The 72,089-nt window shown below is 44.1% G+C and overlaps 1 protein-coding gene across 1 annotated transcript; it reads left to right on the forward strand.

The window, feature by feature from the left end:
• Window positions 1-35,965: 35,965 nt before the first annotated feature.
• On the forward strand, window positions 35,966-36,715 carry LOC311130784 (oligodendrocyte transcription factor 3-like; the record flags this gene model as incomplete). The annotated part of the gene is made up of 1 exon (XM_084163583.1): window positions 35,966-36,715. The coding sequence occupies one exon, from the start codon at window positions 35,966-35,968 to the stop codon at window positions 36,713-36,715; it is 750 nt and encodes a 249-aa protein (XP_084019709.1).
• Between the last annotated feature and the right edge of the window lie 35,374 nt (window positions 36,716-72,089).

Raw genomic sequence — 72,089 nt, forward strand, 5'->3', positions numbered from 1 at the left:
GAGTGTGCTCCTAATCTCAACTCGTTACCTGTATAAAAGACACCTGGGAGCCAGAAATCTTTCTGATTGAGAGGAGGTCAAATACTTATTTCCCTCATTAAAATGCTTATCAATTTATAACATTTTTGACATGCGTTTTTCTGGATTTTTTTGTTGTTATTCTGTCTCTCACTTTTCAAATAAACCTACCATTAAAATTATAGACTGATAATTTCTTTGTCAGTGGGCAAACGTACAAAATCAGCAGAGGATCAAATACTTTTTCCCTCACTGTATGTATATATATATGTATATATGTGTATATATATATATTTGCGAGAAAAAAAACATATGGGGGATTGGAAGTGATGCAGACAATTACATTGATGGAAGTTACAATATATCTGAAATATTAAAGCTGATCTACCCCCTAAAAAATAAAAAATAAAAAAATAAAAAACATCCCGTTTGTTCAGGAGTGACCCCCAGGGCTAACATCCCGTTTGTTCAGGAGTGACACCCAGGGCTAACATCCCGTTTGTTCAGGAGTGACCCTCAGGGCTAACATCCCATTTGTTCAGGCGTGACCCCCAGGGCTAACATCCCGTTTGTTCCGGAGTGACCCCCAGGGCTAACATCCCGTTTGTTCAGGAGTGATCCAAGGGCTAACATTCAGCCTATACTAGAGGAAAAATACTGGGGACGAGAGTTTGAAAGGCTTTACATCGCTATAAAATCATGGCTGCTCAGAAATGCACATTTTCTATCCGTTTCTTTAGAGACAGTAGGGTGCTGCAAGTACGCTCCTTGAGATGAGGGGGGTAGCTTGTTCATATTGTTTTTCACACAATCTTCATGGCCACAAAATACTTACCCATTCTGGAAAATAATGGTAAATGTTTGCAAAAACTGCTATTAAAGTTTAGTGAACTTCCTCAGAGGGAAACCATATCATAAAGTGGTTTATGATTCAAAGGGTCACAGTGTACTCTCTGCTTGACAACACTGAACTTTCCTATTTGGTCAAATCTGAATTGTGACATTCTGTTGCACAAAAATGACAAAAAGCTATTTAAAAATAAACATTCCTCAGTGAACAGCTGCTGTAAAGTGTGTCCCCTCCCAGACTGTCGACAAACTATAGACCATTCTTGATGGGGATCTCTTAGCTGATAAAGACAAAGTTTACCCAATGTGTTATTAGTAAACTAGTAAACTTCTCTGGGCCGTCTTCAGACCTATTGAGCCTTATACTCTTATACTGTGGCTGCAGTATAGGCAACGCATGGTGGTAGTGCTTCATCAAGACAAGGAGAACTCTGGAGGACCTGGTCATTTTATTGTTGATGAGGAACAAGCAGGGCCACCATGCTGTTCAGCATTATGGGTGGGGAGGAGAACCCCTCCCTCCCCTCCATCTTTTACTGAAGGCTGCAAGGTCATTTTGGTTCAAGATACCCTTTGGACAGGATCAAGGTTTTTTTCCAGCCTGTTTTTTGTCACAAACACACACACATCTGCATTTTCAACTCCTTACCTCCCACTTCGCCGATATGTGCGAATGTGTAATTAATGAAACAACCCCTCTCAGATTGGCTCAGACAATGGCCAGTGTGCTTTTCACCAGCCCCTGTTGGCGGCCAAGGCAAGCCCTATTCTCCTCTCTAGCACAATGTAGCCTTCCTCTGTCCAGCTTATCTGTTTACATATTCATCTGTTCTCTCCTACTCCCTTCTTGGGGAGCCCCCATGCAAACCTTCATTTTCTGGTCATGTGCACCCATAGGAAGGGGGTGAACCAGACACAAAGTAACATAAAAAGCAGAATAGGGGCTGCCAGGCTGAAACTGAGCCTGAAAAGAGGGAGATGAACAATTGTCCCCAGTGAAAGGGACGGTGAAAAGAAGGCGTTGAGCGGCCTCTACAGCGATGTAGTTCAAGTCTCTAGTGAGCTAACAGGGGTACTTGCGCTCTACCTGCCAGACAGACAGAGCCATGCTAATGCTAAACCAGGGCATATGGGCCATCTGGCTGCTTGAGAGCAGGCATACAAGCACTCAACCACTATAAGGGAGGTTTTGAGGGTGTTTGAAAACAGTGCATGTTCCTCCTAATACCGTATTTTCCGCACTATAAGGCGCACCGGATTATAAAGCGCACCTTCAATGAATGGCCTATTTTAGAACTGTTTTCATATATAGGGCGCACCGGATTATAAGGCGCATAGAATAGAAGATACTGCAGTCAAACGTTTGACTGGGGTTGCGTTATGCATACACTAGATGGAGCTGTGCTAAAGGGAATGTCAACAAAACAGTCAGATAAAGTCAAACTTTATTAAGCGTTCTGACAACTCCGTTCACTCCCATGGTAACGTTGTTCAAACGTTAATGTGCATATTAACAATATCTCCCAGCCTTGCTCACTCTTCTCCCAAACGTGGAGGGGAACTTTTCCCTGATTCAGTAAACACGTAGTAAAAGAAACAGTCTGATACCACTGAATCAAACGTTAGTGCATAACTCAACATTGTTCAGTTACGTATAACACGTAAAGCTCACTTTTTCAGTTCATTCCCCGTCCACGAATCCCTCGAATTCTTCTTCTTCAGTGTCCGAATTGAAAAGTTGGGCGACTACGGCATCCAACCTGCCCGGCTCCCTCTCGTCATTATCTGAGTCAGTGTCGCTGCTGTTGCCTGGCAGTTCAGAGATTATTCCTGCCTTCGTGAAAGCTTGGACCACAGTTGAGACTGATATATCAGCCCAGGCATCCACGATCCATTGGCAGATAGTGGCGTAAGTCGCCCGGTGCTGTCTCCCCGTCTTGGTGAACGTGTGTTCGCCTTCTGTCATCCACTGCTCCCACGCAGCTCGCAGTCTAGCTTTGAACGCCCTGTTGACACCAATATCTAGCGGCTGGAGTTCTTTAGTTAATCCACCCGGAATGACGGCAAGCTCCGAATTAGTTTGCTTCACTTGTTTTTTGACAGCATCAGTGATATGGGCGCGCATGGAGTCGTAGATCAATAGGGACGGAGCTGTGTGGAAAAAGCCACCCGGTCTCTTGACGTACATTTCTCTCAGCCACTCACTCATCTTTTCCTCATCCATCCATCCCTTCGGGCTAGCTTTGATGACGACGCCGGCTGGAAAGTTTTCTTTTGGCAAGGTCTTCGTCTTGAAAATAACCATGGGTGGAAGTTTCTGGCAATTAGCCTGGCAGGCGAGAACTACAGTGAAGGATGACTTCTCATTCCCTGTGGTGCGTACAGACACCGTACTGGTCCCCGTTTTCTCCACAGTGCGGTTCACGGGAATATCAAAGGTGAGTGGAACCTCGTCCATGTTGGTGATGTGCTCTGGCCGGATCTTCTTTTCAGTGATCTTCTTTTTGCAGTATGCGCGGAAAGTGACCAGCTTTTCTTGGTAATCTTTTGGCAGTTGCTGCGAGACGGTAGTTCGTGTGCGGATGGAGAGATTACGTCTTTTCATAAAACGAAAGCACCAAGAAGGACCGCCTCGAAATTCATCGATGATCATGTCCCGTGCTAGCGCTGTTGCCTTCATTCTAATAGTGACTGTAGAGACGCTTCTACTTGCTGCTCTCTGTTCAACAACCCACTGTTCGAGTTTGTCCTCTAACTGTGGCCATCTCGCTTTGTTCCCTCGGAAACTCTGTTTAGTCTTCTTTACTTGGCGCAGGTCATCTTCTTGCTTCCTCCACTTCCGTACCATTGATTCATTAATGTTGAATTCTCTCGCTGCTATTCCCATATTCTACTGTGTGACCGACAGCCTTGAGCTTGAACACTGCGTCGTAAGCGTGTCTCTTGAAAGGTGCCATTTTGGGGTCTTTATACACACACAAGTGGTGTGGGACTGTGAGTAAGCACAGTACCGGTGTTTACTGACTACGGTAGCCATAATGCTGCAAGCGGTGGGGCTTTGTAGTTTACCAGTCGTACTGAAACATTTCATTATTATTAAATTGTTTTTATTGGTTTTTCATACTGAAACATTTTGACAGAGCGCCTTGAGCGCCGTGTACAACCAGTATGGATCAACCAATTAACCAATTGATCCATATATAAGGCGCTCCGGATTATAAGGCGCACTGTTGTTTTTTGAGAAAATTAAAGGCTTTTAAGTGCACCTTATAGTGCGGAAAATACGGTACATTGACCTCACATCTCTACCAGTAATGCCACTATCATCGTATCCCTCCAAAATCAACAGGTCATAGCTTACATTTTTTATATGAATGCCCATCCTGTAAATGGATGGAAAAGATTGAAATGAGTGGGAACAGACTTATGACATACTATATGTGTCCTCAATGCATTTACAAGATTATTTTTCAAAGCACCAAATGCAGTCCTATACATCAAGACATGACTTACTTGACAGTTCAAAGTGTTTTCAACTAGATCAAGTGCTTGCTTCAATATTACAAAGGGAAGCACAGCCGCGAGCTGCCCAATGACACAATCCTACCAGATGAGCTAAACTACTTCTATGCTCGCTTCGAGGCAAGCAACACTGAAGCATGCATGAGAGCACCAGCTGTTCCAGATGACTATGTGATCACGCTCTCCGTAGCCGATGTGAGTAAGACTTTAAAGCAGGTCAACATTCACAAGGCCACAGGGCCAGACGGATTACCAGGACGTGTACTCCGAGCATGTGCTGACCAACTGGCAAGTGTCTTCACCAACATTTTCAACATGTCCCTGACTGAGTCTGTAATACCAAAATGTTTCAAGCAGACCACCATAGTCCCTGTGCCCAAGGACACTAAGATAACCTGCCTAAATGACTACAGACCCGTAGCACTGACGTCTGTAGCCATGAAGTGCTTTGAAAGGCAGGTCATGGCTCACATCAACACCATTATCCCAGAAACCCTAGACCCACTCCAATTTGCATACCGCCCCAACAGATCCACAGATGATGCAATCTCTATTGCACTCCACACTGCCCTTTCCCACCTGGACAAGAGGAACACCTACGTGAGAATGCTATTCATTGACTACAGCTCAGCGTTCAACACCATACTGCCCTCAAAGCTCATCACTAAGCTAAGGATCCTGGGACTAAACACCTACCTCTGCAATTGGATCCTGGACTTCCTGACGGGCTGCCCCCAGGTGGTAAGGGTAGGTAACAACACATCTGCTACGCTGATCCTCAGCCGATGACACAACAGTGGTAGGCCTGATCACCGACAACGATGAGACAGCCTATAGGGAGGAGGTCAGAGACCTGGCCATGTGGTGCCAGGATAACAACCTCTCCCTCAATGTGACCAAAACAAAGGAGATGATTGTGGACTACAGGAAAAAAAAGAGGACTGAGCACGCCCCCATTCTCATCGACGGGGCTGTAGTGGAACAGGTTGAGAGCGTCAAGTGTCCACATCACCAACGAACTATCATGGTACAAACACACCAAGACAGTCGTGAAGAGGGCATGACAAAGCCTATTCCCCCTCAGGAGACTGAAAAGATTTGACATGGGTCCTCAGATCCTCAAAAGGTTATACAGCTGCACCATCGAGAGCATCCTGACTGGTTGCATCACCGCCTGGTATGGCAACTGCTCGGCCTCCGACCGCAAGACACTACAGAGGGTAGTGCGTACGGTCCAGTACATCACTGGGGCCAAGCTTCCTGCCATCAAGGACCTCTTTACCAGGCGGTGTCAGAGGAAGGCCCTCAAAATTGTCAAAGACTCCAGCCACCCTAGTCATAGACTGTTCTCTCTGCTACCGCACGGCAAGCGGTACCGGAGCACCAAGTCTAGGTCGAAAAGGCTTCTCAACAGCTTCTACCCCCAAGCCATAAGACTCCTGAACAGCTAATCATGGCTACCCTGACTATTTGCACCCCCACCCCATCTTTTTACGCTGCTGCTTCTCTGTTAAATATTTATGCATAGTCACTTTAACTCTACCCACATGTACATATTACCTCAACTAGCCGGTGCCCCCGCACATTGACTCTGCACCGGTACCCCCCTGTATATAGCCTCCCTACTGTTATTTTACTTACATTTACGTCATTTAGCAGACGCTCTTATCCAGAGCGACTTACAGTTAGTGAATACATTTTTTTTTAATATACTGGCCCAATGGAATCAAACCCACAACCCTGACGTTGCAAACGCCATGCTCTATCAACTGAGCTACATCCCTGCCGGCCATTCCCTCCCCTACCCTGGACGACGCTGGGCCAATTGTGCGCCGCCCATGAGTCTCCCGGTCGCGGCCGGCTGCGACAGAGCCTGGATTCGAACCAGGATCTCTAGTGGCACAGTTAGCACTGCGATGCAGGGCCTTAGACCACTGCGCCACTCAGGAGTACTTCTGCTCTCTTTTGCTCAACACTTTTTTGTTGTTGTTGTTATATTTTACTTTTTTGTTAAGAAATAAATGCATTGTTGGTTAAGGGCTGTAAGTAAGCATTTCACGCTAATGTCTACACCTGTTGTATTCGGCGCATGTGGCAAATATAATTTGATTGGATTTGATTTATTGCAAAGCCTTTAAAGAGTGCTAATGGGTAGGGAGTTTTGATTGAAAAGTGAGTTCTAGCTTTATGAACTAAATACCACTGAATGCCTCAAACAGCTTAAGAGAGTGATTTTTGTTTCTGAACTTTTTAATTCAACAAAGAACATGAAGGTACATATTTAGCACTGACATTTTAATTTTCTTGTTTTGCCTAATTAATGTGAATGTGTTCTCTGAACAAAAACAGCCCTTCAAATATTAATTAGAACCCAAATATTCATGGTGGAGCTCCTAAGTGGAGCTATTTACAGTGGTGTGAAAAAGTGTTTGCCCCCTTCCTGATTTCTTATTTGTTTGCATGTTTGTCACACTTAAATGTTTCAGATCATCAAACAAATTTAAATATTAGTCAAAGATAACACAAGTAAACACAAAATGCAGTTTTGAAATGAAGGTTGTTATTATTAAGGGAAAACAAAATCCAAACCCACATGGCCCTGTGTGAAAAAGTGATTGCCCCTACAACCTAATAACTGGTTGGGCCACCCTTAGCAGCAACAACTGCAATCAAGCATTTGCGATAACTTGCAATGAGTCTTTTACAGCGCTGTGGAGGAATTTTTTGACCCACTCATCTTTGCAGAATTGTTGTAATTCAGCCACATTGGAGGGTTTTCGAGCATGAACTGCGTTTTTAAGTTCATGCCACAGCATCTCAATAGGATTCAGGTCAGGACTTTGACTAGGCCACTCCAAAGTCTTCATTTTGTTTTTCTTCAGCCATTCAAAGGTGGATTTGCTGGTGTGTTTTGGATCATTGTCCTGCTGCAGAACCCAAGTTCGCTTCAGCTTGAGGACACGAACAGATGGCCGGACATTCTCCTTCAGGATTTTTTTGTAGACAGCAGAATTAATGGTTCCATTTATCACAGCAAGTCTTCCAGGTCCTGAAGCAGAAAAACAGGCCCAGACCATCACACTACCACCACCATATCTTACTGTTGGTATGATGTTATTTTTCTGAAATGTGGTGTTACTTTTACGCCAGATGTAATGGGACACACACCTTCCAAAAAGTTCAACTTTTGCCTCGTCAGTCCACAGAGTATTTTCCCAAAGGTCTTGGGGATCATCAAGATGTTTTCTGGCAAAAATGAGACGAGCCTTAATGTTATTTTTGCTCAGCAGTGGTTTCGTCTTGGAACTCTGCCATGCAGGCCATTTTTGCCCAGTCTCTTTCTTATGGTGGAGTCATGAACACTGACCTTAACTGTGGCAAGTGAGGCCTGCAGCTCTTTGGATGTTGTTGTGGAGTCTTTTGTGACCTCTTGGATGAGTCGTCGCTGCGCTCTTGGGGTAATTTTGGTCGGCCGGCCACTCCTAGGAAGGTTCACCACTGTTCCATGTTTTCGCCATTTGTGGATAATGGCTCTCACTGTGGTTCGTTGGAGTCCCAAAGCTTTAGAAATGGCTTTATAATCTTTTCCAGACTGATGGATCTCAATTACTTTCTTTCTCATTTGTTCCTGAACAAAGAGAACTGGAGAGAACTGGAAGGAATGGCGGCCAAAGGAGGTGTTGGCTTTGGGGATGACCAGTGAGATATACCTGCTGGAACGCAGACTACGGGTGGGTGTTGCTATGGTGACCAGTGAGCTAAGATAAGACGGGGATTTGCCTAGCAGTGATTTATAGATGACCTGGAGCCAGTGGCTTTGGCGACGAATATGTAGTGAGGGCCAGCCAACAAGAGCGTACAGGTCACAATGGTGGGTAGTATATGGGGCTTTGGTGACAAAACGGATGGCACTGTGATAGACTACATCCAATTTGCTGAGTAGAGTGTTGGAGGCTATTTTGTAAATGACATCGCCGAAGTCAAGGATCGGTAGGATAGTCAGTTTTACGAGGGCATTTTTGGCAGCATGAGTGAAGGAGGCTTTGTTGCGAAATAGGAAGCCGATTCTAGATCTAACTTTTGATTGGAGATGCTTAATGTGAGTCTGGAAGGAGAGTTTACAGTCTAACCAGACACCTAGGTATTTGTAGTTGTCCACATACTCTAGGTCAGACCCGCCGAGAGTAGTGATTCTAGTCGGGTGGGCGGGTGCAAGCAGCGTTCGGTTGAAGAGCATACATTTAGTTTTACTAGTGTTTAAGAGCAGTTGGAGGCTACGGAAGGAGTGTTGTATGGCGTTGAAGCTCATTGCTTTTATGACCACATACACTATAAAGTGCAGTCGGAAAGTATTCAGACTCCTTGACTTTTTCCACATTTTGTTACGTTACAGCCGTGTTCTAAAATAGATTTTTTTTTTTTTATCCCTCATCAATATAATAAAATACCCCATTATGACAAAGCAAAAACAGGTTTTTAGAAATTTTAGCAAATGTATATAACAAAAAGAATATATATATAGGATTCAGGTCAGGACTATATATATATATATATATATACACTGCTCAAAAAAATAAAGGGAACACTTAAAAAACACAATGTAACTCCAAGTCAAGCAACACTAATTGACAATATATTTCACATGCTGATGTGCAAATCGAATAGACAACAGGTGGAAATTATAGGCAATTAGCAAGACACCCCCAATAAAGAAGTGGTTCTGCAGGTGGTGACCACAGACCACTTCTCAGTTCCTATGCTTCCTGGCTGATGTTTTGGTCACTTTTGAATGCTGGCGGTGCTTTCACTCTAGTGGTAGCATGAGACGGAGTCTACAACCCACACAAGTGGCTCAGGTAGTGCAGCTCATCCAGGATGGCACATCAATGCGAGCTGTGGCAAGAAGGTTTGCTGTGTCTGCTCAAACGGTCAGAAACAGACTCCATGAGGGTGGCATGAGGGCCCGACGTCCACAGGTGGGGGTTGTGCTTACAGCCCAACACCGTGCAGGACATTTGGCATTTACCAGAGAACACCAAGATTGGAAAATTCGCCACTGGCGCCCTGTGCTCTTCACAGATGAAAGCAGGTTCACACTGAGCACATGTGACAGACGTGACAGAGTCTGGAGACGCCGTGGAGAATGTTCTGCTGCCTGCAACATCCTCCAGCATGACCGGTTTGGCGGTGGGTCAGTCATGGTGTGGGGTGGCATTTCTTAGGGGGGCCGCACAGCCCTCCATGTGCTCGCCAGAGGTAGCCTGACTGTCATTAGGTACCGAGATGAGATCCTCAGACCCCTTGTGAGACCATATGCTGGTGCGGTTGGCCCTGGGTTCCTCCTAATGCAAGACAATACTAGACCTCATGTGGCTGGAGTGTGTCAGCAGTTCCTGCGAGAGGAAGGCGTTGATGCTATGGACTGGCCTGCCCGTTCCCCAGACCTGAATCCAATTGAGCACATCTGGGACATCACGTGTCGCTCCATCCACCAACGCCACGTTGCACCACAGACTGTCCAGGAGTTGGCAGATGCTTTAGTCCAGGTCTGGGAGGAGATCCCTCAGGATACCATCCACCACCTCATCAGGAGCATGCCCAGGCATTGTAGGGAGGTCATACAGGCACGTGGAGGCCACACACACTACTGAGCCTCATTTTGACTTGTTTTAAGGACATTACATCAAAGTTGGATCAGCCTGTAGTGTGGTTTTCCACTTTAATTTTGAGGGTGACTCCAAATCCCGACCTCTATGGGTTGATAAATTTGATTTCCATTGATAATTTTTGTGTGATTTTGTTGTCAGCACATTCAACTATGTAAAGAAAAAATTATTTAATAAGATTATTTCATTCATTCAGATCTAGGATGTGTTGTTTAAGTGTTCCCTTTATTTTTTTGATCAGTGTATATACAGTGGGGAGAACAAGTATTTGATACACTGCCGATTTTGCAGGTTTTCCTACTTACAAAGCATGTAAAGGTCTATAATTTTTTATCATAGGTACACTTCAACTGTGAGAGACGGAATCTAAAACAAAAATCCAGAAAATCACATTGTATGATTTTTAAGTAATTAATTGGCATTTTATTGCATGACATAAGTATTTGATCACCTACCAACCAGTAAGAATTCCGGCTCTCACAGACCTGTTAGTTTTTCTTTAAGAAGCCCTCCTGTTCTCCACTCATTACCTGTATTAACTGCACCTGTTTGAACTCGTTACCTGTATAAAAGACACCTGTCCACACACTCAATCAAACAGACTCCAACCTCTCCACAATGGCCAAGACCAGAGAGCTGTGTAAGGACATCAGGGATAAAATTGTAGACCTGCACAAGGCTGGGATGGGCTACAGGACAATAGGCAAGCAGCTTGGAGAGAAGGCAACAACTGTTGGCGCAATTATTAGAAAATGGAAGAAGTTCAAGATGACGGTCAATCACCCTCGGTCTGGGGCTCCATGCAAGATCTCACCTCGTGGGGCATCAATGATCATGAGGAAGGTGAGGGATCAGCCCAGAACTACACGGCAGGACCTGGTCAATGACCTGAAGAGAGCTGGGACCACAGTCTCAAAGAAAACCATTAGTAACACACTACGCCGTCATGGATTAAAATCCTGCAGCGCACGCAAGGTCCCCCTGCTCAAGCCAGCGCATGTCCAGGCCCGTCTGAAGTTTGCCAATGACCATCTGGATGATCCAGAGGAGGAATGGGAGAAGGTCATGTGGTCTGATGAGACAAAAATAGAGCTTTTTGGTCTAAACTCCACTTGCCGTGTTTGGAGGAAGAAGAAGGATGAGTACAACCCCAAGAACACCATCCCAACCGTGAAGCATGGAGGTGGAAACATCATTCTTTGGGGATGCTTTTCTGCAAAGGGGACAGGACGACTGCACCGTATTGAGGGGAGGATGGATGGGGCCATGTATCGCGAGATCTTGGCCAACAACCTCCTTCCCTCAGTAAGAGCATTGAAGATGGGTCGTGGCTGGGTCTTCCAGCATGACAATGCCCCGAAACACACAGCCAGGGCAACTAAGGAGTGGCTCCATAAGAAGCATCTCAAGGTACTGGAGTGGCCTAGCCAGTCTCCAGACCTGAACCCAATAGAACATCTTTGGAGGGATCTGAAAGTCCCTGTTGCCCAGCGACAGCCCCGAAACCTGAAGGATCTGGAGAAGGTCTGTATGGAGGAGTGGGCCAAAATCCCTGCTGCAGTGTGTGCAAACCTGGTCAAGACCTACAGGAAACGTATGATCTCTGTAATTGCAAATAAAGGTTTCTGTACCAAATATTAAGTTCTGCTTTTCTGATGTATCAAATACTTATGTCATGCAATAAAATGCAAATTATTTACTTAAAAATCATACAATGTGATTTTCTGGATTTTTGTTTTAGATTCCGTCTCTCACAGTTGAAGTGTACCTATGATAAAAATTACAGACCTCTACATGCTTTGTAAGTAGGAAAACCTGCAAAATCGCAGTGTATCAAATACTTGTTCTCCCCACTGTATATCTAGATATATATACCTTATTTACATAAGTATTCAGACCCTTTGCTATGAGACTCGAAATTGAGCTCAGGTGCATCCTGTTTCCAATGATCGTTTTAGGATTGGAGTCCACCTGCAATAAATTCAATTGATTGGACATGATTTGGAAAGGCACACACCTGTCTACAGTTGAAGTCGGAAGTTTACATACACCTTAGCCAAATGCATTTAAACTCAGTTTTTCACAATTCCTGACATTTAATCCTAGTAAAAATTCCCTGTTTTAGGTCAGTTAGGATCCCACTTTATTTTAAGAATGTGAAATGTCAGAATAATAGTAGAGAGAATGATTTATTTCAGCTTTTATTTCTTTCATCACATTCCCAGTGGGTCAGAAGTTGACATACACTCAAATAGTATTTGGTAGCATTGCCTTTAAATTGTTGAACTTGGGTCAAACGTTTTGGGTAGCCTTCCACAAGCTTCCCACAATAAGTTGGGTGAGTTTTGGCCCATTCCTCCTGACAGAGCTGGTGTAACTGAGTCAGGTTTGTAGGCCTCCTTGCTCACACACGCTTTTTCAGTTCTGCCCACACAATTTCTATAGGAATGAGGTCAGGTCTTTATGATGGCCACTCCAATACCTTAACTTTGTTGTCCTTAAGTCATTTTGCCACAACTTTGGAATTATGCTTGGGGTCATTGTCCATTTGGAAGACCCATTTGCGACCAAGCTTTAACTTCCTGACTGATGTCTTGAGATGTTGCTTCAATATATCCACATCATTTTCCTTCCTCATGATGCCATCTATTTTGTGAAGCGCACCAGTCCCTCTTGCAGCAAAGCACACCCACTTGCTCTTAGCCACCGTTAGCGGTCTTCACCACTGTCCGTGGCCTGCACTACCTACCAGCCAGCTCTAGCCTGGACAATTATCGGCAAGTCTGCACAGCGTGCTATCGACCCAGAGCATATCGGATTTTCTGCCGGAATCACTGAATCACTGGACCTTAACACCGGACCATCGCAACCAGCTAGCTGCAACCAAATGGCTGTTGTTGGCTAATCACCACTATCCCGACGTACCAGTTAGCCTTGAGCTAGCCTCGAGCCAGGCCCATCTCCCGGCTATCTACCTCTCTGTCAACCGGACGGGACCTCCTAGTGTCGACACGGAGCCCCGCCGATCCATCACGACTGGTCTGCCGACGTAATCGTCTGATTTGGTTTCAACAGGCTTCCTGTTGCGACGACCATGAAGATCCATCTGCTAGCCCCGGCCCGCTAGCACGCGCAATCAACATCTGTGCCTCCTGCTCGCCTGTGCTGTAGCAGCCTACGAACTGCTCCCGGACTTACTTATTGCTGTTCACTGGACCTTATGATCACTCAGCTACACAGATAATGCCTGCTGGACTGTTCCTTTACACAATACCCCATCCTGTTCATCTGTTTTGCGTTATGCCTCTCTCCCATGTCAATATGCCTAGCCTACTGCTGTTTGGGTTAGTTCTTATTATACAATTTCACTGTAGACCCCCCAGTCCCGTTCAACCAGCCTCAGAGAGCTCCTTTGTCCCACCCCCCATACACGCGGAGACCAGCTCAATCGGTACCTCCAGTGATGCTATCTCTTTCATAGTTACCCAATGTTTATGTGTACCTCCACTGTACTCATATCCTTCCATATCCTTGTCTGTACATAATGCCCTGAATCTATTCTACAACGCCCGGAAATCTGCCCCTTTTATTCTCTGTACCCAACGCACTAGAAGACCAGTTCTTAAAGCCTTTAGCCATATCCTTATTCTATTCCTCCTCTGTTCCTCTGGTGATGTAAAGGTTAACCCAGGCCCTGTAGCCCCCAGTATCACTCCTAACCCACAGGCGCTATCATTTGTTGACTTCTGTAACCGTAAAAGCCTTGGTTTCTTGCATGTTAACATCAGAAGCCTCCTCCCCAAGTTTGAGTTATTCACTGCGTTAGCACACTCTGCCAACCCTGATGTTCTAGCAGTGTCTGAATCTTGGCTCAGACATTTCCATCCCGAACTACAACATTTTCCGTCTAGATAGAACTGCCAAAGGGGGCGGAGTTGCAATCTACTGTAGAGATAGCCTGCAGAGCTCTGTTATACTATCCAGGTCTGTGCCCAAACAGTTTGAGCTTCTACTTCTAAAAATCCACTTTTCCAGAAATAAGTCTGTCACTGTTGCCGCTTGCTACAGACCCCCCTCAGCCCCCATTTGTGCCCTGGACACCATATATAAATTGCTTGCCCCCCATCTATCCTCAGAGTTCGTACTGCTTGGTGACCTAAACTGGGATATGCTTAACACCCCGGCCGTCCTACAATCTAAACTAGATGCCCTCAATCTCACAAATTATCAAGGAACCTACCAGGTACAACCCTAAATCCGTAAGCATGGGCACCCTCATAGATATCATCCTGACTAATTTACCCTCTAAATACACCTCCGCTGTCTTCAACCAGGATCTCAGCGATCACTGCCTTATTGCCTGTGTCTGTAATGGGTCCACGTTCAAACCACCCCTCATCACTGTCAAACGCTCCCTAAAACACTTCAGCAAGCAGGCCTTTCTAATTGACCTGGCCCGGGTATCCTGGATGGATATTGACCTCATTCCATCAGTAGAGGATGCCTGGATGTTCTTCAAAAGTGCTTTCCTCTCCATCTTAAATAAGCATGCCCCATTCAAAGAATTGAGAACTAAGAACAGATATAGCCCCTGGTTCACCCCAGACTTGACTGCCCTTGACCAGCACAAAAACATCCTGTGGCGTACTGCATTAGCTTCGAACAGCCCCCGCAATATGCAACTTTCGAGGGAAGTCAGGAGCCAATATACACAATCAGTTAGGAAAGCAAAGGCTATTTTTTTTAAAAAGAAATTTGCATCCTGTAGCACTAACTCCCAAAAGTTTTGGGACACTGTAAAGTCCATGGAGAATAAGAGCACCTCCTCCCAGCTACCCACTGCACTGAGGCTAGGAAACACTGTCACCACCGATAAATCTACGATAATCGAGAATTTCAAAAAGCATTTTGCTACGGCTGGCCAAGCTTTCCACCTGGCTACCCCTACCCCGGCCACCAGCTCTGCACCCTCCGCTGCAACTTGCCCATGCCCCCCCCCCCCCCCCGCTTCTCCTTCACCCAAATTCAGATAGTTGATGTCCTGGAAGACCTGCTAAATCTGGACCCCTACAAATCAGCTGGGCTAGACAATCTGGACCCTTTCTTTCTAAAATTAGCTGCCGAAATTGTCGCAACACTTATTGCTAGCCTGTTCAACCTCTCTTTCTTATCGTCTGAGATCCCCAGAGATTGGAAAGCTGCCGCGGTCATCCCCCTCTTCAAAGGGGGTGACACTCTAGATCCAAACTGTTACAGACCTATATCCATCCTGCCCTGCCTTTCGAAAGAATTTGAAAGCCAAGTTAACAAACAGATCACCGACCATTTCGAATCCCACCGTACCTTCTCCGCTATGCAATCTGGTTTCCGAGCTGGTCATGGGTGCACCTCAGCCACGCTCAAGGTCCTAAACGATATAATAACCATGATCGATAAAAGACAGTACTTTACAGCCGTCTTCATCGACATGGCCAAGGCATTCGTCTCTGTCAATCACCGCATTCTTATTGGCAGACTAAATAGCATTGGTTTCACAAATTACTGCCTTGCCTGGTTCACCAACTACTTCTCAGATAGAGTTCAATGTGTCAAATCGGAGGGCCTGATGTCTTGACCTCTGGCAGTCTCTATGGGGGTGCCACAGGGTTCAATTCTCAGGCCGTAAACTCTCCTTCCAGACTCACATTAAGCATCTCCAATCCAAAGTCAAATCTAGAATCGGCTTCCTATTTCGCAAAAAAGCTTCCTTCACTCATGCTGCTAAACATGCCCTCGTAAAACTGACTATCCTACCGATCCTTGACTTCGGCGATTTCATTTACAAAATAGCTTCCAACACTCTACTCAGCAAATTGGATGTAGTCTATCACAGTGCCATCTGTTTTGTCACCAAAGCCCCATATACTACCCACCATTGTGACCTGTATGCTCTGGTTGGCTGGCCCTCACTACATATTCGTTGCCAAACCCACTGGCTCCAGGTCATCTATAAATCACGTCTAGGCAAATCCCCGCCTTATGTTAGATCATTGGTCACCATAGCAACACCCAACCGTAGTATGCGTTCCAGCAGGTATATCTCACTGGTCATCCCCAAAGCCAACACCTCCTTTGGCCGCCATTCCTTCCAGTTCTCTGCTGCAAATGACTGGAACGAACTGCAAAAATCTCTGAAGCTGGAGACTCTTATCTCCCTCACTAACTTTAAGCATCAGTTGTCAGAGCAGCTTACCGATCACTGCACCTGTACACAGCCCATTTGTAATTAGCACACCCAACTACCTCATCCCCATATTGTTATTTACATTGTTATTTATTTTGCTCATTTGCACCCCAGTATCTCTATTTGCACATCATCTTCTGCACATCTATCACTCCAGTGTTAATACTAAATTGTAATTATTTTGCACTATGGCCTATTTATTGCCTTACCTCCATAACTTACTACATTTGCACACACTGTATATAGATTTTCTATTGTGTTTTTGACTGTACGTTATGTTTATTCCACATGTAACTCTGTGTTGTTGTTGTTGTTTTTATCGCACTGCTTTAATTTATCTTGGCCAGGTCGCAGTTGTAAATGAGAACTTCTTCTCAACTGGCTTACCTGGTGAAATAAAGGTGGAAATTGTTTAACTTGGGTCAAACGTTTCAGGTAGCCTTCCACAAGCTTCCCACAATAAGTTGGGTGAATTTTGGCCCATTCCTCCTGACAGAGCTGGTGTAACTGAGTCAGGTTTGTAGGCCTCCTTGCTGGGACATGCTTTTTCAGTTCTGCCCACACATTTTCTATAGGATTGAGGTCAGGGCTTTGTGATGGCCACTCCAATACCTTGACTTTGTTGTCCTTCAGCCATTTTGCCACAACTTTGGAAGTATGCTTGGGGTCATTGTCCATTTGGAAGACCCATTTGCGACCAAGCTTTAACTTCCTGACTGATGTCTTGAGATGTTGCTTCAATATATCCACATAATTTTCCTTCCTCATGATGCCATCTATTTTGTGAAGTGCACCAGTCCCTCCTGCAGCAAAGCAACCCACAGCATGATGCTGCCACCCCCCGTGCTTCACGGTTGGGATGGTGTTCTTCGGCTTGCAAGCAACCCCCTTTTTCCTCCAAACATAACGATGGTCATTATGGCCAAACAGTTCTATTTTTGTTTCATCAGACCAGAGGACATTTCTCCAAAAAGTACGATATTTGTCCCCATGTGCAGTTGCAAACCTTAGTCAGGCTTTTTTATGGCGGTTTTGGAGCAGTGGCTTCTTCCTTGCTGAGCGGCCTTTCAGGTTATGTCGATATAGGACTCATTTTACTGTAGATACTTTTGTACCTGTTTCGTCCAGCATCTTCACAAGGTCCTTTGCTGTTGTTCTGGGATTGATTTGCACTTTTCGCACCAAAGTACGTTCATCTCTAGGAGACAGAATGCATTTCCTTCCTGAGCGGTATGGCGGCTGCGTGGTCCCATCGTGTTTATACTTGCGTACCATTGTTTGTACAGATGAACATGGTATCTTCAGGCATTAGGAAATTGCTCCCAAGGATGAACTAGACTTGTGGAGGTCTACAATTTTTGTTCTAAGGTCTTGGCTGATTTCTTTTGATTTTCCCATGATGTCAAGCAAAGAGCCTGAGTTTGAAGGTAGGCCTTGAAATACATCCACAGGTACACCTCCAATTGACTCAAATCAGAAGCTTCTAAAGCCATGACATCATTTTCTGGAATTTTCCAAGCTGTTTAAAGGCACAGTCAAATTAGTGTATGTAAACTTCTGACCCACTGGAATTGTGATACAGTGAATTATAAGTGAAAATGTCTGTAATCAATTGTGGGAAAAATTACTTGTGTCATGCACAACGTAGATGTCCTAACCGACTTGCCAAAACTATAGTTTGTTAACAAGAAATGTGTGGAGTGGTTGAAAAACGAGTTTTAATGACTCCAACCTAAGTGTATGTAAACCTCCGACTTCAACTGTATATAAGGTCCCAAAGTTGACAGTGCATGTCAGAGCAAAAACCAAGCCATGAGGTCGAAGGAATTGTCCGTAGAGCTCCGAGACAGGATTGTGACCAGGCTCAGATCTGGGGTAGGGTACCAAAACAATTCTGCAGCATTGAAGGTCCCCAAGAACAAAGTGGCCTCCATCATTCTTAAATGGAAGACGTTTGGAACCACCAAGACTCACTCTTCCTAGACTCACTCTTCCTAGAGCTGGTTGCCCGGCCAAAGTGAGCAATCGGGGTAGAAGGGCCATGAACCCGATGGTCACTCTGACAGAGCTCCAGATTTCCTCTGTGGAGATGGGAGAACCTTCCAGAAAGACAACCATCTCTGGAGCACTCCACCAATCAGGCCTTTATGGTAGAGTGGCCAGACGGAAGCCACTCCTCAGTAAAAGGCACATGACAGGCAGCTTGGAATTTGCCAAAAGGCACTTAAAGGACTCTCAGACCACGAGAAACAAGATTGTCTGGTATGATGAAACCAAGATTGAACACTTTGGCCTTAATGCCAAGCGTCACGTCTGGAGGAAACCTGGCACCATCCCTACGGTGAAGGATGGTGGTGGCAGCATCATGCTGTGGGGATGTTTTTCAGCGGCAGGGACTGGGAGACTAGTCAGGATCGAGGGAAAGATGAACTGAGAAAAGTACAGAGAGATCCTTGATGAAAACCTGCTCTAGAGCGCTCTGGACCTCAGACTGGGGCGAAGGTTCACCTTCTAACAGGACAATGACCCTAAGCACACAGCCAAGACAACGCAGGAGTTGCTTCAGGACAACTCTCTGATTGTCCTTGAGTGGCCCAGCCAGAGCCCGGACTTGAACCCGATCGTACATCTCTGGAGAGACCTGAAAATAGCTGTGCAGCGACGCTCCCCATCCAACCTGACAGAGCTTAAGAGGATCTGCAGAGAAGAATTGGAGAAACTCCCCAAATATAGGTGTATTTGTATTTTGTATTTGCGTTAATTATGGATGCCCATTAGCTGCTGCCTTGGCACTCTTCCTGGGTTACAGCAAAATTAAGGCAGTCAAAAACATTACAATACATTCACAGATTTCACAACACAATGGGTGCCCTCAGGCCCCTACTCCACCGCTACCACATATCTACAGTACAAAAATCCATGTGTACATGTGTGTATAGTGCGTACGTTATCGTGTGTGTGTATGCATGTGTCTGCGCCTATGTTTGTGTTGTTTCACTGTCCCCACTGATCCATAAGGTGTTTCTTTTATCTGTTTTTTAAATCTAATTGTACTACTTGCATCAGTTACTTGATGTGGAATAGAGTTCCATGTAGTCATGGCTCTATGTAGTACTGTGCGCCACCCCATAGTCTGTTCTGGACTTGGGGACTGTGAAGAGACCTCTGGTGGCATGTCTTGTGGGTTATGCATGGGTGACCAAGCTGTGCGCCAGTAGCTCAAACAGACAGCTCGATGCACCCAACATGTCAACACCTCTCATAAACACAAGTAGTGATGAAGTCAATCTCTCCTCCACTTTGAGCCAGGAGAGATTGACATGCATATTATTAATATTAGCTGTCTGTGTACATCCAAGGGCCAGCCGTGCTGCCCTTTTCTGAGCTAATTGTAATTTTCCTAAGTCCTTTTTTGTGGCACCTGACCACACAACTGAACAGTAGTCTTGGTGCGACAAAGCTAGGGCCTGTAGGACCTGCCTTGTTGATAGTGCTTTTAAAAAGGCAGAGCAGTGCTTTATTATGGACATACTTCTCCCCATCTTAGCTAATATGTTTTGACCATGACAGTTTACAATCCAGTGTTACTCCAAGCAGTTTAGTCACCTCAACTTGCTCAATTTCCACATTATTTATTTCAAGATTTAGTTGAGGTTTAGGGTTTAGTGAATGGTTTGTCCCAAATACAATGCTTTTAGTTTTAGAAATATTTAGGACTAACATATTCCTTGCCACCCACACTGAAACTTTTTTTTTTTCATGCAACTTCATCTAGAATCAAGATGGCGGACGGAAGACAGGGTGGTGCGGCAGGTGCCGCTTCTCATTCGAATGCTGTAATTTTATCTAAACCATCAGGTGTACGCCGACCCCAGCTAAGTAACTCATGCAAAGAGTTAAAGCGCAATTATGTGTTTTGTCTCCAGTACTCTGCCATGATTGTCAGTTATGTAGCTGCTCTACTGATAATCTCAGTGCGTCCTTGCTGGGATGACACAATCAGTCTACTACCGGAGAATATTAACACTAAACACAAACACATTGGTTCACCGTTCCACGGGAGCGGACAGTACACAGCATACCATAATGTTCTGAATAATGGCCAAGTCTACCTCGCTCCTTATTCTACTGAACCGCTTAGGCGCAACAAACACAAGTCCAACATTTATCGGAAACTGTTAAACTACCTGTTCGCTACCCTCCTGCTCTCCGGGGATGTGCAACTCAATCCTGGGCCCAACATCACCGAGCCAGCGATACGCACCGGAGTGGAGGGCGGTGGATGGCCTCGTCCACTGATCGTCGCCGCTGTGGAGGTGGGTGAGTGCTATGGTCCTGTGGTTTCTCTCGACTCACCCGGCTCCAGGATGGATTTTGACTCTTCAAACATACCAAAGTCGCTATATGCGATCCCTGACTCTGCTTCTGGTATGCAAGCTGTTTTAATTAGTTCCCCGCATCCAGTGCAGGCGGGAGGGATTGTTAATTGCGCTACCGAGCTGCCCCTAATCAAAACGAAACAAAACGGCCTAAACCCAGCCGTCAGAAAACACAGAAAATTTAACTTTTTTCAATGTGTCAATCACTCTCGAGTCATCTGGGACCCACGAGCTAAGCCCAGGGGACTACTAGGGGGGCACTTGAACATTCGTAGTGTCATTCCAAAAAGTGATCAAATTCAACATCTACTCACAGACTCCAACCTTGACTTTCTCTGCCTCTCAGAGACATGGCTCCATAGAAACTCTCCATCTGCTGCTTTGATTGTGCCTGGCTACAATGTTTTCAGGAGAGACAGGACTGAAGGAAGAGGAGGGGGTGTGATGATTTATATTAAAGAACATATCCGATGTAAACAAATTGAGTGGTCATGTGATAATGAACTAGAATGTATTGGCCTGAACATAACACTGTCTCCCCAAATGTCTTTTACCCTCATTGGAATGTATAGGCCACCTTCCACCAAAAGTGTGTTTTTTGATCAGTTTAATAACATGCTTAGGGAATGTGATTTTGGGAAAGAGGTCATCTTAATGGGAGATTTTAACATTAATTATGAAGACAAGTGTTGTAGGAAAACCCTCAAACGGATCACTAATACCTTTGACCTTACACAGCTAGTTAAAGGGCCAACCAGGGTGACTTGTTGCTCTAAAACACAGATTGATTTGGTGTTCAGTAATAAACCAGAGAGAGTGACTAAATCATTCAATATGGTTACTGGGCTATCTGATCATAATCTGACACTTATAGCCAGAAAGCTGTCTAAGAGCAGGTTTAACCTCTCTACTGTTAGAAAGCCTGATCAACTAAGAATACCTAAGAGTGAATTAAGCTATTTTGAAAATGCAATTAAGGGAATTAACTGGAATGATCTCTTGTCCTATGCAGACGTGGAAGCTGATAGTCAAGTTTTTCTATCCACAATCCAGACTACATTAAATGGTTTCCTAAAGAAAATCAAATCCAAACCTGGCCAAAAGAGCATTCTTCCTTGGCTAAATGGAGAAATCTGGAAATTGATGAAAGAACGAGATTATTATCTAAAAATAGCCCTAAGATCCAAATTAGAGCATGACAGACTTAGGTTTACCATGTTGAGAAATAAGGTGATGAAAGAAATCAGACAGGCCAAGGCAAACTTTTTTATTAACATAATTGGTGAAGCAAAGGGAAATTCTAAACTGATCTGGGAGAATCTAAAAAAGTTAACAGGGAAAGACCATAGTAACACTGCAAAAAGACTAGAAATCATGGTGAATAACAATCTAACACAGGATGCAGTCGAAATAGCAATAGCCTTCAATTCCTACTTTATTGACTCTGTCAGGGTACTGACACAGAACCCCTCCACTGGTTTCTTGGGCTCAGTGCTAGTAAATGATGCTCAACCTGTCTTCATCATAAGGGAGGTTTCTGAGTCAAAGGTAGACAAGGTGATTAGCTCACTAAAGAACTCTAAAGCCAAAGATGTGTTTGGGATGGACTCTACCTTTCTTAAAAACTACAAAGAGTCACTCATTGGCCCCATTACTAAGGTCACCAACACATCTATTGGTCTCGGGGTGTTTCCAAGGGTATGGAAGTCGGCCATAATAACGGCCATCTTTAAATCAGGCGACCCTGCTGACGTGAGTAACTACAGGCCCATTAGTATACTACCTGTGGTGTCAAAGGTTGTTGAAAAGTGTGTAGCAGAACAACTGATTGCCCACCTCAACAACAGCCCCTTCACATTACATTCCATGCAGTTTGGCTTCAGAGCGAAACACTCCACAGAAATGGCCAACTGCTTTTTTCTGGAAAATGTGAAGTCCAAGATGGACAAAGGGGGCGTTGTTGGGGCTGTGTTTCTGGACCTAAGGAAGGCTTTTGATACTGTTAACCATGAGATTCTCATCACAAAATTGTCCAAGTTCAACTTTTCCCCCGATGCCTTGAGATGGATGAAATCATACCTTGAAGGCAGAACTCAGTGTGTCAGAGTGAGCAATGAGCTATCGCCCACTCTTAGCTATGATGTGGGTGTGCCCCAAGGGTCAATACTGGGGCCCCTCCTGTTCAGCCTGTACATTAATGATCTGCCTTCTGTCTGTACTGGGTCTGAAGTTCAAATGTATGCAGATGATACAGTGATATATGTGCATGCAAAGAGCAAACAACAAGCTGCACAAGAACTCACTACTGTAATGGTCCAGGTTACAAAGTGGCTCAGTGACTCGTGTTTGCATCTCAATGTGAAAAAAACTGTTTGCATGTTCTTCACAAAGAGGGCAACAGATGCTACTGAGCCAGAAGTCTATGTGTCAGGGGAGAAGCTCCAGGGGGTATCTGATTTTAAGTACCTTGGCATCATACTTGATTCCAACCTCTCTTTTAAAAAGCATGTGAAAAAGGTAATTCAAATAACCAAATTCAACCTAGCTAATTTCCGATTTATACGAAATTGTTTGACTACAGAGGTAGCAAAACTGTACTTCAAATCTATGATACTCCCCCACTTAACATACTGCTTGACTAGTTGGGCCCAAGCTTGCTGTACAACAGTAAGACCTATTCAGTCTGTCTACAAACAGGCTCTCAAAGTGATTGATAGGAAGCCCAATAGCCATCATCACTGTCACATCCTTAGAAAGCATGAGCTCCTGAGTTGGGAAAATCTTGTGCAATACACCGATGCATGTCTTGTATTCAAGATCCTAAATGGCTTGGCTCCCCCTCCACTCAGTATTTTTGTTAAACAGAAAAACCAAACATATGGCAGCAGATCCACAAGGTCTGCCATGAGAGGTGACTGTGAAGTTCCCCTAAGGAAAAGCACCTTTAGTAAATCTGCTTTTTCTGTGAGAGCTTCCCATGTCTGGAATACACTGCCATCAGACACACACAACTGCACCACATATCACACTTTCACAAAATGCTTGAAGACATGGCTAAAGGTCAATCAGATTTGTGAACATGGTCCCTAGCTGTGTGTTGCCGCTTTCCATGTCTGTTGTCTGTAACTTGTGAGGTGTGGAAACATTTTGTTGCTTTTATGAATTTTGTCTTGCTGCTTTTTGTTCTATGTTGCTCGGTCTGTATGCTACGTCTTGCTTGTCCTATGTTGCTATGTCTGTATGCTATGTCTTGTTCTATGTTGTTATTGTCCATATTGTAATTGTTTTTAATAACCTGCCCAGGGACTGCGGTTGAAAATTAGCCGGCTGGCTAAAACCAGCACTTTTACTGAAACGTTGATTAATGTGCACTGTCCCTGTAAAAATAAACTCAAACTCAAACTCAAACTAACTGCAACTCTTTGTTAAGTGTTACAGTCATTTCAGTCGCTGTATTAGCTGACATGTATAGTGTTGAGTCATCCGCATACATATACACTCTGGCTTTACTCAAAGCCAGTGGCATGTCAAAGATTGAAAAAAGTAATGGGCCTAGACAACTGCCCTGGGGAACTCCTGATTCTACCTTGATTATGTTGGAGAGGCTTCCATTAAAGAACACCCTCTGTGTTCTGTTAGACAGGTAATTCTGTATCCACAATATAGCAGGTGGAGTAAAGCCATAACACATACGTTTTTCCAGAAGCGGACTATGATCGATAATGTCAAAAGCCGCACTGAAGTCTAACAAAACAGCCCCCACAATCTTTTTACCATCAATTTCTCACAGCCAATCATCAGTCATTTGTGTAAGTGCTGTGCTTGTTGAATGTCCTTCTCTATAAGCATGCTGAAAGTTTGTTGTCAATTTGTTTACTGTAAAATAGCATTGTATCTGGTCAAACACAATTTTTTCCGTTAGTTTACTAAGGGTTGGTAAGAGGCTAATTGGTCGGCTATTTGAGCCAGTAAAGGGGGCTTTACTATCTTTAGGTGGCGGAATGACTTTTGCTTTCCTCCAAACCTGGGGGCACATGCATTCTAGTAGGCTTAAATTGAAAGTATGGCAAATAGGAGTGGCAATATCGTCCGCTATTATCCTCAGTAATTTTCCATCCAAGTTGTCAGACCCCGGTGGCTTGTCATTGTTGATAGACATCACTAATTTTTCACCCCTTCCACACTCACTTTTTGTCATTTATCTTTGTTTCGTAGTGTAGTTTCTTCTTCTTTTTATTCAGTTTATTCACATGATTTCTCAATTTGCAATACGTTTGCCAATCGGTTGTGCAGCCAGACTTATTTGCCATTCCTTTTGCCTCATCCCTCTCAACCATACAATATTTCAATCCTCCACAGGGATTTAACAGTTTTACAGTCATTTTCTTAATGGGTGCATGCTTATTAGTAACTGGAATAAGCAATTTCATAAATGTGTCAAATGCAGTGTCTGTTTGCTCCTCATTACACACCACGGACCAACATATATTCTTTACATCAACAACATAGGAATCACTACAAAACGTATTGTATGACCTCTTATACACAATATTAGGGCCAACCTTTGGAACTTTGGTTTTCCTAGATATGGCTACTATATTGTGATCACTACATCCAATGGATTTGGATACTGCTTTCAAACAAATTTCTGCAGCATTAGTAAAGATATGATCAATACATGTTGATGATTTAATTCATGTACTGTTTGTAACTACCCTGGTAGGTTGACTGACAACCTGAACCAGGTTGCAGGCACTGGTTACAGTTTGAAGCTTTCTCTTGAGTGGGCAGCCTGATGAAAGCCAGTCAATATTTAAATCACCCAGAAATGTTACCTCTCTATTGATATCACATTAATTATCAAGCATTTCACACATGTTATCCAGATACTGACTGTTAGAACTTGGTGGTCTATAGCAGCTTCCCACCAGAATTGGCTTTAGGTGAGGCAGATGAACCTGTAGCCATATTACTTCAACAGTATTTAACATGGGATCCTCTCTAATCTTCACAGGAATGTGGTTCTGAATATTAACAAAAACACCTCCACCATTGGCATTTCTATCTTTTCTGTAAATGTTATAACCTTGTATTGCTACCACTGTATCATCAAAGGTATTATCTAAGTGCGTTTCAGAGATAGTCAGAATATGAATGTCATCTGTTACAAGCAAATTATTGATTTCATGAACCTTGTTTCTTAAGCTACATATGTTAACGTGGGCTATTTTAAGCACTTTTCTTACTTGTTTTTATTGCTTTACTGGGAAGCTTAGCAGCAGTAGATGTGGTCATGTTCTTTATGTTAGTGCAGGGTGAGCTGCACACAGTGGCCTTCCTCCTCAGGCACACCGGCTCAGTGCTAACAGTATAAATCTGGTTCTTAGGCACATGATTACTGCATACAATAGCAGTAGGATCAGCAGAGGCATTCAGGGCAGTTAGAGGGACATAAATTAGGTTACTTATATTGTGTCTACCGACGCCCCTGGTGTAATGTACATTTGCTGAAGCATTTTGACAAATCTGCGTCACAATGGTATGGATTAGCTAAGCTGGGCTTGGGTCATTGCTTGTACATCTTACCCAAGAGGACTCAGTGCTGTAATTTCTACCAAAGGTGCTTCAACAAAGTACTGAGGAAAGGGTCTGAATACTTATGTAAATGTATATTTCAGTAGAATGGCCCATACTGAAGAGCTCAGTGACTTTCAACGTGGCACCGTCATAGGATGCCACCTTTCCAACAAGTCAGTTTGTCAAATTTCTGCCATGCTAGAGCTGCCCCGGTCAACTGTAAGTGCTGTTAAGTGGAAACGTCTAGGAGCAACAGCGTCTCAACCGCGAAGTGGTAGGCCACACAAGCTCACAGAATGGGACCACTGAGTGCTGAAGCGCGTAGCGCATAAAAATCGTCTGTCCTCGGTTGCAACACTCACTACCGAGTTCCAAATTGCCTCTGGAAGCAACGTCAGCACAATAACTTTTCGTCGGGAGCTTCATGAAATGGTTTTCCATGGCCGAGCAGCCGCACAGAAGCCTAAGATCACCATGCGCATGCCAAGCGTTGGCTGGAATGGTGTAAAGCTCGCCGCCATTGGACTCTGGAGCAGTGGAAACCTGTTCTCTGTATTGATTAATCACGCTTCACCATCTGGCAGTCCGAAGAAGAAATCTGAGTTTGGCGGATGCCAGGAGAATGCTACCTGCCCCAATGCATAGTGCCAACTGTAAAGTTTGATGGAGGAGGAATAATGGTTTGGGGCTGTTTTTCATGGTTTGGGCTAGGCCCCTTAGTCCCAGTGAAGGGAAATCTTAACGCTACAGCATTCAATTAAATTCTAGACAATTATGTCCTTCCAACTTTTTTTTTTTACCTTTATTTAACTAGGCAAGTCAGTTAAGAACAAATTCTTATTTACAATGACGACCTACACCGGCCAAACCCGGACGAAGCTGGGCCAATTGTACGCCGCTCTATGGGACTCCCAATCATGGCCGGTTGTGATACAGCATGGAATCGAACCAGGGGGTCTGTAGTGACGCCTCAAGCACTGAGATGCAGTGCCTTAGATCGCTGCGCTACTCTGGGAAGGCCCTTTCCTGTTTCAGCATGACAATGCCCCCGAGCACAAAGCGAGGTCCATACAGAAATGGTTTGTCGAGATCGGTGTGTAAAAACTTGACTGGCCTGCACAGAGCCCTGACCTCAACCCCATCGAACATTTTTTGGATTAATTGGAACGCCGACTGCGAGCCAGGCCTAATCGCCCAACATCAGTGCCCGACCTCACTAATGCTCTTGTGGCTGAATGGAAGCAAGTCCCTGCAGCAATGTTCCACCATCTAGTGGAACGCCTTCTCAGAAGAGTGGAGGCTGGTTTAGCAGCAAAGGGGGGACCAACTCCATATTAATGCCCATGATTTTGGAATGAGATGTTCGACGAGCAGGTATCCACATACTTTTGGTCATGTAGTGTACAATTATCTGTAAGATTCCTCAGTCGAGCAGTTCATTTCAAATACAGATTCAACCACAAAGACCAGGGAGGTATTCCAAGGCCTCGCAAAGAAAGGCACCTACTGGTAGATGGGTACAAATAAAAAAAGTTGACATTGAATATCCCTTTGAGCATGGTGAAGTTCTTAATTACACTTTTGATGGTGTATCAATACACCCAGTCACTACAAAGCAATTCACTTTTTGTCCTGAATACAAAGTGTTATGTTTGGGGAAAATCCAGAACTGGTGGCTGTATCATGTTATGGAAATGCTTGTAATTGTTAAGGGCTGGGGAGTTTTTCAGGATAAAAAAGAAACGGAATGGAGCTAAGCACAGGCAAAATCCTATAGAGGAAAACATGATTCAGTCTGCTTTCCACCAGACACTGGGAGATGAATTCACCTTTCAGCAGGATAATAACCTAAAACACAAGACCAAATCTACACTGGAGCTGCTTACCAAGAAGACAGTGAATGTTCCTGAGTGGCCGAGTTACAGTTTTTTACTTGAGAATCTATGGCAAGACCTGAAAATGGTTGTCTACCAATGATCATCAACCAATTTGACAGAGCTTTAAGAATTTTGAAAAGAATAATGGGCAAATGTTGCACAATCCAGGTGTGGAACGCTCTTACAGACTTATACAGAAAGACTCACAGCTGTAATCACTGCCAAAAGTGCTTCTACAAAGTATTGACTCAGGGGTGTGAATACTTCTATAAATGAGATATTTCTGTATTTAATTTTCAATAAATTTGCAAATGTTTTCACTTTCTCATTGTTGGGTATTGTGTGTAGATCTGTCAGATTTAAAAAAAAATATATATATATATTGAATTCAGGCTGTAACACAACAAAATGTGGAATAAGTCAAGGGGTATGTATACTTTCTGAAGGCACTGTAGGTGTTCTCCTGGTTGGAAACTGACTGGAATCTTGCATTTTAAATGCCTGTGTTTAAGATGAGAACACTTGGCTAATCGAAATGCCTAATGTTTAAGTTTTAAACACTGACGTTAAGGTTATATGTTTCATAGTTTTACAGTGCAGAGTAGCCTAATGGACTCAACTTTACTAAGGCTCTAGTCTAGAGAAAAGAGCGGCAACTCCTTGAAGTTCAATATCTAAATGGTAACTTTGTTATTAACAAATAAAAATTGAAAAGTATGGCGAAACAATTCCATTTGTCTTGTGCAACAACACTATCAAACCAACTCCTTCAACATTCAGCACAACATGGACGGCCTCCAAGACGTGGCTCTGACCTTGACTCCTCTCTCAGACTTACAGTGGCACGTTGTTTCCCACCAAGACCAAGGCTTTTCAAACCAGGGATGTTGAACTCATTCTGTCTGGTTGTGTACAATGGCTGCCGCTGGTTTTACATGCTGACTATTGCTGATTCATTCACACTTTACTACTGTTGGGTCATTACTGGGCCATGCTGGCCACCCTGAAAGCTGTGGTTTGTTGTGCTGCTAATTACACTCAACAAAAATATAAACGCAACATGGAACAATTTCAAAGATTTTACTAAGTTACAATTCATATAAGGAAATCAGTCAATTGAAATAAATTCATTAGGCCTTAATCTATGGATTTCACATGACTGGGAATTCAGATATGCATCTGTTGGTCACAGATACCTTTAAAAAAAGGTAGGCACATGGATCAGAAAACCAGTCAGTATCTGGTGTGACCACCATTTGCCTCATGCAGCGCGACACATCTCCTTTGCATGGAGTTGACCAGGCTGTTGATTGTGGAATGTTATCCCATGCCTCTTCAATAGCTGTGCGAAGTTGCTGGATATTGGCGGGAACTGGAACCCGCTATCGTACACGTCGATCCAGAGCATCCCAAACATGCTCAATTGGTGACATGGTGAGTATGCAGGCCATGGAAGAACTGTGACATTTTCAGCTTCCAGGAATTGTCTACATATCCTTGCGACATGGGGCCATGCATTATCATGCTGAAACATGAGGTGATGGCGGCGGATGAATGGCACTACAATGGGCCTCAGGATCTTGTCACAGTATCTCTGTGCATTCAAATTGCCATTGATAAAACGCAATTGTGTTCGTTGTCCGTAGCTTATGCCTGCCCCTACCATAACCCCACCGCCACCATAGGGCACTCTGTTCAGAACATTGACATCAGCAAACCGCTCACCCACACAACGCCATACACGCTGTCTGCCATCTGCCCGGTACAGTTGAAACATGGATTCATCCGTGAAGAGCACACTTCTCCAGCGTGCTAGTGGTCATCGAAGGTGAGCATTTTCCCACTGAAGTCGGTTACAAAGCCGAACTGCAGTCAGGTCAAGACCCTGTTGAGGACGACGAGCACACAGATGAGCTTCCCTGAGATGGTTTCTGACAGTTTGTGCAGAAATTCTTCAGTTGTGTAAATCCACAGTTTCATCAGCTGTCCGGGTGGCTGATGTCAGACAATCCCGCAGGTGATGAAGCCGGATGTCGAGGTCCTGACCTGGCATGGTTACATGTGGTCTGACATTGTTTAGCTTGTCGGACGTACTGCCAAATTCTCTAAAACGATGTTGGAAGGTTGCTTATGGTAGAGAAATGAACATTCAATTATCTGGCAACAGCTCTGGTGCATTCCTGCAGTCAGCATGCCAATTGCACGCTCCCTCAAAACTTGAGACATCTGTGGCATTGTTGTGTGACAAAACTGCACATTTTAGAGTGGCCATTTATTGTCCCCAGCACAAGGTGCACCTGTGTAATGATCATGCTGTTTAATCAGCTTCTTGATATGCCACACCTGTCAGGTGGATGGATTATATTGGCAAAGGAGAAATGCTCACTAACATGGATGTAAACAAATTTGTGCACAAAATTTGAGAGAAATACGTAACAGGCCGTTCAGATATACTATTCGTGGAATTTCTATCTACAATGTTCAGTTCATTGCACACTCCTGAACGCAACCCTGAACCAGTCATGTGTATATTATGTGTTCAGGATTACTGTCTCAATCTGAATACACTCATATTACAATGGCTGCAAATTAATGCAAAAAACGGTTACAAAGACTTTCATTAAACTTTTGATCAGGTGTTTATCTGTTCTGTCTGATGAAACCTAATAGCGAAACTTAATGAACACAAGATAGTTTAAGCATTTTTTAAAATGTACAACAACAGTACTCATATGCTCAAATACATTTATTTTTGCTACTGCACCATGGTGTTACTCACTGCACCATGGTGTTACTCACTGCACCCACTGTGTAACCAGTGAATCAGTTATTATAGAATATCACAAACGTGTAATTCAGGGCTGTTCAGTGTTGGTCATTGTGCCGGAGGATTGTGCTTGTCCTCAGACACCAACCCATAGAGTACCACAGTATGAGTCATAATACCCATAAAACCTAGCGGTCAAACAGGAAAATGGTTTCAATCGTTTTTCCACCGTTCATTTTTCCCATAGGGGATTTTAGAAACACTTAAAATAAGGTCTGTGTTTTATGTAGGCTTACCCTGGCGAGATGTTTTGATAAGTGTTTAAATCTCTCTAGGACAAGGTGACTTTTATCAATATATTCACCTGTATTTACCCCAAAAAAGTGAAATGCTAATTAGCTGCTAATGTGGCTATCATAAAGAACTACAAATGCCATGATGATCCGGACGAGCCTGCCGAATCGAGGAAAAGGTATGAATCTCTGAATTAACTATCTGTTAGCTAAATATAGTAATGAATAAATTGGCTAAATTTCTTTAAATGGACAATTCTCTGAACTGTCTTGTGCAAGTTTTAAATTGACACAATACCTGTTAGCAAAGGTGTCAGCTATAGATGAAATGCAGCAGCTTGCACAGATTTGTAGTTTTGCATGATGTCTACTTTGATGCTAATTAGCATTTTCGAATCTGAAAGTAAATAGAGTCGAATAGAAGTCACCTTGTCCTAGAGAGATTTACATGGTTATCAAAATGTCACGCCAGGGTATGCCTACACAAAACACAGCCCTTATTTTAAGTGTTTCTAAAATCCCCTATGGGAAAAATTAATGGTGGTAAAGCGATTGGAACCATTTCCCTGTTTGACCGCTAGGTTTATGGGTATGACACCTCCACACAAATTACTTGTTCTAAATTCGTGACAGGCACACGTAAAAGTCAACTTTTTCCTGTACAGTACATGATTTTGTATACAATATCTTTCAATCCAACCCAGAGTTGCAGGGCTGTTCAGCTACCTTGACCATGCAGGGCTGACAATGTGGTCCATCAAGAGGTTTCTGTCTGTCCACACTAAAACAAGTACAGTCAATCCCAATTTTGGCCATGGTGATTTAGATGGCACTGAGCATCTAAACTCCCACAACACAGGAAATCAAATGTGGTGTGTGTGTTATACACACAAACCATTAAGAACACCTGCCCATTCCATGACAGGGGACATCCACCAACTTGACACAACTGTGGGAAGCATTGGAGTCAACATGGGCCAGCATTCATGTGTAAGGCATTCAACACCTTGTAGTCCATGCCCCGACGAATTGAGGCTGTTCTGAGGGCAAAAGGGGGTGCAACTCAATATTAGGAAGGTGTTCCTAATGTTTGGTACACTGTATGTTGTTATGAGATGATGACACAATACAAGTATCTATTTATATTCACTATTTTTTGATCAGGCAGAAGATTTACTTTCAAATATCTCAACAACTTTCTGAACAACGTTCAAGTATCTTGCGTGAACTGTATGAACAGGTTGAACATATGTCTACACACAATGATGCTTTTTCAGGCAGCCTTGTTATGTCCAAAAAACAGACTCTTTTGAGGGATTATATTCTCCACCTCCATTCCAAGCGGACCAACAAGGTGGTATGACTAAATGGCATTAGGTATGTTTTGGGAGGAACTGGCGAGGGGTGAATAATGAAAAAGAGGAGGGGCTTAAGAAATGAAGTGAGGCACATTAGAGGCAACCTGCTGGAACTGTACCACTGAATAAGAGGCTTTTTTTTATCCTCAATTTCGGCCAATGTCCTGGTCCTTGGTGCAGGGTAAGCAGCGTGGGCCCAGTGCACTGACGGGAGGGTGGGAGGGGCCTCACTCATACTGCTGATTGGTGCTTCCCTCCCCTGGGGTAGTTGAGAGTAGGTAAGCCCCCCCACCACCACTCCACAGCCCCGCAAACCACCATGATACCTTCCTTTCACCTCCCTGCGCCTCAGAGCATTTCCCTCTCCCCCTGGCTCTCTCATTGAGACAGTTTTCCACATTGCCTGGATTAGGAACACTTTCACTTAGATCTATGTGGTTGCCCCACAGACAAAGAAACACTTGGGGACAGGATTAGTAGGATTTAAAGGGATTCACATATGTCCAGTTCAAGCAATTGGTATTCAAAGCTTTACATTTTCAAATGCCACCAAGAGAGAGCAAAGAAGTCCAGTGCTTTTTTTGCATTGCAGCACCTTTTGTGTGGGTTGGTTTATTTTTTATTCCAACAGAGACACGGTGAATACACATTTTCACTTTTGGGGGGGGATTTTATTGCTGTGGAACACAAAGTAGAATATGAGATTGAGTTGTTTTGTGGCTGGTATTATGGGATGGATGATGCCTGTACCCCTCCAATTACTGTGCGTTCAATTATTCCCTCCTCCATGACAAAATATTTGAGTATACCCCTTTGAAGATAGGAACTAGTCTCAATGTTTTCTTAAACTTAGTAATATGTGTCCCAGTATCTCCTATATGTCTTATGATGCTTCACCACAGAGTTGGTTTAAATTATATTGAATTTAAGAGTTACCTTCTGGACTTCAGTCATCTCTCCAATGGTTGTACACAGTACATGTATGTGTTGACCTCCAATATAATGTAGCTGAAATGATTAACTACACGATAATGGCTGGTTTCTACATATAATAAAGGTCATTGTTCTAGACACTAGCCTTTTCTTGGCTACGTTTTTCCAACAAAGTTTGCATCAACAAGTTCTATAGTTCTACGTCAACATTTCTACAAGATACGATTCACTGATGTGTATACACTGCCATACATTCTGGTTGTAGGATATATTAATTTATTTTAAGGATGGAAAGTTAATGGACAACAACAATGATTACATTATTTATGACTAGAGGATCGGTATTATTATTATTATTATTATTATTATTATTATTATTATTAACATTTTACATATACTTTTTAAATCTATCATTCAGTTCATGTTTTCTGTTTTATGAATTGATTGACGTTCATCACAATGTTGCTGATACTCACCACAAATTAAACATTATTATAAGGAGACATTATATTCCTAGAAAGTTATCTGATAAAAGGACTATGTAGACTAACTTAATGACGTACTTACAGCAACTAAACAAGCAGCCAAATGAAATGGCCTATAGCTAGCCCAATAAAACGTTTAGAAAAAAATAGAAAATGTTCTGTATGAATTTAACAGATATTTAATTTAAACTATATACAATTTAAAGTTCGGAATGGTGGCATAATACGCTAAAAAGGCCTACCACATGTTCACATGAGCCATATATTTAGGCCTAATGTAATATCAGTAGACTATGCACACGTAGAGTACAGACCTACTAAAACCAACCACCTGAGGAAAACCGGGTTGCGTTGCTGTATTTGGACAATTCATCTTCAAGTCGAACTTTGGTTTCCATTCTGGAGGTGGTCTAATTTAACCTCCAAATTTAGTAAGCCCCGTAATTATATTTTTAGGGGTAAAAAGGCTTACGTCTATATTTGTAGCAACAAGAATGACAGCAGTAACAACAGGCTAATTATATAACATTGTTAATAATAATAATAATAATAATAATAATAATAATAATAATAATAATAATAATAATAATAATAATAATAACAATAATAGTTGTGGTTGTCATAATCAATTCAAACATATTTTCAATATAATAGAAAATATTATATTTAATAGAAAATTACACTTCGTCTATTTGTGTGAATAATGTGTATAACTAAATGGAAACCACATGTCGTTTTTGATTGGAAGTTGCATAACCTACTCTGATCGGGATAACTATTTTTGGCTGTCATATATGGCCTATAATTGTGATGGTAGAATAAATTCCTATCCAATCTAAATGTCATGTTACGGCAGGTGTATACCTAGGACGGAAGGACATGTCACGTATAACAATACAATCAGCAGAGAACATATCGGCAATGTTATGTGGATTCCTGCATGGCTGAGAACAGTGAGAGACGCCAGATTTGTCAATTCAGGTCAAAAGAAAATGCGTTCTCATACAGGATCTGAAAATGAATGAATTAACAAATAAAGTTTACATTATAGCACGTTATAGTGATAGCATCTCATTATTTTGTCTAATTGATGTAAAAGGAGTGTGAGAGGCTACCTTATTATGCTTTTATCAAATTCTAAATCAATATATTTTCCGGTTAATTACTGATTAAGCTGAAACGTCATGAGGCTGAGTAGACTTTGAATCGATTTTCTTAGTAGGCTATTAATGTGGTATTAGGGAATATATCATATTCTGCTGCTCGTGCGCAAAGATCACGCTGGTTGTGCGTCCCTCATTGATAGTCTACCCTAAACGGAAGCGAAAACTCATCAATGTTGTTCCCCCTCTCTCGACAGCACGACAAAGTTCAATTGTGCATGGACTGCAAATGAACATTTTCTAGCGATTTAGAGAATATAGTAGCCGATCCCATACACGCAATCACTAAAACACGATGCATGACTAGGTTAAACCACGTGAAGTTTTCCAGAATTTGAGTGATAAACAGTTTTAATAAAAGCATTAAAAAATACATTACAAAGTGAAGCTGATAAAACAATAATTTCAGACTAACCCGTTATTATTTCTAGAGAGCAGCAGAGTGTTTTCAAGTTGCCTTGGTTTCAGATGATCCAGGACTGAAGTGTTCCCCCTACGGTGTCATTAGAATGAATAGGAATAGATGTCCCTTTGGTCAATGGGACAGTCAAAGCACACCGCCCTGTATAATGGGGACGTCATCCTAACAAGACCATTATTATCAATAGGAGGGTTCCTTTTGTTTCCCTTCTCAAGCAGCACTATAAATACTCGGAGCGGTCTTTTACCCCACCACAGAGCAAGAAGTGGTGCACCCGGCCAATAAGCCCACTGCGTCGATTCCTGCCCTAATATACCTCCATCCCAAAAAGATTACCGAACTCAAACGACAGAATTAGGTGATCGAGTGTTACTTAAAAATAGAGGCAGAGATATAGGGAAGCAGCGACCTCCTACCCAAACCGAGCTAATAAAATGCATTCTGACTCCAGCTCGAGCAGATCTTCCTCACCAGACATGGATGGAATGTATCTCCGAGACCACCTCAATTCAGTGTCCTCGACGCAGAACGAACTCCTCCAGAAGATGACGAGCGAGCACCTCTCCAGGCACGGGGAAAATACGTCACCTGGCGGGAGCAAGTACAAACTCAAGAAGCAGGTGACCGAGCAAGAGATTCAGCATCTGAGGCTGAAAATCAACGGGCGGGAGCGCAAGAGGATGCACGACTTGAACCTGGCGATGGACGGCCTCCGGGAAGTTATGCCTTACGCACACGGTCCGTCGGTGAGAAAGCTGTCGAAGATTGCCACTCTCCTGCTCGCCAGAAACTACATCCTGATGCTCAACAGCTCCCTGGACGAGATGAAAAGGCTGGTTGGAGAAATCTACGGCGGACATCATTCTGCGTTCCACTGCGGGACAGTGAGCGGGCGTTCTGGCAACCCGGCGCATCAGGTGCATCCACTGCTCGGGAGCGCGCTGTCCTCGTCCACATCCTCCACCCTCACCACCACTTTACCGGGACTTACCTCCATCCGAGCGCCTCACTCCTTAATGAAGAGCGCCCCTGCACCCCCTCTTCAGCTCGGTAGCGGCTTCCAGCACTGGGCAGGTTTACCATGTCCGTGCCCCATATGCCAAGTACCTCCACACCCTCATATTCCGGTCAGTTCAGCGGGATTGACGAGATTTACAAGTGAAAACAAGGATGTGATTAAGTAATTCGGGACAACCGATACAGAATGGTGTCAAGGTGTACACTACAGTAAATTATGAATTGGACATGAAGAATTGACCTCCATGCATGCATTGTTTGTCTGTTTATTTGTTTTGCGTATGATAACCCCTTAATATCCTCCTTGTAACAAAGACCCTGTGTAAAAACTTTTTTCAAGGTAAAAATGTAGCTGTTTATTTGATGTCACCAGAGATGCATTCACACAATGTAAATATGTTTCTTACAAGCCGCTCTGTGAACAAACCTAAAACATTAAGCTGGGGATTTCTGAATGTGACCTTATGTTTGGAGAACATTAAGCTGGAGATGTCTGAATGTAACCTCATGTTTGGAGAACATTAAGCTGGAGATGTTTGAATGTGACCTCATGTTTGGAGCACTGAAGGTGATCGTAGCACAAAATACTTGCTTACCCGAAAGGGTGAAAAAAGTTGCATGCAGATTATTATTTTATTTTTTGGGGCATAATTTGTGAAAGTGAAGAATGCCCTTTCCTTGTAACAAGGATGGTGAAATCGCATTCTACAGTGTATGAAAATTATATGATTTATATATTTAGTTCGAAAAGGTTGAAATCCATAGACTCTGAAAATACCTTTAGCTTTGCGGTGGCGTTATTGTCCATATGTTGAACTTCTTTAGCATGGCTGCATGATTGTTTTGCTGGAAATAATTTGTTATGTCCAGAGACCCTGCGTCTTTATTTTTGTATTGATGATTGATTAAATATTTATTATTGCCCAGTGTTCCTGGATGAAATTTCAATAAAACTGATATAATGAACCATGTATGCTGCTTTGCCTACCCATGCCATGCATGATATATCTAATATAGCCTCAATTAAGGACATTTATTCCTGTGGATTATTTATTCATAGATTTCTAGTCTAAATATACTTTTGGAAATGAATTCATAGATTTAAATCCAAGTCTAAATATAAGTTTGGTTATTTATTCATAGATTTAAAGTCTAAATATACATTTGGTTATTTATTCATAGATTTAAAGCCAAGTCTACATATACATTTGGTTATTTATTCATAGATTTAAAGCCACGTCTACATATACATTTGGTTATTTATTCATAGATTTAAATTCATGTCTAAATATATGTTTGGTTATTAATTCATAGATTTAAAGCCAAGTCTATAAATACATTTGGTTATTTATTCATAGATTTAAAGCCAAGTCTATAAATACATTTGGTTATTTATTCATAGATTTAAAGCCAAGTCTAAATATAAGTTTGTTCTAGTAGCCTATGGAGGCCTTGAGTGATTGGAATCATGCACTATGTCAATAATGCCTGAATTTTAATGTAACTTTTTAGTAATTATGTAGACTAACATATCTAGACTATATAAAACGTTTGTAGACAGTCTATATATATTTTAGGTCTACATAAAAGGTAGGCCTAAAGATTGCTTAATAGGATACTTGCTAACTTTTATTTGTTTCTGTTAATTCATTGTGGTGAGGTGAGAGCAAAGTATTTGTTTTTCAGGCTGGCAATATAATATCCAGTGAAGTTAGTAATGTTTACAAGTGGGCCTATTACAATCTGTTGTATGAAAGTCCACTACATTTCACAGGTGCAGAAATAGGAAGGAGTTCTGAATACACATTACACCCAATGGGAGTTAGAATAGTTTTGTTGTAGCAACTAACACCAGTAGAAACGTTGGTTAAACATCTGGAAGTAACTGCAGAAAAGTGTGTGCATTCTCCTTGATTGCCTTTGGATTTCTGACCCAATATTCCCTTTCGCCCGAAGACATTTGCCATTTACCATAAATGAACTTTCCCGGTATTTATCCTTTTAATGAAAATAATTTACATTTTAGTCATTTGACAGACGCTCTTATCCAGAGCGACTTACAGAGTGCATACATTATTTTTTTATTTTTCATACTGGCCCCCCGTGGGAATTGAACCCACAACCCTGGCGTTGCAAACGCCATGCTCTACCAACTGAGCTACATCCCTGCCGGCCATTCCCTCCCCTACCCTGGACGACGCTGGGACAATTGTGCGCCGCCCCATGGGTCTCCCGGTCGCGGCCGGCTACGACAGAGCCTGAATAAAGACATATTCTTTATTCATCTTTATGATTAGGCTAGACAAAAAAAAAAATATATACATATATCTAAGATGTTATACTTATCGTAACATAATTAAGAAAAACATAAGCATCTGATTAGATCTGTCTGGCATAAATTGATTGATCCCATCAGAATATTGACATTGATCTATATATACTGTATGTAGCCTACCTAGATAAACTATTTGTATTGCAAGAATTAGACAAAATCCTCATGCTTGCATTATATAGTGATTTTATTGTGTTGACGGAAATGTTTAGAGAGAGCATTGATCTAAACACCCGATAATGAAGGATAATGCACAATAGGCCCACATTTTAGGCTGAACTACTTTCATTGGTAACTCCAACTTGTCAACATTAGCATGACATGTATCCTAAATAGCCAACACCACCCACACTTCTAACGGTTGATATTAGGCCAGATCTTACTATAACCAGGGGTGCACATAACTGGTACGCAGGTACGCAAGCGCGACAAAAATCAGGGATGCTTAATGCCACTTGTGTTACTACGCGCCTTTGCGTACTTGACCGATCTTCTCATCTAACCTTACACATGACATGTTGCTTGTCAACTACTGTCAGGGATGTCCAAAAAGCAACAGACATTAAGCAGCTTCTTTGTCGTTTCGCCACCTACAAAGAAACGCCAACTGGAGCCAGAGCCGAAGAAAATACTTTTTTCGGAAAAGTGGCTCCAAGATTTGCAGTGGCTTGAAGCTAACGAAATGTGGTGCAAGATTTTCCTCTCAAATCCACATCTAGCAGACAAAACAGGTGCATTTTATAAAGGCTCAAAGAATTTCAACCATCCTTTATTTGACAAACATGAAAAGAGCAAGGAGCACACGAATGTGGCGCAAGCCATTGCTAAACAAGCTAGCCGAGAAGAAATGTCCAGTCGCCCACTTGCCAGATGGCGAGACAAGCTAAATGAAGAACAGCGGCAAGCTCTGTTTAATATTTTTCTCCTCGCCTTCCATAAAGCTAAACACGCACGTCCCATGTCTTCCTATTCTGAGTATGTTCCTTTACTGAAGCGGCTAGGAGTAAATGTCGGAGGTGCATATCATTCACGTGAAGGGGGCACACGGATCATGCAGAGCATCGCTCACACCATCAGCGGGGAGTTACGAGCCAAGTTGCAGTCTGCTGAATTTTTGGGGCTGCTTTTTGATGGATCTGAGGACATCACAAAAACTGAGCAGGAAATCGTTTACATTGTGTCTGTGTCCAGCAACGGAGAGTTTACTTCAGACTTTATTGGACTGATTGAATTGGGTGCTGACCGAACCGCGCAGGCCATAACAGACGGACTTGTGAGACTTTTCCAGGACACAGGCTTGGATGACTGGACAACAAAGTTGGTCGCTGTGTGCACAGACGGGGCTGCTGTCAACGTAGGTATCTACAACGGCGTTGTGCCAAAACTCCGGCAACTTGCTGCGGTTGGAGACTCCCTTGTGCACATTCTGTGCACAGCACACACACTGGAGAATTGCGCGAAATCAGCTGATCGCAACGTTCCTTACTGTGAGACATTTCATCGCTCTGTGGTCAAGCTGCTGCAGTTTTATTTACAAAAAGGTGGAGCAAAAAACTGCTGCACTGAATAAGCTATGTGAAGAAAATGGGATCTCCTTTGTGAAACTGGGTAAGTTTCATAATATCAGATGGTCTGCATAGAGGCATGAAACACTGTTAAAAATATCAAGACTATTGCAGCCATTAAAATGCAACTGGTTACAAGTGATAACAGTGACTTGCAGCATATCTGCACAGAGCGTTTTCAGTGCTTTCTGTCAAACATGCTTGACATTTGCAACATTTTGAAGACCACATCCATTAGGTTTCAGAAGGAAAAGCTGACCATTGGAGAATGTAAGGATGAACTCATGGTGGCGATTGGACAGTTCACACTTCTGCTTGATGGTGAAAGCCACAGGGCACACACTGTTTCCAGTGCTGATGCTGACAGAGACAAGACACACTTACTCAGGGGGTTAATTGAAGAGTTTGAAATCAGATATGACTCCCTCAAGTCATGTGATCATTTCTTAGTATTTGATCCTTCAACATGGCCTCAGGAAATGCAAGACCTCCACAGTTTTGGAAACACAACAGTTTGCAGCATTCTCAAGAAATATGAGGCCACCTTGCAACTTGACAAAGACACCACTGTGACAGAATGGATGTGCTTAAAGCAGGCAGGAAAATGCCTGGGAGCCTCTTCTGTGTATGACTTGGTCAAAATAGTAAATACAAGTAACCCAGATGCTTACTCCAACATCAACAAGGTGGTTAAGCTGTCTCTTACACTGCCTTTAAGCAGTGCAGCTTGTGAGAGGGGATTCTCACATCTCAACATTATAAAAACCAAGTACAGATCTTGTCTGTCACATGCTCGTCTCTCAGCCCTGATGCACATTCACCTGTCAAAGCAGACCACAGAGACATTTGACCCAAAGCCTGCTGTTGACCTGTGGATGGAGACAGCTAATCGGAGGCTCAACCAAGGACAGGGAGGTGCATCTGCAGCATCTTCATCATCTACCTTGCAGGAAGCTGAAGCAGAGGACAGTGGTGGCGACACTGAAGAGGACAGTGGTGGCGACACTGAGGAGGACAGTGAGGAAGACTGCACTTATTAAGACCACGCTACATATGGGGTGAGTACCAGACACCATCTGCTGGTACTCACCTGAGTAACTCACTGAAAAAGTTATGTGCAACCCTGACTATAACAATAACTAAACAATTTCAGTTCATATAAGGAAATCAGTCAATTTAAAGAAATTCATTAGGCCTTAATCTATGGATTTCACATGACTGGGCAGGGGCGCAGCCATGGGTGGGCCCGGTAGGGCATAGGCCCACCCACTGGGGAGCCAGGCCCAGCCAATCAGAATTAGTTTTTCCCCACAAAAGGGCTTTATTACAGACAGAAATGCTCCTCAGTGTCATCAGCTGTCCAGGTGGCTGGTCTCAGACGATCACGCAAGTTTCTATGTTGCATTCTAGGTTGTGTAGTTCTATGTTTGGCCGGGTGTGATTCCCAATCAGAGGCAGCTGTCGCTCGTTGTCTCTGATTGGGGATCATACTTAGGCAGCCTATTGGCAATCATTAGTTGTGGGATCTTGTATTGTGTTTAGCCTTAGGACTTCACGTTTCGTTGGTTTGTTGTTTTGTTCGTGTGTTTATCGGTGAAATAAACACATATGCCTTTCACGCTGCGCCATGGTCTGACCCGTCCGTGACAGAAGATCCCACCAAACACGGACCAAGCAGCGTGCCCAGGAGCAGACATCCTGGACATGGGAGGAGATCCTGGACGGAAAGGGATCCTGGACATGGGAGGAGATTCAGGCTGGGATGGATCGCCGTCCTTGGGAGGAGACAGTGGAGGCCCGGTTTAGAGAGGAGCACCGGCAACGCAGAAGGCGCCGGCCGAGGAGGAAGCCCGAGAGACAGCCCCAATAATTTTTTTGCGGGGGGCTAAAAGGGTGGTCGGGGATGCTCGTGGGGGCTCAGGGAGGAGTCCTCACGGGAGGAGGACTGGGCGCGGAGAGTGAAAGACTGGTACAGTCGGAGTTCTCTAACGTCAGTTCCCAGTCCGGTACACCTCGTGCCTGCGTCTCGCACCAAGCTAGTGGTGCGTGTGCCCAGTCCGGCCCGGCCCGTACCTGCTCCCCGCACCAAGCCAGTGGTGCGTGTCCCCAGTCCGGCCCGGCCCGTTCCTGCTCCTCGCACCAAGCCAGTGGTGTGTGTCCCCAGTCCGGCCCGGCCCGTTCCTACTCCTCGCACCAGGCCAGTGGTGCGTGTTCCCAGTCCGGCCCGTTCCTGTTCCTCGCACCAGGCCAGTGGTGCGTGTCCACAGTCCGGCCCGGCCCGTTCCTCGCACCAAGCCAGTGGTGCGTGTTCCCAGTCCGGCCCGGCCTGTTCCTGCTCCCCGCACCAAGCCAGTGGTGCGTGTCACTAGCCCGGTACGGCCCGTGCCTGCTCCCCGCACCAAGCCAGTGGTGCGTGTTCCCAGTCCGGCCCTGCCCGGCCCGTGCCTGCTCCCCGCACCCAGCCAGTGGTGCGTGTCACTAGCCCGATACGGCCCGTGCCTGCTCCCCGCACCAAGCCAGTGGTGCGTGTTCCCAGTCCGGCCCGGCCCGTTCCTACTCCCCGCACCAAGCCAGTGGTGCGTGTTCCCAGACCGGCCCGGCCCGTGCCTGCTCCCCGCACCAAGCCAGTGGTGCGTCTCGCTAGCCCGGTACGCCCCGTACCTGCTCCCCAACCAAGCCTGGTCCGGCACCGGTCAGCTGCTCCACTCCGGAGCCAGAGCAGTCCGCTCCACCGGGGTCCAGTCCAGCTCCGGTCAGCTGCTCCACTCCGGAGCCAGAGCAGTCCGCTCCACCGCTGCCTAGTCCAGCTCCGGTCAGCGGATCCACTCCGGAACCAGAGCAGTCCGCTCCACCGGGGTCCAGTCCAACTCCGGTCAGCAGCTCCAGTCCGGAGCCAGAGTAGTCCGCTCCACCGGTGCCCAGTCCAGCTCCGGTCAGCGGCTTCAGTCCGGAGCCAGAGCAGTCCGCTCCACCGGTGCCCGGTCCAGCTCCCGTCAGCGGCTCCAGTCCAGACCCAGACGTCAGCCCCTCTCCAGGTTCGGGGTCTCCCACCCCAGGGTCCAGACAGGGCTTGGTACATCATGGGAGGAAGGAGAGGGGAAGCAGCGCGCCGAGGTCCAGACCAGACCAGGGGCGTAACGGGGAGGCTGAGAGAATGTGGTCGGCCCACCCGGACCCTTCCCTGTCATGTCAGGTTGGTGCGGTCGGAGTCCGCACCTTTGGGGGGGGGGGGGGTACTGTCACGCCCTGACTCATGGGACTCTTGTATGTTGAGTCAGGGTGTGGATATTCTATGTTAGTATTTCTATGTTGTATTCTAGGTTGTGTAGTTCTATGTTTGGCCGGGTGTGATTCCCAATCAGAGGCAGCTGTCGCTCGTTGTCTCTGATTGGGGATCATACTTAGGCAGCCTATTGGCAATCATTAGTTGTGGGATCTTGTATTGTGTTTAGCCTTAGGACTTCACGTTTCGTTGGTTTGTTGTTTTGTTCGTGTGTTTATCGGTGAAATAAACATGTATGCCTTTCATTTCAATTATCTGGGCTCTTTTATTTCAGCTTATAATACATGGGACCAACACTTTACATGTTGAGTTTATATTTTTGTTCAGTATATGTAAATACATTTAAATGTCCGATAGGCCTACAGATGTAGGATCTTAATTTGAGCCAGTTAGCTACAGCAGGAAAATAATCCTGCAGCAACATGACATGTGAATTATTATATGGATTATAATTAATGGTCATTTTTGTAGGGGTTGATAACTTTTTTGTTAGGGCAAATCAAGTATGAATTTTCAAAGTGGAAATTACAAACTTTAGAAGCCTTTTTAAAGCTCAAATACACTACAAGTTAGGATTTCCTGCTGTGCAGGAAAATTCTCAGCAACAAAAGAGTGATCAAATTAAGATCCTACGTCTGTATATTTTATACAAATACATAACTAATGCGACATATTTCTGATCATACAATGTGCTTAAATTATTTCATAATTAGATGGAATGTCATCGAACTGTTGAGTCCTAAAACAAATGCTATATGAACATCCATGGGATCAGAAAACGCTTTGGCAGGTCCCTCGAATCCTTTCACCGGCACATCGCAGATCAGATAGGCATAAACAGATCTGATCTGCGATTACAAGTGAATTGTTCCTGGGGGAATGGGGAACGAAACACATCAGAAGACTGGTTGGGATTACAGGATTCTAAACGCAAAAGATTATGTATTCAGTAGCCATTCTTCGAGCATGTAAATGAACCAGTAAGCCTTTTGTAACTTTGTCGTTGGAAAGCTCAAATTCTTTACTCATAGTGATGTAGGTTGGGAGAGTGAAAGTGGGAGTTGTTCATTTTACACTTTGTCTTAAAGATACAAACAGTTACGGTTAGACTGTCCATGCCAGATGGGGTTTACAGTGGCTTGCGAAAGTATTCCCCCCCTTGGCATTTTTCCTATTTTGTTGCCTTACAACCTGGAATTAAAATGGATTTTTTTGGGGTTTGTATCATTTGATTTACACATCATGCCTACCACTTTGAAGACGCAAAATATATGTTATTGTGAAACAAACAAGACAAAAAAACAGAAAACTTGAGCGTGCATAACTATTCACCCCCCCCCCCCCCACCAAAGTCAATACTTTGTAGAGCCACCTTTTGCAGCAATTACAGCTGCAAGTCTCTTGGGGTATGTCTCTATAAACTTGGCACATCTAGCCACTGAGATTATTGCCCATTCTTGAAGGCAAAACTGCTCCAGCTCCTTCAAGTTGGATGGGTTCCGCTGGTGTACAGCAATCTTTAAGTCATACCACAGATTCTCAATTGGATTGCGGTCTGGGCTTTGACTAGGCCATTCCAAGACATTTAAACGTTTCCCCTTAAACCACTCAAATGTTGCTTTAGCAGTATGCTTAGGGTCATTGTCCTGCTGGAAGGTGAACCTCCATCCCAGTCTCAAATCTCTGGAAGACTGAAACAGGTTTCCCTCAAGAATTTCCTTGTATTTTGCGCCATCCATCATTCCTTCAATTCTGACCAGTTTCCCAGTCCCTGCGATTAAAAACATCCCCACAGCATGATGCTGCCACCACCATGCTTCACTGTGGGGATGGTGTTCTTGGGGTGATGAGAGGTGTTGGGTTTGTGCTAGACAGGACGTTTTCCTTGATGGCCAAAAAGCTCAATTTTAGACTAATCTGACCAGACTACCTTCTTCCATATGTTTGGGGAGTCTCTCACATGCCTTTTGGCGAACACCAAACGTGTTTGCTTATTGTTCTCCTTAAGCAATGGCTTTTTTTCTGGCCACTCTTCTGTAAAGCACGGCTCTGTGGAGTGTACGGCTTAAAGACAGATACTCCAATCTCCGCTGTGGAGCTTTGCATATCCTTCAGGGTTATCTTTGGGCGGGGGGGGGGGGGGGGGTTCTCTCACAAATATATATATATATATATATACACAGTGGGGAAAAAAAGTATTTAGTCAGCCACCAATTGTGCAAGTTCTCCCACTTAAAAAGATGAGAGAGGCCTGTAATTTTCATCATATGTACACGTCAACTATGACAGACAAAATGAGAAAAAAAAATCCAGAAAATCACATTGTAGGATTTATAATGAATTTATTTGGAAATTATGGTGGAAAATAAGTATTTGGTCAATAACAAAAGTTTCTCAATACTTTGTTATATACCCTTTGTTGGCAATGACACAGGTCAAACGTTTTCTGTAAGTCTTCACAAGGTTTTCACACACTGTTGCTGGTATTTTGGCCCATTCCTCCATGCAGACCTCCTCTAGAGCAGTGATGTTTTGGGGCTGTCGCTGGCCAACACAGACTTTCAACTCCCTCCAAAGATTTTCTATGGGGTTGAGATCTGGAGACTGGCTAGGCCACTCCAGGACCTTGAAATGCTTCTTACGAAGCCACTCCTTCGTTGCCCGGGCGGTGTGTTTGGGATCATTGTCATGCTGAAAGACCCAGCCACGTTTCATCTTCAATGCCCTTGCTGATGGAAGGAGGTTTTCACTCAAAATCTCACGATACATAGCCCCATTCATTCTTTCCTTTACACAGATCAGTCGTCCTGGTCCCTTTGCAGAAAAACAGCCCCAAAGCATGATGTTTCCACCCCCATGCTTCACAGTAGGTATGGTGTTCTTTGGATGCAACTCAGCATTCTTTGTCCTCCAAACACGACGAGTTGAGTTTTTACCAAAAAGTTATATTTTGGTTTCATCTGACCATATGACATTCTCCCAATCCTCTTCTCGATCATCCAAATGCACTCTAGCAAACTTCAGACGGGCCTGGACATGTACTGGCTTAAGCAGGGGGACACGTCTGGCACTGCAGGATTTGAGTCCCTGGCGGCATAGTGTGTTACTGATGGTAGGCTTTGTTACTTTGGTCCCAGATCATTTTGACCCCACGGGGTGAGATCTTGCGTGGAGCCCCAGATCGAGGGAGATTATCAGTGGACTTGTATGTCTTCCATTTCCTAATAATTGCTCCCACAGTTGATTTCTTCAAACCAAGCTGCTTACCTATTGCAGATTCAGTCTTCCCAGCCTGGTGCAGGTCTACAATTTTGTTTCTGGTGTCCTTTGACAGCTCTTTGGTCTTGGCCATAGTTGAGTTTGGAGTGTGACTGTTTGAGGTTGTGGACAGGTGTCTTTTATACTGATAACACGTTCAAACAGGTGCCATTAATACAGGTAACGAGTGGAGGACAGAGGAGCCTCTTAAAGAAGAAGTTACAGGTCTGTGAGAGCCAGAAATCTTGCTTGTTTGTAGGTGACCAAATACTTATTTTCCACCGTAATTTGCAAATAAATTCATTAAAAATCCTACAATGTGATTTTCTGGATTTTTTCTCCTCAATTTGTCTGTCATAGTTGACGTATACCTATGATGAAAATTACAGGCCTCTCTCATCTTTTTAAGTGGGAGAACTTGCACAATTGGTGGCTGACTAAATACTTTTTTTCCCCTTGAGATGCTTCTTACGGAGCCACTCCTTAGTGGGGAGAACAAGTATTTGATACACTGACGATTTTGCAGGTTTTCCTACTTACAAAGCATGTAGCGGTCTGTAATTTTTATCATAGGTACACTTCAACTGTGAGAGACGGAATCTAAAACAAAAATCCAGAAAATCACATTGTATGATTTTTAAGTAATTAATTTGCATTTTATTGCATGACATAAGTATTTGATACATCAGAAAAGCAGAACTTAATATTTGGTACAGAAACCTTTGTTTGCAATTACAGAGATCATACGTTTCCTGTAGGTCTTGACCAGGTTTGCACACAATGCAGCAGGGATTTTGGCCCACTCCTCCATACAGACCTTCTCCAGATCCTTCAGGTTTCGGGGCTGTCGCTGGGCAATGTGGACTTTCAGCTCCCTCCAAAGATGTTCTATTGGGTTCAGGTCTGGAGACTGGCTAGGCCACTCCAGGACCTTGAGATGCTTCTTACGGAGCCACTCCTTAGTGCCCTGGCTGTGTGTTTCGGGTCGTTGTCATGCTGGAAGACCCAGCCACGACCCATCTTCAATGCTCTTACTGAGGGAAGGAGGTTGTTGGCCAAGATCTCGCGATACATGGCCCCATCCATCCTCCCCTCAATACGGTGCAGTCATCCTGTCACCTTTACAGAAAAGCATCCCCAAAGAATGATGTTTCCACCTCCATGCTTCACGGTTGGGATGGTGTTCTTGGGGTTGTACTCAGCCTTCTTCTTCCTCCAAACACGGCGAGTGGAGTTTAGACCAAAAAGCTCAATTTTTGTCTCATCAGACCACATGACCTTCTCCCATTCCTCCTCTGGATCATCCAGATGGTCACTGGCAAACTTCAGACGGGCCTGGACATGCGCTGGCTTGAGCAGGGGGACCTTGCGTGCGCTGCAGGATTTTAATCCATGACGGCGTAGTGTGTTACTAATGGTTTTCTTTGAGACTGTGGTCCCAGCTCTCTTCAGGTCATTGACCAGGTCCTGCCGTGTAGTTCTGGGCTGATCCCTCACCTTCCTCATGATCATTGATGCCCCACGAGGTGAGATCTTGTATGGAGCCCCAGACCGAGGGTGATTGACCGTCATCTTGAACTTCTTCCATTTTCTAATAATAGTTGTTGCCTTCTCACCAAGCTGCTTGCCTATTGTCCTGTAGCCCATCCCAGCCTTGTGCAGATCTACAATTGTATCCCTGGTGTCCTTACACAGCTCTCTGGTCTTGGCCATTGTGGAGAGGTTGGAGTCTGTTTGATTGAGTGTGTGGACAGGTGTCTTTTATACAGATAACGAGTTCAAACAGGTGCAGTTAATACAGGTAATGAGTGGAGAACAGGAGGGCTTCTTAAAGAAAAACTAACAGGTCTGTGAGAGCCGGAATTCTTACTGGTTGGTAGGTGATCAAATACTTATGTCATGCAATAAAAAGCAAATTAATTACTTAAAAATCATACAATGTGATTTTCTGGATTTTTGTTTTAGATTCCGTCTCTCACAGTTGAAGTGTACCTATGATAAAAATTACAGACCTCTACATGCTTTGTAAGTAGGAAAACATGCAAAATCGGCAGTGTATCAAATACTTGTTCTCCCCACTGTATATACATACACATACATTTACATTACATTTACGTCATTTAGCAGACGCTCTTATCCAGAGCGACTTACATTATTATAAAAAAAAAAAATCATACCCCCTGTGGGAATCGAACCCACAACCCTGGCGTTGCAAACGCCATGCTCTATTAACTGAGCTCCCTCCCTGCCGGCCCTGCCTCCCCTACCCTGGACGACGCTGGGCCAATTGCGCGCCGCCCTATGGGTCTCCCGGTCACGGCCGGCTATGACAGAGCCTGGATTCAAACCAGGATCTCTAGTGGCACAGCTAGCACTGCGATGCAGTGCCTTAGACCACTGCGCCACTCATACACATACATACGTATAAATACATATACATACATATATATATAGATATACAAAAATATATATTTCATTTTATTATTTTCCTACCCCACCACCCCTTCCCTAATTGGAGTAAACTAGTGAACAACAACGCTTAGCCCTCTACTTATACATACTATATCTTTGGTCTCTTTGTTGACTCTCTGATTAATGCCCTCCTTGCCTGGTCCATGAGTCTTGGTGGGCGGCCCTCTCGTGGCAGGTTTGTTGTGGTGCCATATTCTTTCAATTTTTGAATAATGGATTTAATGGTGCTCCGTGGGATGTTCAAAGTTTCGGATATTGTTTTATAACCCAACCCTGATCTGTACTTCTCCACAACTTTGTCCCTGACCTGTTTGGAGAGCTCCTTGGTCTTCATGGTGCCGCTTGCTTGGTGGTGCCCCTTGCTTAGTGGTGTTGCAGACTCTGAGGCCTTTCAGAACAGGTGTATATATACTGAGATCATGTGACAGATCATGTGACACTTAGATTGCACACAGGTGGACTTTATTTAACTAATTATGTGAATTCTGAAGGTAATTGGTTGCACCAGATCTTATTTAGGGGCTTCATAGCAAAGGGGGTGAATACATATGCACACACCACTTTTCCCCTATTTATTTTTTTAGAATTTTTTTTAACAAGTTATTTTTTTCGTTTCACTTCACCAATTTGGACTATTTTGTGTATGTCCATTACATGAAATCCAAATAAAAATCCATTTAAATTACAGGTTGTAATGCAACAAAATAGGAAAAATGCCAAGTGGGATGAATACTTTTGCAAGGCACTGTATATAGACGGGTTGCAATGCCCCATCAAGAAGAAGCGTTTAAATATATTGTTCTAAAGATGGTGCCAGAGAAGGATGCTGCCTGGTAATTTTTTTTATTTTACCTTTATTTAACCAGGTAAGCCAGTTGAGAACAAGTTCTCATTTACAACTGCGACCTGGACAAAATAAAGCAAAGCAGTGCGATAAAAACAACAACAACACAGAGTTACATAAGGAAAAAACAAAACGTACAGTCAATAACACAATATAAAATCTATATACAGTGTGTGCAAATGTAGTAAGTTATGGAGGTAAGGCAATAAATAGGGCATAGTGCAAAATAATTACAATTTAGTATTAACACTGGAGTGATAGATGTGCAGAAGATGATGTGCAAATAGAGATACTGGGGTGCAAATGAGCAAAATAAATAACAATGTAAATAACAATATGGGGATGAGGTAGTTGGGTGGGCTAATTACAGGGGCTGTGTACAGGTGCAGTGATCGGTAAGCTGCTCTGACAACTGATGCTTAAAGTTAGTGAAGGAGATAAATGTCTCCAGCTTCAGAGATTTTTGCAGTTTGTTTCAGTCATTTGCAGCAGAGAACTGGAAGGAATGGCGGCCAAAGGAGGTGTTGGCTTTGGGGATGACCAGTGAGATATACCTGCTGGAACGCATACTACGGGTGGGTGTTGCTATGGTGACCAAAGAGATAAGATAAGGCGGGGATTTGCCTAGAAGTGATTTATAGATGACCTGGAGCCAGTGGGTTTGGCGACGAATATGTAGTGAGGGCCAGCCAACGAGAGCGTACAGGTCACAATGGTGGGTAGTATATGGGGCTTTGGTAACAAAACAGATGGCACTGTGATAGACTACATCAAATTTGCTGAGTAGAGTGTTGGAAGCTATTTTGTAAATTATGTCGCCGAAGTCAAGGATCGGTAGGATAGTTTGTTTTACGAGGGCATGTTTAGCAGCATGAGTGAAGGAGGCTTTGTTGCGAAATAGGAAGCCGATTCTAGATTTAACTTTGGATTGGAGATGCTTAATGTGAGTCTGGAAGGAGAGTTTACGGTCTAACCAGACACCTCGGTATTTGTAGTTGTCCACATATTCTAAGTCAGACCCGCCGAGAGTAGTGATTCTAGTCGGACGGGCGGGTGCAAGCAGTGTTCGATTGAAAAGCATGCATTTAGTTTTACTAGTGTTTAAGAGCAGTTGGAGGCCACAGAAGGAGTGTTGTATGGCATTGAAGCTCGTTTGGAGGTTTGTTAACACAGTGTCCAATGAAGGGCCAGATGTATACAAAATGGTATCGTCTGCATAGAGTAGATCTGAGAGTCACCAGCAGCAAGAGCGACATCATTGATATACACAGACAATAGAGTCGGCCCGAGAATTGAACCCTGTGGCACCCCCATAGAGACTGCCAGAGGTCCAGACAACAGGCCCTCCGATTTGACACATTTAACTCTATCTGAGAAGTAGCTGGTGAACCAGGCGAGGCAGTCATTTGAGAAACCAAGGCTATTTAGTCTGCCAATAAGAATGCAGTGATTGACAGTGTCAAAAGCCTTGGCCAGGTCGATAAAGACGGCTGCACAGTACTGTCTTTTATCGATCACGGTTATTATATCGTTTAGGACCTTGAGCGTGGCTGAGGTGCACCCATGACCAGCTCGGAAACCAGATTGCATAGCGGAGAAGGTACGGTGGGATTCAAAATGGTCGGTGATCTGTTTGTTAACTTGGCTTTCAAATACTTTCGAAAGGCAGGGCAGGATGGATATAGGTCTGTAACAGTTTGGATCTAGAGTGTCAGCCCCTTTGAAGAGTGGGATGACCGCGGCAGCTTTCCAATCTCTGGGGATCTCAGACGATACGAAAGAGAGGTTGAACAGGTTAGTAATAGGGGTTGCGACAATTTTGGCTGCTAATTTTAGAAAGAAAGGGTCCAGATTGTCTAGCCCAGCTGATTTTTAGGGGTCTAGATTTTGCAGCTCTTTCAGGACATCAGCTATCTGAATTTGGGTGAAGGAGAAGTGGGGGGGCATGGGCAAGTTGCAGCGGAGGGTGCAGAGATGGTAACCGGGGTAGGAGTAGCCAGGTGGAAAGCATGGCCAGCCGTAGCAAAATGCTTATTGAAATTCTCAATTATCGTAGATTTATCGGTGTTGACAGTGTTTCCTAGCCTCAGTGCAGTAGGTAGCTGGGAGGAGGTGGTCTTATTCTCCATGGACTTTACAGTGTCCCAAAACTTTTAGGAGTTAATGCTACAGGATACACATTTCTGTTTGAAAACGCTAGCCTTTGCTTTCCTAACTGATTGTGTATATTGGTTCCTGACTTGTGTATATTGGTTCCTGAAAAGTTGCATATCGCGGGGGCTGTTCGATACTAATGCAGTACGCCACAGGATGTTTTTGTGCTGGTCAAGGGCAGTCAAGTCTGGGGTGAACCAGGGGCTATTTCTGTTCTTAGTTCTGAATTTTTTGAATGGGCATGCTTATTTAAGATGGAGAGGAAAGCACTTTTGAAGAACATCCAGGCATCCTCTACTGATGGAATGAGGTCAATATCCATCCAGGATACCCAGGCCAGGTCAATTAGAAAGGCCTGCTCGCTGAAGTGTTTTAGGGAGAGTTTGACAGTGATGAGGGGTGGTCGTTTGACTGCGGACCCATTATGGACGCAGGCAATGAGGCAGTGATCGCTGAGATCCTGGTTGAAGACAGCGGAGGTGTATTTAGAGGGTAAATTAGTCAGGATGATATCTATGAGGGTGCCCATGTTTACGGATTTAGGGTTGTACCTGGTAAGTTCCTTCATAATTTGTGTGAGATTGAGGGCATCTAGTTTAGATTGTAGGATGGCCGGGGTGTTAAGCATATCCCAGTTTAGGTCACCAAGCAGTACGAACTCTGAGGATAGATGGGGGGCATGCAATTCACATATGGTGTCCAGGGCACAACTGGGGGCTGAGGGGGGTCTGTAGCAAGCAGGAACAGTGAGAGACTTATTTCTGGAAAGGTGGAAGCTCAAATTGTGTGGGAACAGACCTGGATAGTATGATAGAGCTCTGCAGGCTATCTCTTCAGTAGATTGCAACTCCGCCCCCTTTGGCAGTTCTATCTAGACGGAAAATGTTGTAATTCGGGATGGAATTTCTGAATTTTTGTTGGCCTTCCTAAGTCAGGATTCAGACACTGCTAGAACATCAGGGTTGGCAGAGTGTGCTAACGCAATGAATATCTCAAACTTGGGGAGGAGGCTTCTGATGTTAACATGCAAGAAACCAAGGCTTTTACGGTTACAGAAGTCAACAAATGATAGCGCCTGGGGAGTAGGAGTGATACTGGGGGCTACAGGGCCTGGGCTAACCTCTACATCCCCAGAGGAACAGAGGTGGAATGGAATAAGGATACGGCTAAAGGCATTAAGAACTGGTCTTCTAGTGCGTTGGGTACAGAGAATAAAAGGGGCAGATTTCCGGGCATTGTAGAATAGATTCAGGGCATTATGTACAGACAAGGATATGGAAGGATATGAGTACAGTGGAGGTACACCTAAGCATTGGGTAACGATGAAAGAGGTAGCATCACTGGAGGTACCGATTGAGCCGGTCTCCGCGTGTATGGGGGGTGGGACAAAGGAGCTCTCTGTGGCTGGTTGAGCGGGACTGGGGGCTCTACAGTGAAATAGTACAATAAGAACTAGCCCAAACAACAATAGGCTAGGCATATTGACATGGGAGAGAGGCATAATGCAATCATAGGTGTTATTCAAGAGGGTTAAGACAACAACTGGTAATGGCGGTGAAAGTTTGGGCTGAGGCTAAGCAGATAAACAGGACAGGGTAACGTGTAAAGGAACAGTCCAGCAGGCATCAGCTGTGTAGCTGAGTGATCATAAGGTCCAGTGAACAGCAATAGGTACATCCGGGAGCAGTTCGTAGGCTGCTACAGCACAGGCGAGCAGGAGGCATGGCTGTTGATTGCGCGTGCTAGCGGGCCGGGGCTAGCAGATGGATCTCCGTGGTCGTCGCAACAGGAAGCTTGTTGAAACCACATCAGACGATTACGTCGGCAGACCAGTCGTGATGGATCGGCGGGGCTCCGTGTCGACACTAGGAGGTCCCGTCCGGTTGATAGAGAGGTCGATAGCCGGGAGATGGGCCTGGCTCAAGGCTAGCTCAAGGCTAACTGGTACGTCGGGACAGTGGTGAATTAGCCAACAACAGCCATTCGGTTGCAGCTAGCTAGTTGCGATGATCCGGTGTTAAGGTCCAGTGATTCAGTGATTCCGGCAGAAAATCCGATATGCTCTGGGTCGATAGCACGCTGTGCAGACTGGCCGATAATTGTCCAGGCTAGAGCTGGCTGGTAGGTAGTGCAGGCCACGGACAGTGGTGAAGACCGCTAACGGTGGCTAATAGCAAGTAGCTAGTTAGCTGGCTAGCTGGCTAGTTTCAGCCGTAGGTTCTTGATAAAAATAAGAAATAATAGAATCCGTTCCACATTGGGTGAGGCGGGTTGCAGGAAAGTATATTTAGTTAAAGGATGGAAGGTGAGATAGAGAAACATAAACGGAAAAAGACAAAAAACAAAAAAACAGGCTATTTACACGAGGACACAACAGACTACACGACCGCACTGCTACGTCATCTTGGATGATACCAATACTCACTATGGGTATCCCGAGAATACACACAAATACACACTATGGGTATTCAGAGAATACACACAAATACAGCACTATGGGTTTTCAGAGAATACACACTATGGGTTTTCAGATAATACACACCAATACACACTATGGGTTTTCAGATAATACACACCAATACACACTATGGGTTTTCAGAGAATACACACTAATACACACTATGGGTTTTCAGAGAATACACACCAATACACACTATGGGTTTTCAGAGAATAGCTGAATTCTGTAATGCATTTCTACCAAGTATTCCACTGACATATTTTTATGAGCTGTTTGGACAGCAATTAAGGGTACATCTAAAGTCTCCAGAGAAACCTTGACTCAAATAAAGGTTTTATTTATCAAAATGCTATAGGCGGAAACACATAATTTTTTGAATAAGAACAAGTGGATTGACAAAGTCATGGAAAATTGGAAGGCTTGAATAAAACACCTTTGAGATACAGTTTGATCAAAATGACTCCAGTCGGTAGCTTGAGGGTTAAGATATAATAGATATTATATATAATAGATATTTAGGGTTAAGATATAATGCTCTTCTCATTTGTTGACAGTTTGTTTGGATTTCTTTGTTTTGACATTTATTCTAACATTATCTCTGTGAGATTGTGGAGGTAAACTGTAGGTAATTACGTCGGCCTAATAACCTATGTGGTTGCTAGTGAATTAGACGTTACTTGGAAGTTTTCTCTCCATGCAACTCGTTTCCTCTAACTACAGTTTTGCAGCTAATACAATCCCTCCCTGCAGGAGATTAATCAGATGTGCAGATTTTTTTTAAATGGCACCGGAGGAGAGGGCTGCTGTTTCACGGGCTCCTAACCAATTGTGCTATTGTGTGTGTTTTTCCGGGTTATTTGTAACTTATTTTGTACATAATGTTTTTGCCACCATCTCTTATGACCGAAAATAGCTTTTGGATATCAGGACAGCGATTACTCACCTCGTACTGGACGAAGATTTTTTATTTAACGAGTCGGACGCGAAGGATTTACTTCAGACACCCGACAAGGCCCAAATCCCCGTCATTAGCATGAAGAAGAGACAGAGATATCGGGGATGTAGGTCAGGGTGCCTTGTAAGGATCTGACTGCGAGTGGGTAATCTGCCTCTACCATCTCTCCTATTAGCCAACGTTCAATCATTGGATAATAGAATGGATGAGCTCCGATCAAGAATATCCTACCAACGGTACATAAAAAAACGTAATATCTTATGTTTCACAGAGTCGTGGCTGAATGACGACATGGATAACATACAGCTGGCAGGGTTGTCGGTGCATCGGCAAGATAGAACAGCTGCCTCCGGCAAGACAATTGGTGGCGGTCTGTGTATATTTTGAAATAACAGCTTGTTCACTAAATCTAATATTAAGGAAGTCTGAGAGTATCTCATGATAAGCTGTAGACTACACTATTTACCAAGAGAGTTTTCATCTATATTTTTCATAGCTGTCTATTTACCACCACAAACCGATGCTGGCACTAAGACCACACTCAACGAGCTGTATAAGGCCATAAGCAAACAAGAAAATGCTCATCCAGAGGCGGCGCTCCTAGTGGCCGGGGACTTTAATGCAGGGAAACATAAATCCGTTTTTACCTCATTTCTACCAGCATGTTAAATGTGCAACCAGAGGGGAAAAAACTCTAGACCACCTTTACTCCACACACAGAGACGCGTACAAAGCTCTCCCTCTGACCATAATTCTATCCTCCTGATTCCTGCTTACAAGCAAAAACGAAAGCAGGTAATACCAGTGACTCGCGCAATACAGAAGTGGTCAGATGACGCAGATGCTAAGCTACAGGACTGTTTTGCTTGTACAGAATATGTTCTGGGATTCTTCCGATGGCATTGAGGAGTACACCACCTCAGTCACTGGCTTCATCAATAAGTGCACCGATGACGTCGTCCCAACAGTGACCGTACGTACATACCCCAACCAGAAGCCATGGATTACAGGCAACATCCGCACTGAGCTAAAGGGTAGAGCTGCCGCTTTCAAGGAGCGGGACTCTAACCCGGACGCTTATAAAAAATACCGCTATGCCCTCCGACGAACCATCAAACAGGCAAACTGTCAATAAAGGACTAAGACTGAATCATACTACTTCCGGCTCCGACGCTCGTCGGATGTGGCAGTGCTTGCAAACTATTACGGACTACAAAGGGAAGCACAGCCGCGAGCTACCCAGTGACACAAGCCTACCAGACGAGCTAAATTACTTCTATGCTTGCTTCGAGGCAAGCAACACTGAAGCATGCATGAGAGCATCAGCTGTTCCGGAGGACTGTGTGATCACGCTCTCCGTAGCCGATGTGAGTAAGACCTTTAAACAGGTCAACATTCAAAAGGACGCAGGGCCAAATGGATTACCAGGACGTGTACTCCGAGCGTGCGCTGACCAACTGGCAAGTGTCTTCACTGACATTTTCAACCTGTCCCTGACTGAGTCTGTAATACCAACATGTTTCAAGCAGACCACCATAGTCCCTGTGCCCAAGAACACTAAGATAACCTGCCTAAATGAGTCCCGAACCGTAGCACTCACGTCTGTAGCCATGAGGTGCTTTGAAAGGCTGGTCATGGCTCACATCAACGCCATTATCCCAGAAACCCTAGACCCACTCCAATTTGCATACCGCCCTAACAGATCCACGGATGATGCGCTCTCTATTACACTCCACACTGCCCTTTCCCACCTGGAAAAAACACCTACGTGAGAATGCTATTATAATAATAATATGCCATTTAGCAGACACTTTTATCCAAAGCGACTTACAGTCATGCGTGCATAAATTTTTATTTATTTTTGTGTAGTCCCGGGGATCGAACCCACTACCTTGGCGTTACAAGCACCGTGCTCTACCAGCTGAGCTACAGAGGACCACAGCTACAGCTACACAGCTACAGAGGACCACCCATACACAAAAAAATATATAATGTATGCACGCATGACTGTAAGTCTATTCATTGACTACAGCTCAGAGTTCAACACCATAGTGCCCTCAAAGCTCATCACTATGCTAAGGACCGTGGGACTAAACACCTCCCTCTGCAACTGGATCCTGGACTTCCTGACAGGCCGCCCCAGGTGGTAAGGGTAGGTAACAACACATCTGCCACGCTGATCCTCAACACGGGGGCCCCTCAGGGGTGCGTGGTCAGTCCCTTGCTGTACTCCCTGTTCACCCATGACTGCATGGCCAAGCACGACTCCAACACCATAATTAAGTTTGCAGACGTCACAACAGTTGTAGGCCTGATAAGCGACAACGATGAGACAGCCTATGGGGAGGAGGTCAGAGACCTGGCCGTGTGGTGCCAGGAGAACAACCTCTCCCTCAATGTGACCAAGACAAAGGAGATGATTGTGGACTACAGGAAAAAAAAGAGGACTGACACGCCCCCATTCTCATCGACAGGGCTGTAGTGGAACAGGTTGAGAGCTTCAAGTTCCTTGGTGTCCACATCACCAACGAACTATCATGGTCCAAACACACCAAGACAGTCGTGAAGAGGGCACGACAAAGCCTATTCCCCCTCAGGAGACTGAAAAGATTTGACATGGGTCCTCAGATCCTCAAAAAATTATACAGCTGCACCATCGAGAGCATCCTGACTGGTTGCATCACTGCCTGGTATGGCAACTGCTCGGCCTCCGACCACAAGGCACTACAGAGGGTAGTGCGTACGGCCCAGTACATCACTGGGGCCAAGCTTCCTGCCATCCAGGACCTCTATACCAGGCGGTGTCAGAGGAAGGCCCTCAAAATTGTCAAAGACTCCAGCCACTCTAGTCATAGACTGTTCTCTTCTACCGCACGGCAAGCGGTACTGGAGCGCCAAGTCTAGGCCCAAAAGACTTCTCAACAGCTTCTACTCCCAAGCCATAAGACTCCTGAACAGCTAATCATGGCTACCCTGACTATTTGCACCCCCACCCCATCTTTTTACGCTGCTGCTTCTCTGTTAAATATTTATGCATAGTCACTTTAAATCTACACACATGTACATATTACCTCAACTACCTCAACTAGCCCGTGCCCCCGCACATTGACTCTGCACCGGTACCCCCCTGTATATATAGCCTCCCTACTGTTATTTTATTTTACTTCTGCTCTTTTTTTCTCAACACTTTTTTGTTGTTGTTTGTTTTATTTTATTTTTGGTCTGATTTGATTAGACTGTTGGAAAAGCGATCCAGGTGAAGCTGGTTGAGAGAATGCCAATAGTGTGCAAAGCTGTCATCAAGGCAAAGGGTGGCTATTTGAAAAACCTCAAATAGAAAATATATTTTGATAAGTTTAACACTTTTTTGGTTAATACATGATTCCATATGTGTTATTTCATAGTTTTGATGTCTTCACTATTATTCTACAATGCAAATAATAGTGAAAATAAAGAAAAACCCTTGAATGAGTAGGTGTGTCCAAACTTTTGACTGGTACTGTACATATTACCTCAATTACCTCGACTAACCTTTCCCCCGCACATTGACTCTGAACCCGGTACCCCCTGTACATAACCTCCCTACTGTTATTTTACTGCTGCTCTTTGATTGTTTGTTCTTTTTTAATTTTTACTTATATATATTTTTCTTAACACTTATTTTTCTTAAAACTGCGTTGTTGGTTAAGGGCTTGTAAGTACGCATTTCACTGTAAGATACCTGTTGTATTCGGCTCATGTGACAAATAACATTTTTTTTATTCCCCTCAAAGATCCCACACAATAGATATGCATGTTAACAGTGCTGCTGGCCCAGAGCTAAAAGCTCTCTGTCAAAGCAGGGCTTGTGCCGGGCAACACTGGGGGCTGCAATTGAAAATACATTCCAGCTGAATAAGGGGCATTGGCTGCATCAGAGGAGCTGTTGGCCCCTCAGTTGAATGTCTGGGGTCTGCAGTTCATTATGTCTGCCAGTTCCTGTGCACTCTGGGTCTGTCCAGGGTTCGAATTAGGTAGCAGGTGCAGCAGCCATTGTCTCTCTGCCCCAGGGGAATGACCCTGGGCCTGTCATCAGCTGATTTCATAGACATATAGCCAAAACAGAAAGCATATTTCCATCATAAGTGCATTTTGCCACAGCCATTAGTATCGGAGCGCATTTGCATGTGAATTGTGCAGTTAGTAATGTTGATGTTTCCCTTTGTCCAGGTTTGGTTGGAGGGAAAATGGAACTATGAAATGTGTTCTATGCTTTTTCAATTGTTGGGTTGGTCGTAATATCTTGTTTCCACAATTTAGAGGATTTGGGGATTTGTAAAAGGAAAAAGGAGTTTCATTGCATATTTATGTACATGATCATAGTCTCATATAGTTATTTATGATTCTCTCAGAGACTGTCAGCATCAACAATTAACTAAAGTAACTCATCAACAATGTAACTCATCAACAACGTAACTCATGTAACTCATCAACAATGTAACTCATGTAACTCATCAACAATGTAACTCATGTAACTCATCAACAATGTAATACATGTAACTCATCAACAATGTAACTCATGTAACTAATCAACAATGTAATACATGTAACTCATCAACAACGTAACTCATGTAACTCATCAACAATGTAACTCATCAACAATGTAACTCATGTAACTCATCAACAATGTAACTCATGTAACTCATCAACAATGTAATACATGTAACTCATCAACAATGTAACTCATCAACAATGTAACTCATGTAACTCATCAACATTGTAACTCATGTAACTCATCAACAATGTAATACATGTAACTCATCAACAATGTAACTCATGTAACTCATCAACAATGTAACTCATGTAGCTCATCAACAACGTAACTCATGTAACTCATCAACAATGTAACTCATGTAACTCATCAACAAGGTAACTCATGTAACTCATCAACAATGTAATACATGTAACTCATCAACAATGTAACTCATGTAACTCATCAACAATGTAACTCATGTAGCTCATCAACAATGTAACTCATGTAACGCATAAAAAATGTAACTCATATATAAACTACTGCCGTACTGTAGTAGTAGGTTATTTTTACACAATGTACAAGCTAATATAGTAATTTTGGGTGTCGTCATCACTTGCATTTATGTGATTTTCAGAGAATTATGTTGATGATAAAAAGTATTAATACATCTGGAATGATTGCTAGCTTCCTTTACAGAGAAAAATCGGATTATGCCAGATGTCTGAGACTTTTTTAACCGCAAAATGGGGGGATCATCTCACTCAAGTCCATGGAACCAGTCAACCAGACATATGCTAGAATAGCAGACTGTTTAAACACATCCAACACAACATCTAAGTCGGCTTTGGTGTCAGTTGTGTGTAAATACTGAAGAGAGAGAAATCAAACTATCGTTTCTGTGAGCAGTAATGTCCTCCACAGTGTCTGACAGATGACGTTCACTAGTTGGCCATAAATGACTGTCACAAAGTGTTTGTCTGTCTGCCAGTAGCCTATGGTTAAGGGACTCCCTGGAAGAATGTTACTGTCCTGACACCGCTGAAAACAAACTGTCCTTGATTGTCAACCACAGACCACCATGGCCCTCGTGCCACCCCAACCTTCTGGCCAGAAAGGCTGAGGGAGTAGGTGCTGAAAGGAGAGATATATCTGTTTAAATAATAGGCCACCACATGCTTAAAATGTGCCCTGAATAAAGCCACCCTCCATGATATTGGGGACATGTTGAACATGAAACAAGATGTCTGTACAGTCTGTGTTCAATAAAGGGAATCAACAGGATGGTCTTTGCTGATGGATTACCTGTCACTTCCCAAGGTTTATTACCCGGATTCGAAATCGAGATTTTCATCTTGTCCTTTTCAGCAAAGGATAATCTTTCTAAGGTAGCAGGGCTCATTTCCAGGGATCATAGGACACAACACGATTTATGATCACGTGAGTATCTGGCACCGTTATCAGTAGAGAAAATAGTTTATTAATGTACAAAACTTTGTTTGTTGAAAGCATATCCTCATTATCACAGTGTTGGACATTAGTGAGACAGAGCATTAAATCTCAGTGATCAATCGTGTGTGTTGAGTGAATCAGAGAAGACAGAAGGTGGAGGGACATTCCCCAGATCAATTCAAATCAAATTGTATTTGCCACATGCGCCGAATACAACAGGTGTAGACATTACAGTGAAATGCTTACTTACAAGCCTTTAACCAACAATGCAGTTTTAAGAAGAAAAAAAAGTGTTAAGTAAAAAATAAAAATAGCAAATAATTAAAGAGCAGCAGTAAAATAAAAGAACAGTAGGGAGGCTATATGCAGGGGTTACTGGTACAGAGTCAATGTGGGGGGCACTGGTTAGTCCAGGTAATTGAGGTAATATGTACATGTGGGTAGAGTTTAAGTGACATTATTAGCTGTTCAGGAGTCTTATGGCTTGGGGGTAGAAGCTGTTAAGAAGCCTTTTGGACCTAGACTTGGTGCTCCGGTACTGCTTGCCGTGCGGTAGCAGAGAGAACAGTCTATGACTAGGGTGGTTGGAGTCTTTGACAATTTTAGGGGCCTTCCTCTGACACCGCCTGGTATAGAGGTCCTGGATGGCAGGAAGCTTGGCCCCACAGATGTACTGGGCCGTACGCACTACCCTCTGTAGTGCCTTGCGGTCTGAGGCCGAGCAGTTGCCATACCAGGCGGTGATGCAACCAGTCAGGATGCTCTCGATGGTGCAGCTGTATAACCTTTTGAGGATCTGGGGACCCATGCCAAATCTTTTCAGTCTCCTGAGGGGGAATAGGCTTTGTCATGCCCTCTTCACGACTGTCTTGGTGTGTTTGGACCATGATAGTTTGCTGATGATGTGGACACCAAGGACCTTAAAGATCTCAACCTGTTCCACTACAGCCCCGTCAATGAGAATGGGGGCGTGCTCAGTCCTCTTTTTTTTCCTGTAGTCCACAATCATCTCCTTTGTCTTGATCACATTGAGGGAGAGGTTGTTATCCTGGCACCACACGGCCAGGTCTCTGACCTCCTCCCTATAAGCTGTCACATTGTTGTCAGTGATCAGGCCTACCACTGTTCTGTCGTCGGCAACTTAATGATGGTGTTGGAGTCGTGCCTGGCCATGCAGTCATGGGTGAACAGGGTGAACAGGAGGGGACTAAGCCCCCGTGTTGAGGATCAGCGTGGCAGATGTGTTGTTACCTACCCTTACCACCTGGGGGCGGCCCGTCAGGAAGTCCAGGATCCAGTTGCAGAGGGAGGTGTTTAGTCCCAGGGTCCTTTGCTTAGTGATGAGCTTTGAGGGCACTATGATGTTGAACGCTGAGCTGTAGTCAATGAATAGCATTCTCACGTAGGTGTTCCTCTTGTCCAGGTGGGAAAGGGCAGTGTGGAGTGCAATAGAGATTGCATCATCTGTGGATCTGTTGGGGCGGTATGCAAATTGGAATGAGTCTAGGGTTTCTGGTATAATGGTGTTGATGTGAGCCATGACCAGCCTTTCAAAGCACTTCACAGACATGAGTGCTACGGGTCGGTACTCATTTAGGCAGGTTATCTTAGTGTTCTTGGGCACAGGGACTATGGTGGTCTGCTTGAAACATGTTGGTATTACAGACTCAGTCAGGGACATGTTGAAAATGTCAGTGAAGACATTTGCCAGTTGGTCACGTCCTGGTAATCCGTCTGGCCCTGCGGCCTTGTGAATGTCGACCTGCTTAAAAGTCTCACTCACATCGGCTACGGAGAGCGTGATCACATAGTCATCCGGAACAGCTGATGCTCTCATGCATGCTTCAGTGTTGCTTGCCTCGAAGCGAGCATAGAAGTCATTTAGCTCGTCTGGTAGGCTTGTGTCACTGGGCAGCTTCCCTTTGTAGTCTGTAATAGTTTTCAAGCCCTGCCACATCCGACAAGCGTCGGAGCCGGTGTAGTATGATTAAGTCTTTGTCCTGTATTGACGCTTTGCCTGTTTGATGGTTCGTCGGAGGGCATAGCGGGATTTTTTATAGGCGTCCAGGTTAGAGTCCCGCTCCTTGAAAGCGGCAGCTCTACCCTTTAGCTCAGTGCGGATGTTGCCTGTAATCCATGGCTTCTGGGTGGGGTATGTATGTACGGTCACTGTGGGGACGACGTCATCAATGCACTTATAGATTAAACCAGTGAATGATGTGGTGTACTCCTCAATGCTATCGGAAGTATCCCGGAACATATTCCAGTCTATGCTAGCAAAACAGTCCTCTATCTTAGCATCTGCATCATCTGACCACTTCCTTATTAACTAAATCACTGGTGCTTCTTGCTTTAGTGTTTGCCTATAAGCAGGAATCAGGAGGATAGAGTAATGGTCAGATTTGCCAAATGGATGGCGAGGGAGAGCTTTGTACGCGTCTCTGTGTGTGGAGTAAAGGTGGTCTAGATTTGTTTTTCCTCTGGTTGCACATTTAACATGCTGGTAGAAATTAGGTAGAACGGATTTAAGTTTCCTTGCATTAAAGTCTAGGAGTGCTGCCTCTGGATGAGCGTTTTCCTGTTTACTTATGGCCTTATACAGCTCATTGAGTGCAATCTTAGTGCCAGCATCGGTTTGTGGTGGTAAATAGACAGCTACGAAAAATATAGATGAAAACTCTCTTGGTAAATAGTGTGGTCAACTGCTTATCATGAGAAACTCTACCTCAGGCGAGCAAAACCTCGAGACTTCCTTAGAATTAGATTTTATGCACCAGCTGTTTTTTTACAAATATACACAGACCGCTACCCCTTGTCTTACCGGAGTCAGCCGTTCTCTCCTGCCGATGTAGCGTATATCCCGCCAGCTGTATGTTATCCATGTCGTCGTTCAGCCACGACTCAGTGAAACATAAGATATTACAGTTTCTAATGTCCCATTGGTAGGATAACCTTAATCTTAGGTCGTCCAGTTTATTTTCAAATGATTGAACATTGGCTAATAGGATTGATGGAAGAGGCAGTTTACTCGCTCGCTGTCGGATCCTTACAATGACAGGGATTTTGGCCTTGTAGGGTGTCTGTAGAATATCCTTCGCATCCGACTTGTTGAAGAAAAAATCTTCGTCCAATACGAGGTGAGTAATCGCTGTCCTGATATCCAGAATATATTTTTGGTCATAAGAGACAGTGGCAGAAACATTATGTACAGAATAAATTACAAATAATGCGAAAAAACACACATAATATTACAATTGGTTAGAGGGCTGTAAAACGGCAGCCATGTTCTCCGGCGCCAGAGGAGAGAGGAGGGAGAAGGGTGGGGGGCGGGGTGCCTGTGGGCAGTGGTCTGTGTGCCAGCTCCTAGCCTGGCAGAGGGTGCCGTGGCTCGGCCCCACTCAGTAGGAAGTTGCTGTGTGACAAAGTGAAACATGGACGTGTGAGGAGCAAGCCATCACTGTGTCCAAGAACACAGAAGTTCAACAGATGCTGCAGAGACAAAGAAGTCCATATATTTTATGGATGGTGGAAAATAGATTGGATTGTTTCAACCTTCCATTTTGAGGGTCTCCTACTAGATCTAGGGTCCACCATCTCCAGAATCCTAAATCTAAGCCTGCTTACAGCACTGGAAGACTGGGGAGTATGACATGCTCAGTGATCCCTCAAATATCCTACACAAGTCGACTATCAACTAAGACATACACATTGGGGCCGGGACCACAGGTACCCCTAAGACATACAGAAAAATGTGAGATGATTTCCCATTAGGGAAGCGTACGGATTTGCTTCCTGGAGGGGATATGATTCCAAAATAAATCAGATTGAACACAATTGATACAGTGAATAGTTAATCACACACACAAAGGGTAGTCTGGGCCACTAATTAGGGGCCGAATGGCAGGGCCCTTTTGTAGCTTCTTCAGCTGACACATCTCATCGGCTCCTATAATAGGGAAGCTGTTTAGCAGGGAGAAGGCTGATGCGCTGACAGCTTGGCAAAATGTGCTTGTCTTAGCGCCACATGATGCTTATGGAAATGAGGCGGATGCAGATGGGACCGTGAGGGTCCGTGATCAAACCACATTGACTTGATGGCAGTTTACAGTTAAGGTATGCGTGGACAGTTAAGGTATGCAGAGCTTCAGGTAAGGGAGAGAGCTGTCGGCGCAGTCGTGCTTCTATCAAACAGTCAGAGCTTATTAGCAGCAATGTGCCAACACCACAGTCCATACTCACCCTCATCTCACTTAACTCCATCTCAGAAGTCTCTTGGCAGAGAAGCAGTTGGCAAGCCTCACCAAAGTAATCATGTGCCGAAGTGAGTCTGTCACAGTTGGTGACTTTGATCAATTTCAACTTAAACAATGGACAGACAGCTTGCCGCAGCAAACACACGTAAATATATGTCAACACATTTTAATGAGTTGGAAATGCTGTTTTTACATTTACATTTACATTTACATTTTAGTCATTTAGCAGACGCTCTTATCCAGAGCGACTTACAGTTAGCACATACATTATTTTATCGAACCCACAACCCTGGCGTTGCAAACGCCATGCTCTACCAACTGAGCTACAGAGGGGAAGCCTTCTGAATCTGCCTTCATCCAGAGTGCACACTGTTAGGAGAGAGGGAGAGAGGGACTGTCACGCGACGTGTATGCGGTTAGCGAAGTCAAACGCAGGACACAGAGCGGCTGGCAACGTACTTTACTGAACACAGTAAAATCAACATACAAAAACAACAAACCTCCAAACAGGGAGGAAAACACAAAGACCCGTACATACAAGCAACTGCCGGAATGACAACGAACAATAACACACAAAATAACCAATGAGAGACAGGGGGTAATATAGGGAATACAATCCAACATAATGGGAAACAGGTGTAAACAATAAAGACCAAACAAGACAAACACCGAAACATCGATCGGCAGCAGCTAGTACTACGGGGACGACGAACGCCGAAGCCTGCCCGAGCAAGGAGGAGGAGCAGCCTCGGCTGAATCCGTGACAGGGACCACACAGCCCATGTATCCCTATAAAGCCTAAGTGTTGAATGGCGGCTAGGACAGTCGACAGAGCTAATTATAGGCAGAAATGAACAATGGTATGAAAACCGAAGTGACAGCACCAGTGGTCTGCCTGCAGCATGGCAATGAGAGCCCTGACGTCTGGATGGGCTAGAGTCATCATATGGACAAATCACAACTGATCTGGGGGTGTAATGGCTGCCAGATGTTAGCGCTTTGTACCCAATGGCTCTCCTGGGAGCTCACCTAATCTGTAAGGAGACAGCACATGGGGGGACGTAGCGTATGTGTGTGAGTGTTAGTGTGAGAGAAAGACAGAAAAGGAGACATGGAGAGGGAGAGATGGAGACATGGAGAGGGAGAGGGAGAGATGGAGAGGGAGAGAGGGAGAGGGAGAGGGAGAGAGGGAGAGGGAGAGATGTAGAGGGAGTGATGGAGAGGGAGAGATGGAGAGGGAGAGGGAGAGAGGGAGAGGGAGAGATGTAGAGGGAGAGATGAGAGGGAGAGATGGAGAGGGAGAGGGAGAGGGAGAGGGAGAGGGAGAGGGAGAGGGAGAGGGAGAGGGAGAGGGAGAGGGAGAGATGGAGAGGGAGAGATGGAGAGGGAGATAGGGAGAGGGAGAGATGTAGAGGGAGAGATGGAGAGGGAGAGGGAGAGATGTAGAGGGCGAGATGGAGAGGGAGAGATGGAGAGGGAGAGACGTAGAGGGAGAGATGGAGAGGGAGAGATGGAGAGGGAGAGAGGGAGAGATGGAGAGGGAGAGAGGGAGAGATGGCGAGGGAGAGATGGAGAGGGAGAAATGTAGAGGGAGAGATGGAGAGGGAGAGATGGAGAGGGAGAGATGTAGAGGGAGAGATGGAGAGGGAGAGATGGAGAGGGAGAGATGGAGATGGATAGGGAGAGATAGAGAGGGAGAGATAGAGAGGGAGAGATGGAGAGGGAGAGATAGAGAGGGAGAGATGGAGAGGGAGAGGGAGAGAGGGAGAGATAGAGAGGGAGAGATAGAGAGGAAGAGATGAGAGGGAGAGATGGAGAGGGAGAGAGGGAGAGATGGAGAGGGAGAGATGAGGAGAGGGAGAGGGAGAGATGGAGAGGGAGAGATGTAGAGGGAGAGATGGAGAGGGAGAGATGGAGAGGAAGAGGGAGAGATGGAGAGGGAGAGATGGAGAGGGAGAGATGGAGATGGAGAGGGAGAGATAGAGAGGGAGTGATGGAGAGGGAGAGATGGAGAGGGAGAGGGAGAGATGGAGAGGGAGAGATGGAGAGGGAGAGATGGAGAGGGAGAGATGGAGATGGAGAGGGAGAGATAGAGAGGGAGAGATAGAGAGGGAGAGATAGAGAGGGAGAGATGGAGAGGGAGAGATAGAGAGGGAGAGATGGAGAGGGAGAGAGGGAGAGATAGAGAGGGAGAGATAGAGAGGGAGAGATGAGAGGGAGAGATGGAGAGGGAGAGATGGAGAGGGAGAGATGGAGAGGGAGAGGGCGAGATGAAAAATAAGAAAAAAATATGAAAGGTGAAGGTGCATAGTTAAGAATATAGAAGCCTACTTAGCAAATGTCAAATCAATCCCACACTAACTTTTATAGAGGAAAACCTTTACAAGACATTCTCTAATCTGAAATAACAACACAGGGTTGAGAAATAACAACATGGGGATGTTTACCAGCCGTCAAGCCCCGCTCTCGTTGTCTTCCCTCTCACAGTGGAACAGCAGCCAGTATGGTTGCAGCAAGGTCTTCCCTCTCACAGTGGAACATCAGCCAGTATGGTTTCAGCAAGGTCTTCCCTCTCACAGTGGAATAGCAGCCAGTATGGTTTCAGCAAGGTCTTCCCTCTCACAGTGGAACATCAGCCAGTATGGTTTCAGCAAGGTCTTCCCTCTCACAGTGGAACATCAGCCAGTATGGTTTCAGCAAGGTCTTCCCTCTCACAGTGGAATAGCAGCCAGTATGGTTTCAGCAAGGTCTTCCCTCTCACAGTGGAATAGCAGCCAGTATGGTTTCAGCAAGGTCTTCCCTCTCACAGTGGAATAGCAGCCAGTATGGTTTCAGCAAGGCACTATCATTGACTTCCCTCTCACAGCAATGAGAGATGTTATAGTATGGGTGAAATTAGTTCACTGCCTCTATCTAACATGCTATGGTAAAGATTAGCTCGCTGCCTCTACCTAAACTACTATGGTAAAGATTAGCTTGCTGCCTCTATCTAACCTGCTATGGTAAAGATTAGCTCACTGCCTCTATCTAACCTGCTATGGAAAAGATTAGCTCGCTGCCTCTACCTAAACTACTATGGTAAAGATTAGCTTGCTGCCTCTATCTAACCTGCTATGGTAAAGATTAGCTTGCTGCCTCTACCTAACCTGCTATGGTAAAAGCAGCAGCTGTTGGCTGATATGTGTTGGATGCTGTGATGGAAGCCAGCAGCTGGTCACCATGAAACTCTCAATCAGGGAGGATAGTGACACACTGCTATAAAAAGGCCCTGGTCCAAGCATTTGGTATGTAAAGTGTCACTTAATTTCATGATGCCTACATAAGCTCTTTATTTCTAGGTGGACATACTGTTTATGATGCCTACATAAGCTCTTTATTTCTAGGTGGACATACTGTTGATGATGCCTACATATGCTCTTTATTTCTAGGTGGACATACTGTTCATGACGCCTACATAAGCTCTTTATTTCTAGGTGGACATACTGTTCATGACGCCTACATAAGCTCTTTATTTCTAGGTGGACATACTGTTCATGACGCCTACATAAGCTCTTTATTTCTAGGTGGACATACTGTTCATGACGCCTACATAAGCTCTTTATTTCTAGGTGACATACTGTTCATGATGCCTACATAAGCTCTTTATTTCTAGGTGGACATACTGTTCATGATGCCTACATAAGCTCTTTATTTCTAGGTGGACATACTGTTCATGATGCCTACATAAGCTCTTTATTTCTCGGTGGACATACTGTTTATGATGCCTATATAAGCCCTTTATTTCTAGGTGGACATACTGTTCATGACGCCTACATAAGCTCTTTATTTCTAGGTGGACATACTGTTCATGACGCCTACATATGCTCTTTATTTCTAGGTGGACATACTGTTCATGATGCCTACATATGCTCTTTATTTCTAGGTGGACATACTGTTCATGACACCTAGATAAGTTCTTTATTTCTAGGTGGACATAATTGTTCATGATGCCTACATATACTCTTTATTTCTAGGTGGACATACTGTTCATGACGCCTACATAAGCTCTTTATTTCTAGGTGACATACTGTTCATGACGCCTACATAAGCTCTTTATTTCTAGGTGGACATACTGTTCATGACACCTACATAAGCTCTTTATTTCTAGGTGGACATACTGTTCATGATGCCTACATATGCTCTTTATTTCTAGGTGGACATACTGTTCATGATGCCTACATAAGTTCTTTATTTCTAGGTGGACATACTGTTTATGATACCTACATAAGCTCTTTATTTTTAGGTGGACATACTGTTCATGATGCCTAAATAAGCTCTTTATTTCTAGGTGGACATACTGTTTATGATGCCTACATATCGCTTTTATTTCTAGGTGGACATACTGTTCATGATGCCTACATAAGCTCTTTATTTCTAGGTGGACATACTGTTCATGATGCCTACATATGCTCTTTATTACTAGGTGGATATACTGTTCATGATGCCTACATAAGCTCTTTATTTCTAGGTGGACATACTGTTCATGATGCCCACATAAGCTCTTTATTTCTCGGTGGACATACTGTTTATGATGCCTATATAAGCCCTTTATTTCTAGGTGGACATACTGTTCATGACGCCTACATAAGCTCTTTATTTCTAGGTGGACATACTGTTCATGATGCCTACATAAGCTCTTTATTTCTAGGTGGACATACTGTTCATGACGCCTACATAAGCTCTTTATTTCTAGGTGGAGATACTGTTCATGATGCCTACATATATTCTTTATTTCTAGGTGGACATACTGTTCATGACGCCTACATAAGCTCTTTATTTCTAGGTGACATACTGTTCATGATGCCTACATAAGCTCTTTATTTCTAGGTGGACATACTGTTTATGATGCCTACATATCGCTTTTATTTCTAGGTGGACATACTGTTCATGATGCCTACATAAGCTCTTTATTTCTAGGTGGACATACTGTTCATGATGCCTACATAAGCTCTTTATTTCTCGGTGGACATACTGTTTATGATGCCTATATAAGCCCTTTATTTCTAGGTGGACATACTGTTCATGACGCCTACATAAGCTCTTTATTTCTAGGTGGACATACTGTTCATGACGCCTACATATGCTCTATATTTCTAGGTGGACATACTGTTCATGATGCCTACATATGCTCTTTATTTCTAGGTGGACATACTGTTCATGACACCTAGATAAGCTCTTTATTTCTAGGTGGACATAATTGTTCATGATGCCTACATATACTCTTTATTTCTAGGTGGACATACTGTTCATGACGCCTACAAAAGCTCTATATTTCTAGGTGACATACTGTTCATGACGCCTACATAAGCTCTTTATTTCTAGGTGGACATACTGTTCATGACACCTACATAAGCTCTTTATTTCTAGGTGGACATACTGTTCATGATGCCTACATATGCTCTTTATTTCTACGTGGACATACTGTTCATGATGCCTACATAAGTTTTTTATTTCTAGGTGGACATACTGTTTATGATACCTACATAAGCTCTTTATTTTTAGGTGGACATACTGTTCATGATGCCTACATAAGCTCTTCATTTCTAGGTGGACATACTGTTTATGATGCCTACATATCGCTTTTATTTCTAGGTGGACATACTGTTCATGATGCCTACATAAGCTCTTTATTTCTAGGTGGACATACTGTTCATGATGCCTACATATGCTCTTTATTACTAGATGGACATACTGTTCATGATGCCTACATAAGCTCTTTATTTCTAGGTGGACATACTGTTCATGATGCCTACATAAGCTCTTTATTTCTCGGTGGACATACTGTTTATGATGCCTATATAAGCCCTTTATTTCTAGGTGGACATACTGTTCATGACGCCTACATAAGCTCTTTATTTCTAGGTGGACATACTGTTCATGATTTCTACATAAGCTCTTTATTTCTAGGTGGACATACTGTTCATGATGCCTACATATGCTCTTTATTTCTAGGTGGACATACTGTT

The sequence above is a fragment of the Coregonus lavaretus genome (genome assembly GCF_964263955.1).
Source record: "Coregonus lavaretus genome assembly, chromosome: 1".
Lineage (NCBI taxonomy): Eukaryota > Metazoa > Chordata > Actinopteri > Salmoniformes > Salmonidae > Coregonus > Coregonus lavaretus.